This window comes from Coregonus clupeaformis, unplaced genomic scaffold, assembly GCF_020615455.1.
Source record: "Coregonus clupeaformis isolate EN_2021a unplaced genomic scaffold, ASM2061545v1 scaf0112, whole genome shotgun sequence".
NCBI lineage: Eukaryota > Metazoa > Chordata > Actinopteri > Salmoniformes > Salmonidae > Coregonus > Coregonus clupeaformis.
Window position 1 is genome coordinate 242,461 of NW_025533567.1, and position 72,089 is coordinate 314,549.

At 43.8% G+C, this 72,089-nt stretch overlaps 1 protein-coding gene across 28 annotated transcripts; it reads left to right on the plus strand.

Moving 5' to 3' along the window:
• Positions 1 to 2,062: 2,062 nt before the first annotated feature.
• LOC121568909 (myosin-binding protein C, fast-type-like) lies at positions 2,063 to 47,994 on the plus strand. 28 transcript variants are annotated; one of them, XM_041879380.2, is made up of 38 exons: positions 2,075 to 2,164; positions 16,842 to 16,862; positions 17,338 to 17,373; positions 17,496 to 17,501; positions 17,650 to 17,670; positions 20,649 to 20,669; positions 21,028 to 21,042; positions 21,523 to 21,543; positions 26,418 to 26,438; positions 27,942 to 27,962; positions 28,309 to 28,323; positions 29,038 to 29,112; positions 29,267 to 29,415; positions 29,593 to 29,710; positions 29,946 to 29,994; positions 31,755 to 31,778; positions 32,210 to 32,266; positions 32,353 to 32,525; positions 32,764 to 32,896; positions 33,092 to 33,216; positions 34,489 to 34,594; positions 34,762 to 34,922; positions 35,136 to 35,301; positions 35,542 to 35,648; positions 35,754 to 35,783; positions 35,905 to 36,044; positions 36,285 to 36,444; positions 36,760 to 36,864; positions 37,086 to 37,274; positions 37,399 to 37,533; positions 37,700 to 37,867; positions 37,999 to 38,087; positions 38,333 to 38,528; positions 39,350 to 39,489; positions 39,736 to 39,895; positions 41,654 to 41,790; positions 46,138 to 46,324; positions 47,527 to 47,994. In XM_041879380.2, exons 1-38 carry the CDS (start codon positions 2,143 to 2,145, stop codon positions 47,562 to 47,564), a joined length of 3,537 nt encoding a protein of 1,178 aa, XP_041735314.2. In that variant the 5' UTR covers positions 2,075 to 2,142; the 3' UTR covers positions 47,565 to 47,994. The 28 variants fall into 28 exon arrangements, with proteins under 28 accessions (XP_045069376.1, XP_045069382.1, XP_045069384.1 ...); XM_045213441.1 differs by lacking the exon at positions 16,842 to 16,862 and having other exon boundaries at positions 2,063 to 2,164; XM_045213444.1 differs by lacking the exon at positions 31,755 to 31,778.
• The last annotated feature ends 24,095 nt before the right edge of the window (positions 47,995 to 72,089 follow it).

Here is a 72,089-nt window from a genome sequence, read left to right on the forward strand (position 1 = left end):
GATTGAGTGAATAAACGTTCTAAAAGGTGCTCAGATCAGCAAGCTCTCTGTAGCTAAGTTTCCTTGAACTTGTCCAGAGATTTTTTATCCATTATCCATTTAGGCAAATTGTGCATTAATAAACTGGCGACAGCCTGTATGCCCTCCCACCTATCTGTTTCATGTCTCAGGTAGCCCGCGAAAGCCAACATGGATTGAATACAAGAATTGACTAATATTTGCCATATTCTAATCATTCTCATGCCAATGTATCGCCACGGTCCGTGCCATGGTGAAACTTGCACTCCTGTAGATCTGAAATAATTGGATGGTGAAACTTGCATCCAGTCAACCAGAAAAGCAAGGCGAAGCAATTCATTCATTCTTGAAAGTCAGGACAATCCTTGTCCTGTAAAAAACAATTATTTTTCTATTTGAAAAAGTAGATTTAGCAAGCAGTTGGCATTTAGAATAGAGTACCACAATATGAGTCATAATACCCATAACCTAGCGGTCAAACAGGGAAATGATGCTAATAGTTTTTCCACCATTCATTTTTCCCATATGGGATTTTAGAAATACTTAAAATAAGGGTTGTGTTTCGTGTAGGCTTACCCTGGCTTGACATTTTGATAACCGTGTAGATCTCTATAGGACAAGGTGACTTTTATCAACATATTAACCTGTATTTATCCCCCCAAAATGAAATGCTAATTAGCTGCTAATGTGCCTATCATAAAGAACTACAAATGCCATGATGATCTGGACGAGACTCCTGAATCGAGGCAAAGGTAAGAATCTCTGGATTAACTATCTAATATTAGCTAAATGTAGTAATGAATAAATTGGCTACATTTCTTTAAATTGACAATTCTGTGAACTGTTGTGCAAGTTTTAAATTGACACAATACCTGTTAGCAAAGGTGTCAGCTAGAGATGACGTGCAGAAGCTTTGATTTGTAGTTTTGCATGATGTCTACTTTGATGCTAATTAGCATTTTCGAATCTGAGAGTAAATAGAGTCGAATATATAATATATAGGGTAAGCCTACACGAAACACAGCCCTTATTTTAAGTGTTTCTAAAATCCTGTATGGGGAAAAACGATTGGAACCATTTCCCTGTTTGACCGCTAGGTTTTAGGGGTATTATGACAACTCATCACATGCCCCACGTACCTTCAGAATTATTCGGCAATGATCATTTATTAGAAAAACACAGTTTATTTGTTGCAATAAAGAAAGTATCTACCCCTGTCCAACAGATAAAAATGTTGCCGATCTTTAGAACATTTCTCATATAGCTGCCGTTTCCATTACAAATGTCTCAATGTTTTTTTTGCGACATTACTTTTGTTGAATATACCTGGGTCAATGGAAACTTGCCTAATGTGTCTCGCGTTAAAGGCGCTGCATGGTCAATCTGACGTCTGCATTGGCCGTGCAGCATTTACGGGTATATGGCCTCTGCAGAAGTCAGGGCATTCATACTTCTTGCGCTTCGCGGAGCAGATCTGTTGTGAAGGAAGTTGTCAAGGAAGTGAGTTTGTGTTTATACAGGACCTCCTGCCCCCACCTAACGTCAACTGATCATGTCAATGCAGAACTATACAGATCCCTCCGCATTGTTAGAAAATTTGGGAGGCGCACAGCAATGCGGTACGGAGCTCAATTTGGCCTCTGCGTGCCTCCAGAGGCTCTGCACGTGCGTCACACCCTCCATACGGAGTCTCCGACCACATTTTCAGATCAAACATAAATTGGCTCTTAGACAGTCAAAAGTGATAAACAGAACAGTCAGACAATCAACCTGTCAATCAATGCTAATTGGTGTGTCAATCAATTAGCTAATGGGCTGGCTCCTGCTCTAACAAGTTAACCAATTAACAGTTTCCAGCAGGGTCACCCTCTTCATTACTGCATCAAACCCCATTCACCTCTCTGGTGTCTTCCATTCCTCCTCACCCTCTACCCCTTCCTTCTTTCCTCAGAGCTCTTGGATCCCCTCTAGGTGTCATCTGACAGCCTTTTCCTGGGGAGGGGGACTGAAGTGGAGAGGGAGGGGGGAATAAAAAGGGATGAAGGAGGAAAAGCAGACAGACTAACAGACAAGGAGGGAGTGCGACGCAGTCAGAGGAAGAGATAGAGACACACAATCGAAGCTATGCCCGAAGCCAAGAAGCCAGGTAAGCAAGTCATACACATCGTACGCTTCGACACTGTTGTACAGCTAGTGTCCTCTTTGAACTATCTATATTGGTCGGTGTTCTTCCTGTCATCGACCGAAACAGACTCTCTACTACTCCCATAGGCTGGTTCCCCACGTATGATAGTATGTTGTTGATAATGTGATACGCCGTTGTTTTTGCGCTTTATACCCCCATAGCGTCCACAAAAGTAATAGATGAAGTTTATTGGCGTATTTGTTGACTCAATTTGGGAAATGTTACGATAAGCATGACAAAGTGATGATTTCAAAGATCAGAAATCTTCTGAATTAACATAGGTTGCATTCATTATGAAGGTAGAGTGAGGTAAAGAGAAAAGTGGATGGCAGGAAAGATAGTGAGAATCTGTCTGTTTTTGTGATGGTGGAGAGTCCAGGCAGTGGCAAGGTAGAGGCCTATCTCATCTCAATAGTTCGTTTGGAACTTTTATTATTATTAGCATTAGGATAAGGTTTAAGGTTAGGTCTATGGTTAGAATGGATAGTTAGTTAAAATGTTGTTGATAAATAATCGATCTACTGAACATCTACAAACCATCTATTTGACACTATCGAAAATAGCACATATCTGTTATAATGAGGTTATAGATTATAATGAGGTTGATGGTATTATTTGCACAGATCTGTTCTCTTTTACACCACAAAGTCTCCCTATGTCTGTAATAGACCCCAATGTTGATATGGGGGGAAAAGAGGTTCAAGTACTTGTACATTGTAGGCCTATACTCAGACAGCATTAACACCAGCAATACGTAGGTCTTGTATGCATGGAATTAGTTGTGAATACATTGCAGCCTCAGCATCTGTTGACAAAACATTGCCATAAGTGTCAGTGAAATTTATTGCCCGTATGTAGTAATGTTTGTCTATCTGACAGGGATCTAAAATATGTTGTGGTCTCTTTTCAACAGTGACCTTAAGGCACTGTAAATCACATGGCAACATGAAATTTGAGAGACTCTGACTCAAACAGGGAGGGAGGGAGGGAGGGAGGGGGAAGATACTCTTATAAAAAAAGGTGCTATCTAGAACCTTAAAGGGTTCTTCGGCTGTCCCCATAAGATAACCATTTGAAGAACCCTTTTTGGTTGCAGGTAGAACCCTTTTTCCAGGTAGAACCGAAAGGGTTCTACCTGGAACCAAAAAGGGTTCTCCTACGGGGACAGCCGAAGAACCCTTTTGGAACTCTTTTTTCTAAGAGTGTAGTGTGGAAGAACAGAGTAGAGCAGTAGCATAGTAAAGCATACCGATAAGATGAGGGGAGAAAGATGAACGAGATGATGTGTCGGAGGGGGTTATGCCATGTCAGGTGTGACCTCCTCACATCACTTCTCTGCACCTCAGAGGCTCAATCTGTCTGACCCTGATTGCCTGTCTACTTCACTTACACCTCTACTGCTAAACGCTTTCATCTGGCTAACCGATTAGTGTGGCCTGTTTGGATCCTTACCATAGACTATTAACTATAGAAATGTCTTCTAAGGGCATATCTTGTACTGTATTTACTATATGTTTAATTATTTTACCTTACCTTACACACCCTTAATTTCACCACTGTTATTCCTGTTTATACTGCCTGGCTGGCTGGCTCAGAGTAATTCCACCCCAATTTCCTTACGTCTCAGCCATGTGTTGCCAATCTAGCATCATGACATCATGTAGATCGTGCTCCTGTCACCACATTAATTCCATCCTCCAGACTGCTCTCCCTTACACCCCCCTTGAACTTAAACTCAGCCCCGGAGCCTTCCCCTCCCCTACTTCTTCCTTCAGTTGGTCACACAGCTCATATGACACCCCCCCTTCCCAATAAACAGCATTAAGAATAGTTCTGCAGCCTTAGGGGAGGAGGCTACGCCTGTGTGCGAAGCCTTAGGAAGGGGATTGAGCAGACCAGAGAGGGAATAACTGCACTTGGTCAACCCAAGGCAACCTAGTGTTGTGGAAAATATGAATATTTTATCAGAGATATTAATGAATAGCCATGAATGTCTTGTGTTTTGGACATACAGCATATGATTGTGAGACACATCGTGGTATCAGTTACACTCAGGCTATATGAGGGGTGATAACAGGTGAAGAGTTGTTTGTTGACGCTGCTTCCCTTCATTGGGGGAGCGAACATAACACAATTAATTATTCGCTGTAATGCAGTGAAAGACCAGCATCTTTACACCCTCCTTTGGGGTCTGGAGCAGGGGCATGGTGCAGGGAAATGCCCCTAATAAAGTGTTATGATATCCCACCAACGTGTTTTGCGGTGGGGCCATTTGATTAGTGAAAGTTTACGTTCTCATGACCCCCTCCAGTTGAGGCTCTTCAGAGGAGGGAGGGGAGGTGTGATGCGTGTGATAGAAGGAGTCAGGCGCAGGAGAGTAATACGCATCCAAAAAGTTTATTCCGTCGATAAACAGTCAACAAAACTCAGGCACAGGGGAAATATCTACCCTGGCAACAACAAGGTAAGGGTAGCTCAACCGAGCTACACACAGCTCACTACAAACAATCACCCACACAGACAAGGAAGCAGAGGGAACACTTATACAATGATTAATTGGGGATAAGGACCAGGTGTGTGTGATTAATTAGACAAGACTAGTGGAGTGATGATAAATGGATTGGCAGCAGCTAGTAAGCCGGTGACGACGAACGCCAAAACCTGCCCGAACAAGCAGGGGAGGCAGCCTCGGCGGAAGTCGTGACAGGAGAACCATCCTACTCAGTGAATTTCATAAAAATTTAAATAGTGAAACATTTAAAAGTGATCCTTTTTAGATAAAACTATACTAAATATATTCACGTCACCAAATAACTAATTAAAACACACTGTTTTACAATGAAGGTCTATGGTAGCCTCAACAGAACTCTGTAGGGTAGCACCATGGTGTAGCCAGAGGACAGCTATTTTCTGTCCTCCTCTGGGTACATTGACTTCAATACAAAAGTTAGGAGGCTCATGGATCTCACCCCCTTCCATAGACTTATACAGTAATTATGACAACTTCTGGAGGACGTCCTCTCACCTATCAGAGCTCTTGCAGCATGAACTGACATGTTGTCCATCCAATCAAAGGATCAGAGAATGAATCTAGTGCTGAAAGCATAAGCTACATCTAGCTATAGCACTGCAGTGCATAAAATGTGGTGAGTAGTTGACTCAAAGAGAGAGAAAGACAATAGTTGAACAGATTTGAACAAATTCATTTCTTCAAAAATGAAGGAGAAGCAGCAGAGAGAGAGAGTGAGAGATTTTGTTGTATTTCATTGTATACAGAGAGGAATTATATTTATGTTAGCTAGCTGGCTAAGGCTATCCAACACTTCCAATTCAAGGTAAGCCACCGGTGTACCTGCTAAACTGCTTGCGGTACACTACTGCGTGATCGAGCACACAGCCATGAAATCTCCATAGACAAACATTGGCAGTAGAATGGCCCGTACTGAAGAGCTCAGTGACTTTCAACGTGGCACCGTCATAGGATGCCACCTTTCCAACAAGTCAGTTCGTCAAATGTATGCCCTGCTAGAGCTGTCAACTGTAAGTGCTGTTATTGTGAAGTGGAAACATCTAGGAGCAACAACGGCTCAGCCGCGAAGTGGTAGGTGGTGTAAAGCTCGCCGCCATTGGACTCTGGAGCAGTGGAAACACGTTGTCTGGAATGATGAATCACGCTTCACCATCTGGCAATCCGAGGGACGAATCTGGGTTTGGCGGATGCCAGGAGAACGCTATCTGCCCGAATGCATAGTTCCAACTGTAAAGTTTGGTGGAGGAGAAATAATGGTCTGAGGCTGTTTTTCATGGTTCGGGCTTGGGCCCTTAGATCCAGTGAAGGGAAATCTTAACGCTACAGCATATAACGACATTCTTGATGATTCTGTGCTTCCAACTTTGTGGCAACAGTTTGGGGAAGGCCCTTTCCTGTTTCAGCATGACAAAGCCCCCGTGCAGAAAGCGAGGTCCATACAGAAATTGTTTGTCAAGATCGGTGTGGAAGAACTTGACTGGCCTACACAGAGCCCTGACCTCAACCCCATCGAACACCTTTGGGATGAATTGGAACACCGTCTGCGAGCCAGGCCTAATCGCCCAACATCAGTGCCCGACCTCACTAATGCTCTTGTGGCTGAATGGAAGCAAGTCTCTGCAGCAATGTTCCAACATCTAGTGGAAAGCCTTCCCAGAAGAGTGGAGGCTGTCATAGCAGCAAAGGGGGGACCAACTCCAATGCTCATGAATTTGGAATGAGATGTCCGACGAGCAGGTGTCCACATACATTTGGTCATGTAGTGTATGTTAACTATGACGTTAGCTAATATGGTGACAACGATGCTTGGAGAGGTTTTGTCGCCTGGTCACAGACAGCTGTTGTGTTGTGCACTGAAGTCCACAAGTGAAGTGAAAATGTGAGAGGAGGAGAGCGCGTATGAAGGTGAACTGTGTGATCAGGGGTGAATTCATTCAGCCAATTCTGTTGCAAAACGTTTCTTAAAACTCTCATTTTAGTTGCAAAACGTAACGTTTTGAAACTGTTTGGACTAATGATTACACCCTAGATCAGCTAGATGCAGGCAAGAGTGTACAAGGCAGTATTTAATGTGTCACTGTGTCACCTTGATTACTCCTATTTGTCTCTTGACCTGTGCACCTACGTAATAAACGTTCATTTATAGGCTAGGTTGTAGCAACCTCATGATGGGTATAGGGCAAATTTGAATATCATGTAGTAGCCTAAACATATCGATGTTACATTGAGCTGGGTGACTGGAATATGACTGACAGTCATCCAATATACTGTAATAAAATTAAGGCCATGCTCATAAAAACATTAAATTGTCCTCCCTAATCTTAAATGGCACCGACCGCCACTGACCCCCTCAACCCACACTCCTTTCCACCCCTCTTCTGGACTGGTGCCTGCTGCCTGGGCAGAGTGGCAGGGAAAGACTGGTGTCTCCTGAGCCTCCTCCATCCTCTTCCACACCCCGCCCTCATGCAACCGAGGCAGTGAGTATAGCATTACCTCATACCAGGGCCGTCACCATGCCCCCCCAGGTATGCAGCTCTGGCTTGATGGATTACAGACAGATGCAGAGTCAACAGAGAGCCAGATGAGTTTACAATCAGAGTGTGAACCGTTAAGCTCTAATATGTCATTAACTGAGACTTTATAAACACGCCGTAAGCATTTTGTGGCGGATAGGAACACTGGCAGTAGTATTTGGTAATGTCCTCTTATGTAAAAGTTTCTTTCTGCGCTTTGAGACAGACCTATTTTAAGCGCCCTCTGGTAAGGCACGGAGAGATATGCGGAGGGAAGGGTAATGAATGGAGATTAATGGAAAAGATAGCGGACAGTTTGGGATGATATTTATGGGGTCTCGTTTATTCCATTCTGCAGATACCACTTCCCTAAAGAGAGGTGTCATTTTCCTCTCTGCCAAAGTGGTTTTTGTTGAAAGCTTTTTATTTACAAGACATTCTATAATACTCGGCCATATTTACGACAATACCATAAACTCTCACCTGCTCTCTCCCTGCAGTCTTCCTTTACCTGTCTACCACTCTTATTACCATGTCTCATCCTCTCTCCTCCGCTGTTCCACTATAAATCTTCACCCCACACGTGTGCCAGCGGACGGGGGGAGGGGTAGCGGAGAGAGACATCACTAGAGGAATGCATACAGGCTATAATTCTTATCATCATTACTGTCTGATAAATACAGCGTGATATACTACCCTCCCAGGTTCCCTCCCTTCCCTTCCTATGTTCACTTACAGGCTTACCTCAGTACTGTAGTACCCTAGTAAATCTCCTCCCACCTCTTCCTGTTGCCATGTTGGAAAACATGAAAGTGGTTCGTTAAACAGATGAATTTATAGTTGCCAGCCCAGCGACTACTATAGCCCACACATGCTGTGGTAAAAGACAGCTGCAGCGATTACACAGCACACCTACTGCACAGTGGAAACAAATACACCTGGCTGGGACCCACCACAACCTCCGCCAAGTTACAACCAAAAAGAATTACTACATTAGAGTGGTATTAATGCTCTTCATAGCAAGACCTGATGCCAGCAATATAGGCCTGCATATATGTTATGGTATTCATTCAACTTACATTACTCTCCCTCCACCATACCACCATGCCACCTTCCCTACTCCCCTACTACTACTCTTTAGAATATGCCCCCTCCTTCTCCCTTTGTCTAGAAACCACTGTATGACATATACCTCTATAACTCATATCATCGGAACTGTCAAATAAAACCACCAAATGATGGAGCTATATAGAGAGCAGAGGCTTAAGTGTACTCCCATGCTGCCAAAAGCATCACTCTCTTCATCCTCATCATAAAACGGTGAAACTCCATCAGTCACACTCTGCCCCCAGCATGGATACCCGCCAAATGCCAATAATACCATTGATACTCCACCACACGCTCAGTGGTATAAATAGACCCCTTGAATATACATTTCCCCTTTGAGTCCTTATGTGAGTATGCCCGCTTGGTGCTATAGTTGAATATATTTATGAAAATGTGAAAATGCCTGCATTATACGCAGGTTGATGTTTATTTTCATGAATCTTGCCCCGTAGGCAAAACTGAGCTTTTTCCACTAGATGGGCCAGCTGCAAAGTCAAAATTAGCTGTATCGTAAAACTTAATGAAAATTAAAAATGAGCTTTTTGGTTGTAATTTAAGGTTAGAGTTAGGCATTAGGGTTAGCAGTGTGGTTAAGGTTAGGGTTAGGTTTAAAATCAGATTTTATGACTTTGTGGCTGTGCCAGCTAGTGACCACTCTTCAGAGCTGCCTCCAGGGCAAGATTCATGACGATAAATGCCAACCTGCGTATTATACCATGGTGACTTTTATAGGTAAACAAGCACATTCTGATAAGTGTAGATAAAGATGTAAGTCTATTTGTATCACATACTGTATGTACTGTAGGTTCTGCACTTAGAAAAATAATTACTAATTGAATTACAATACTACATACATTTACAAACATTTTGTCTTTATTAGCCCACACAGCTACAAGGATTCACTTTCATGCCTGGTTTAAGTCCTCATATTGAAGCTTATAGAGACCCCAACTGATGTATAGAACAATCTTAAAATTATCTACTTTGGTTTAGAAACAAGCATCATGAAACCTCTTAACACAATACATTCATTTGACTTGGTGAAAATCACCTTTTTGGACCTAACTTGCTTACCACTTTTTCCATGTGGTTTCTTCCTTCATAGACTCCATGAAATGATGACTTCTTCCTAAATATTTGGTCAAATTATGAATTGTGTGTATGGTTTCCTATAAACAAGGGTGGCTCAACTCACCCCTTTGTCTCAACTTAACCCACTCTCCCCTACTGATATGCAGGATTTTTTGGGGTGTGCAGCATAACATGTGAGTAATGTTAGGAGTAATGAGACATGTACAGTGCATTCGGAAAGTATTCAGACCCTTTGACCTTTATGGTAGAGTGGCCAGACGGAAGCCACTCCTCAGTAAAAGGCACATGACAGCCCGCTTGGATTTTGCCAAAAGGCACCTAAAGACTCTCAGACCATGAGAGACAAGATTCTCTGGTCTGATGAAACCAAGATTTAACTATTTGAATCCCAAGCTTCACGTCTGGACGAAACCTGGCACCATCCCTACGATGAAGCATGGTGGTGGCAGCATCATGCTGTGGGGATGTTTTTCAGTGGCAGGGACTGGGAGACTAGTCAGGATTGAGGGAAAGATGAACGGAGCAAAGTACAGAGAGATCCTTGATGAAAACCTTCTCCAGAGCGCTCAGGACCTCAGACTGGGGCGAAGATTCACCTCAACTGTACAACGACCCATTTGCAAAAATGTCTAAAAACCTGTTTTTGCTTTGTCATTATGGGTTATTGTGTGTAGATTGATGAGGGAAAAAAACAATTTAATCAATTTTAGAATAATGTGGAAAAAGTCAAGGGGTCTGAATACTTTCCGAATGCACTGTATGTCACACGTATGTCACATGTCTGTAGGTTGTGTGAGGGGCACCAAGCGCCATAAACACAACATGGGAGAACATGCTACCAATGGGACCTAGTCAGAGTGGGGCCCCCTGGTCTCAGTCTCTAGTTAACACGTTCACTGTTGCCTTTAACTCACGGTTGTAGACGTGTTAAAGAGCCTATAGGCAGGTATTTCAGAAGCCCTCTAACATTGGCCTAAGGGAAAGGAATCCTCACCAAGCATACTGTAGATGCATTACCAAAAGGCCTAAAATATAGAACTCTAATTATACGATAAAACAAACGTATGTTCTTTGCAAGATATCACAGATTCAACTCTAAGACAACTCTTGCTAATTTATATATAGTACCAGTCAAAAGTTTGGACACACCTACACACCTATTCTTTATTTTTACTATTTTCTACATTGTAGAATAATAGTGAAGACATCAAAACTATAAAATAACACATATGGAACCATGTAGTAACCAAATAATTGTTAAACAAATCAAAATATATTTTATATTTGAGATTCTTGAGATGAGATGAGTCAGATGAGACCAAAATGGAGCTCTTTGGCATCAACTCAAATCGCCGTGTTTGGAGGAGGAGGAATGCTGCCTATGACTCCAAGAACACCATCCCCACCGTCAAACATGGAGGTGGAAACATTATGCTTTGGGGGTGTTTTTCTGTTAAGGGGACAGGACAACTTCACCGCATCAAAGGGACGATGGACGGGGCCATGTACCATCAAATCTTGGGTGAGAACCTCCTTCAAATACTTTTTTCCCTCACTGTAACACCTCCTCCTCCATGCTTTATGGTGGGAACGACACATGCGGAGATCATCCGTTCACCCACACTGCGTCTCACAAAAACACGGCGGTTGGAACCAAAAATCTCCAATATGGACTCCAGACCAAAGGACACATTTCCACCAGTATAATGTCAATTGCTCGTGTTTCTTGGCCCAAGCAGGTCTCTTCTTCTTATTGGTTTCCTTTAGTAGTGTTTTTTTTTGCAGCAATTCGACCATGAAGGCCTGATTCACACAGTCCCCTCTGAACAGTTGATGTTGAGATGTGTCTGTTACTTGAACTCTTTGAAGCATTTATTTGGGCTGCAATTTCTGAGGCTCGTAACTTATCCTCCTCAGCAGAGGTAACTCTGGGTCTTCCATTCCTGTGGCAGTCATCATGAGAGCCAGTTTCATCATGGCTCTTGATGGTTTTTGCGACTGCACTTGAAGAAACGTTCAAAGTTCATGAACTTTCCGTATTGACTGACCTTCATGTCTTCAAGTAATGATGGACTGTCATTTCTCTTTGCTTATTTGAGCTATTCTTGCCATAATATGGACTTGGTCTTTTACCAAATAGGGTTATCTTCTGTATACCCCCCCTACCGCGTCACTACACAACTGATTGGCTCAAACGCATTAAGAAGTAAAGAAATTCCACAAATTAACTTTTAAGAAGGCACACCTGTTAATTGAAATGCATTCCAGGTGACTACCTCATGAAGCTGGTTGAGAGAATGCCAAGAGTGTGCAAAGCTGTCATCAAGGCAAAGGGTGGCTATTTGAAGAATCTCAAACATAATATATTTTGATTTGTTTAACACTTTTTTGGTTACTACATGATTCCATATGTGTTATTTCATAGTTTTGATGTCTTCACTATTATTCTACAATGTAAAAAATAGTAAAAATTAAGAAAAACCCTTGAATGAGTAGGTGTGAACAAACTTTTGACTGGTAGTGTACATTGTGGCCTGGATCAGTGCTGAAATTAGCGAACACTTCAAAGATTGAGCCTTTGAAAGTGATTAATAAAATGAGGCCACACATGGCAGAAGACTATATGTGGCTTACTACTGTATCTGAGGGAGGAGAAGCACACATAGAGAAGGAAGAGGGGGAAATGTCAAGAGAGATTAAGAACATTCCACAGAGGTTACCCTTCAAAAAGAGAGAGAGAGATAGGGAGAAGTAGAGGGGGAGAGAGCTGAGAGTATACAGTGGGGAGAACAAGTATTTGATACACTGCCGATTTTGCAGGTTTTCCTACTTACAAAGCATGTAGAGGTCTGTAATTTTTATCATAGGTACACTTCAACTGCGAGAGACGGAATCTAAAACAAAAATCCAGAAAATCACATTGTATGATTTTTAAGTAATTAATTTGCATTTTATTGCATGACATAAGTATTTGATCACCTACCAACCAGTAAGAATTCCGGCTCTCACAGACCTGTTAGTGTTTCTTTAAGAAGCCCTCCTGTTCTCCACTCATTACCTGTATTAACTACACCTGTTTGAACTCGTTACCTGTATAAAAGACACCTGTCCACACACTCAATCAAACAGACTCCAACCTCTCCACAATGGCCAAGACCAGAGAGCTGTGTAAGGACATCAGGGATCAAATTGTAGACCTGCACAAGGCTGGGATGGGCTACAGGATAATAGGCAAGCAGCTTGGTGAGAAGGCAACAACTGTTGGCGCAATTATTAGAAAATTGAAGAAGTTCAAGATGACGGTCAATCACCCTCGGTCTGGGGCTCCATGCAAGATCTCACCTCATGGGGCATCAATGATCATGAGGAAGGTGAGGGATCAGCCCAGAACTACACGGCAGGACCTGGTCAATGACCTGAAGAGAGCTGGGACCACAGTCTCAAAGAAAACCATTAGTAACACACTACGCCGTCATGGATTAAAATCCTGCAGCGCACGCAAGGTCCCCCTGCTCAAGCCAGCGCATGTCCAGGCCCGTCTGAAGTTTGCCTATGACCATCTGGATGATCCAGAGGAGGAATGGGAGAAGGTCATGTGGTCTGATGAGACAAAAATAGAGCTTTTTGGTCTAAACTCCACTCGCCGTGTTTGGAGGAAGAAGAAGGATGAGTACAAGGGGACAGGACGACTGCACCGTATTGAGGGGAGGATGGATGGGGCCATGTATCGCGAGATCTTGGCCAACAACCTCCTTCCCTCAGTAAGAGCATTGAAGATGGGTCGTGGCTGGGTCTTCCAGCATGACAACGACCCGAAACACACAGTCAGGGCAACTAAGGAGTGGCTACGTAAGAAGCATCTCAAGGTCCTGGAGTGGCCTAGCCAGTCTCCAGACCTGAACCCAATAGAAATTCTTTGGAGGGAGCTGAAAGTCCGTATTGCCCAGCGACAGCCCCGAAACCTGAAGGATCTGGAGAAGGTCTGTATGGAGGAGTGGGCCAAAATCCCTGCTGCAGTATGTGCAAACTTGGTCAAGACCTACAGGAAACGTATGATCTCTGCAATTGCAAACAAAGGTTTCTGTACCAAATATTAAGTTCTGCTTTTCTGATGTATCAAATACTTATGTCATGCAATAAAATGCAAATTAATTACTTAAAAATCATACAATGTGATTTTCTGGATTTCTTTTTAGATTCCGTCTCTCACAGTTGAAGTGTACCTATGATAAAAATTACAGACCTCTACATGCTTTGTAAGTAGGAAAACCTGCAAAATCGGCAGTGTATCAAATACTTGTTCTCCCCACTGTACCTTCAGGCGTTTGGAAATTGCTCACCAAGGATGAACCAGACTTGTAGAGGTCTACAATTTGTTTTCTGAGGTCTTGGCTGATTTCTTTAGATTTTCCCATGATGACAAGCAAAGAGGCACTGAGTTTGAAGGTAGGCCTTCAAATACATCCACAGGTGCACCTCCAATTGACTCAAATGATGTCAATTAGCCTATCAGAAGCTTCTAAAGCCATGACATAATTTTCTGGAATTTTCCAAGCTGTTTAAAGGCACAGTCAACTTAGTGTATGTAAATTTCTGACCCACTGGAATTGTAATACAGTGAATTATAAATGAAATAATCTGTAAACAATTGTTGGAAAAAGTACTTGTGTCATGCACATAGTAGATGTCCTAACCGACTTGCCAAAACTATAGTTTGTTAACAAGAAATTTGTGGAGTGGTTGAAAAACTAGTTTTAATGACTCCAACCTAAGTGTATGTAAACTTCCGACTTCAACTGTATTTAGAGGAAGGCTTGACAGTGATGGGGCAGCAGAGTCATGATATTTGTTAAATGTACACCATAGTATCCATCTTTCCCATGACCATATCTGATGGACCTGACCCTTGATGGCCTTTCTCATTTACCTCTCCCTCTCGCTCCTTCTCACTTTATCTCATCTCTCTCTCTCTCTCTCTCTCTCTCTTCTTTTCTCTCTTTCTCTCTTTCTCGCTCTCGCTCTCTCTCTCCTTGGAGAAGTGGATAAGTCCAGTATGAATAGAGAGGTTTAACACCATAAAAGCCCAGTGGACACAGTCTTATGGAACCACAAAAGATAGAAATGGAAAGACTAGAGAAATCAAACAAAGCAGACAGTAAGGGAAAGAAAAGACGGGGAACGTGAGACGAGAGTATTAGGAGTGAATAAAAAAAGATGGAGGACAAGAAAGAGGGAAATCTACCATGTGAAGGTACAGTATATTGAGAATAAGACCGTAAATGACCAAGACTAACCATAAGAACAGGGATGGATACGTTACACATTGACTGTGTGCATATCACTGTGCATTAACTTTAGCATTAGCGCTGAGGTTCAAGGGTCGGGGTTGCTCTGACTTAGCGCTGTACTTAGAACTTTTGGTATGAGTACGGCAGATAGAGAGACACTGAGCCGGCCTGTGATAGAGAGAGTGCTGACAGGTCGTAACCAGAGATAAGCCTTAGCCAAACTGGGCTGAAGGCCTGAAGGAGAGAAGGGGTTCGGTGTTGGTCTGACCAAAGACAATTACTTGTCAAATTCCGGCCTGTTTTTATAGTATCCGAACCCATCTTATTTATCAAATCAAATCAAATCAAATTTTATTGGTCACATGCGCCGAATACAACAGGTGCAGACATCACAGTGAAATGCTTACTTACAGCCCTTAACCAACAGTGCATTTATTTTTAACAAAACAAATAAAACAACAACAAAAAAAGTGTTGAGAAAAAAAAGAGCAGAGGTAAAATAAAATAACAGTAGGGAGGCTATATATACAGGGGGGTACCGTTGCAGAGTCAATGTGCGGGGGCACCGGCTAGTTGAGGTAGTTGAGGTAATATGTACATGTGGGTAGAGTTAAAGTGACTATGCATAAATAATTAACAGAGTAGCAGCAGCGTACAAAGGATGGGGTGGGGGGGCAGTGCAAATAGCAGTGGAATCTAGGGATGGTCTCATCTATCAATTTACTGTTAACCACCATCCTGGAACATACTGTAGTATAGGGACAGGATTTGTCATTTTGATTGCTGACTTCTACACTGTTGTCACAGAGGAGACCGTGCAGTTACTACATGTTCCATATTTCTCCTGTCCTTTAACAATGTCATGATGGGTGGTTTAACAAATCCTTTGTGCCAGCTTTGGACACAAGGCCTTGTCATCGGGGCTTACCGTCTCATGGCATGTTCTCTATGGTGCATAACTCCCATCCTAGTCAACAACAGTGGACTGAGCAGCGAATGGAGCACCAGAAATTCACTGACCCACTTACCTTCCATCTATGAACTGGGCCTGCTGCAAAGGCCCGGAACCTGGGCTAAAGATACCATTTAATGCCCTGTGCGTCAAAGACCCCTCGAGACCTAAGACGGTGGGTGTTGCCAGGGCTAAAACTACATGTGCTGAGAACCGTTAACAGATTGCTGCCTGAAAAACAAACCTTATCAAAAATAGACGTGTCGGCTGCTCAGTATGCCAACACTGAGAACACAGCCAGGGTCATGCAAAACAACCAGAGTGCCAAGGCCAAGGCTGAAATCTCAGAATTGCACTCATGGGACAATAGTTCTGCAAAGTCAGTTGTGATTGATCAGATGGGGATGGTTCGGGAGACCTGGTTGATGTTCTAAATTCTGTGGTTGGGTTGTTTAATAGATTTTGCTGACTACAAATCCCAAGGCACTGAGACTATTTCTGTTATCACTTTAACAGGTGCTCTGAACAAGGACACTGTCTGTACAAATTATTGCTTTGGATGGCAGATCCATGTGTCCTGCCAGAGTTTGAGCCAGAGATCATTACCGTTACTGTGTGGTTCAGTTTGTTTTGCAGTAACTAAGTCTTAATCTCTACATTCATTAGGCACCCTTGTGGCAGTATTGTAGATCTCAGATATTAGTACTTTGATGGTCTTAAACCCTATCAAAAGCATCTTAGTCTTGAGGCTGTGTTCTTTCATATTTTTCAGTCACATTATTCTTCATGATCTTATCTTCAAAACTATCTATCTCTATCAATAATATACACACAGTAGCCACTGTTTCTAGAGCAGGTTGATGTTTATTGGGATTAATCTTGTCCTGGAGGCAAAATTTAGCGATTTCCACTAAATGGGCCAGCTGCAAAGTCAAAATTCATTTTAAGGTTAGGGTTTGGTATAAGGTTAGCAGTGTTGTTAAGGTTAGGGTTAGGTTTAAAATCTGATTTTATGACTTTGTGGCTGTGCCAGCTAGTGACTACATGGCAGAGCTGCCTCCAGTACATGAGTCATCCCAATAAATGCGAATCTTGGTTTCCATATACAGTGTACTTTACTTTGACTCCAATTCCAATACTCTTTCTTTGCCAGAGGCAGAGCCTGAAGAAATTGGTAAGAACTGCACAAAGCAAGGTTGAGTGAATGTGGTTACATAAAAATGTGTATTTGTGTATTGTATGAAATTATGTGTTATGTGTCTAAGTACCGATATAATATTGTATGTACATTGTACATGGGAATGCATTAATGTATCAACATTCAGAATTTACACTACAGTGCTGTGTGCAGGCGTGGATTATGCATATCTAGACTTCTACATAATATATGTGCATTCAAATCATTTGTGAATGTTTGTATGTATGCATGTTTGCACAGTGTGGAGTCGAATATTGGTAATTCACAGCTGTGATTATTTTATATTATATTAACTATATTGTAAGTTTAATGGTCCATGATGTTTTCGAGATGGTATGGTTGGAATCTAACTCTTGCTCTCTTTACAGAACCTCTACATACAACTGATGAAAACTTATGTCACTCAGGATGTAACAATTAATTATTGTATATGTTTGTCCTTCAATTGTAGCGGCCAAGACAGATAAGGCTGCAGCAGCACCTGCTGGTGAGTCCACTCATGACAAATGGATGACAAATCCTGATACTTGAAATACTTCAGTGAATTCTTAGGCCTATACTAAAATCAATATGTCTGATTTTATTTTTCTCCTTTTTATTTTTTGCCAGATAAGGGTGGGTGAGAACAGAGCATGTGTGTGTGTGTGTGTGTTAACCTGTGTCCCTTTGTGTGTGTTTTTGTTAGTTGTGTTAGAGTCAGTAGGGCATAATCATCCCGTCATCATTCCAATGTAATGTGGGTTAACTGTTTTCCCTCATTCAGCGAAGCCAGCGGAGGATCATGGTAAGGCCTCTAAGACCAATCACAGAAGTAGCTTTCTGTGGGGATGAGACTGAGAGTGGCCATGCATGATTCTCACCACGCACCACGACAGTGTTGATCAGATAGCATGCCAGTACACTTAACTTAGGCTTCACACATGTTTATATTCACTGCTATCACAATTTCCTACTGGTTTATACCTGAAAAAACAAACTATATTCATTTAAATGATATATTACTAATTATTATTTTTATTACCCGAGATAACAGTTTAATCAGTTAGTAAGAGCTACCTATGTTAAGGTTGAGGTTATGCTTGTTATGTGGGTTATTTTGGCAAGCACTGGAGTGTGTTAAAAAAAAACAAGCACACATAGAACTTGAAAAAGCCATGAGTAAAATCACTGAGGATAACACACAATAAAGTCTGGGACTTATTTCTATTGTGGTCCTCTTGAAACAAGATGGCTAGGAAAGATCCAACACGGTTGAACACAGCGAGATAAAATATAAAAACAAAGAAGAAGAACATCTATCTCATCATTACAGTTACATCGTAGGGTACATTCATATAGGCACAGAAGACATCAAACAGTTTTTTACTTTATTTTATTGTGCGTGTGTGGTATTATTATTTATTGTGCGTGTGTGTATGGGGTGTGGTATTATATTTATTGTGTGTGTGTGTATGGGGTGTGGTATTATTATTTATTGTGCGTGTTCATGTGTGTGTACACAAAAAAAAAAAAAGTTGATTCAACGTACATTTGTAAAACAACCAGCTGCAATAGGATTGTGAGTTTGCTCAACAAAAATGTTATTGAGCAAACTCACAACAAAAAGCAATTTTATATTGAATCAACATCTTTTATTTTTATTTTTACAGTATATAGTATACACACAGCATTAAGTTGAAGTCAGTGTGTTATCTACGGTTCATCAGAGAGATGGTGGAGGTATTTGCTTGTGGGTATACAAGTAGTTGTATGTGTGTGTGTGAGGAATCTTAATTTGAGCCAGATCGCTACAGCAGGAAAATAATCCTGCAGTAACAGGAAATGTGAATTATTATGTTGATTATAATTAATGGATATTTTTTGTAGGGGTTGATACATTTGACGTTAGGGCAAATCAAGTCTGACATTTTAAAGTGGAAATTACAAACTTTAGAAGGCTTTTTAAACCTTGAATACGCTACAAGTTTGCATTTCCTGCCGTGCAGGAAAATTCTGATCAACAAAAGAGGGATCAAATTAAGAACCTACAACAGACTCAGTCCGTTTGGTACAGTCTAGTTCATCTCACTGAAATTCTGTCATTGTATACACTACTGGTCAAAAGTCTTAGAACACCTACTCATTCAAGGGTTTTCACCTGGAATGCTTTTCCAACAGTCTTGAAGGAGTTCCCACATATGCTGAGCACTTGTTGGCTGCTTTTCCTTCACTCTGCGGTCCGACTCAGGTCGGGGGATTGTGGAGGCCAGGTCATCTGATACAGTACTCCATCACTCTCCAAATAGCCCTTACACAGCCTGGAGGTGTGTTGGGTCATTGTCCTGTTGAAAAATAAATTATAGTCCCACTAAGCACAAACCAGATGGGATGGTGTATCTCTGCAGAATGCTGTGGTAGCCATGCTGGTTAAGTGTGCCTTGAATTCTAAATAAATCACAGACAGTGTCACCAGCAAAGCACCCCCACACCATAACACCTCCTCCTCCATGCTTTACGGTGGGAACTACACATGCGGAGATCATCCGTTCACCCACATTGCGCCTCACAAAGACGCGGCGGTTGGAACCAAAAATCTCAAATTTGGACTCCAGACGAAAGGACACATTTTCCAGCGGTCTAATGTCCATTGCTCGAGTTTCTTGGCCCAAGCAAGTCTCTTCTTCTTATAGTTGTCCTTTAGTAGTGGTTTCTTTGCAGCAATTCGACCATAAAGGCCTGATTCACATAGTCTCCTCTGAACAGTTGATGTTGAGATGTGTCTGTTACTTGACCTCTGTGAAGCATTTATTTGGGCTGCAATTTCTGAGGCTGGTAACTCTAATGAACTTATCCTCTGCAGCAGAGGTAACTCTGGGTCTTCCATTCCTGTGGCGGTCATCATGAGAGCCAGTTTCATCATAGCGCTTGATGGTTTTTGCGACTGCATTTGAAGAAACTTTCAAAGTTCTTGAACTTTTCCGTATTGACTGACCTTCATGTCTTAAAGTAATGATGGACTATCATTTCTCTTTGCTTATTTGAGCTGTTCTTGCCACAATATGGACTTGGTCTTTTACCAAATAGGGCTATCCTCACAACACAACTGATTGGCTCAAACGCATTAAGAAGGAAAGAAATTCCACAAATTAACTTTTAAGAAGGCACACCTGTTAATTGAAATGCATTCCAGGTGACTGCCTCATGAAGCTGGTTGAGAGAATGCCAAGAGTGTGCAAAGCTGTCATCAAGGCAAAGGGTAGCTATTTGAAGAATCTCAAATATAAAATATATTTTGATTTGTTTAACACTTTTTTGGTTACTACATGATTCCATATGTGGTATTTAATAGTTTTGATGTAGTTACAATGTAGAAAATAGTAAAAATAAAGAAAAACCCTTGAATGAGTAGGTGTTCTAAAACTTTTGACCGGTAGTGTAGACAGAGGTCGAACCTGTTAAGGAGAGTAAGAGCTTTTCTGGCTAAATGTGTTAGTTGCGTATGTGTACCCTATGTGTGAGTTCATATTGCATCATGTAAGGCAGCTCTACTCAATATTTAAGTCCGGTTCCTCTCACTTAAACCCTCTTATTTATATTGGCAGAAGAGCCACCTGTAATAAAGGGTAAGAGCTTTTCTGGCTGAATGTGATACTTACGTGAGTGTATGCAATGTACAAAGATAGCATTCTGTATGAACAGGTGTGTGTGTGTGTGTAAATCATGCCATATTTACTCAGCAATTACTCAAGTTCCTCTTCTAAAAGCCCTTAATTTTCTTGGCAGAAGCCAGGTCTGCTATAGAGGGTAAGAGCTTTTCTGGCCTAACATGTCACTTGTACGGAATGTGGGTGTGAGTGTGTGTGTGTGTTTGTCTGTGTGAATGCTTACAAGGTGCAATACTACTTATTCAGTTCATCCCCTAAAACCAGCCTGCTGCAGAGGGTAAGTGCTTCTCTAGCTGAATGTGTTACTTGTATGTGTGCGCATACTATTATGTGGAAGTGTACCTGTGTGACTATGTGTTTATGTATGTGTGGATATGTGTGTATAAGGTGCATCATGCTAGCTTTACAAATGGACAAAACAGTTTTTCATTCTAAATTCTAATTATACTCATGCTCAATTAATGCCCTGCTTAATATCTGATCATTTTCATTAACAGATGGTGTTACAGATGGTAAGAGCTTTTCTGGCCTAATGTGTCACTTGTATAAGTGTGTTTGTTTGTGTGCAGGACCGGCTCTAGCCTGTTGGGGGCCCTGAGCGAGATTTGGTTGACTAACAAAATCAATGGGGGCCCCTGGAGTTCAGGGCCTCTGGGCACATGCCCTGCGTGACCGGTCGGTATTCGGCCATGATTACTACAAGTTTAGATAGCTGGCTAGACTAATTTACCAATCTAAAAGTTGTTAGCTGATATGGCATATTGAGTGACTGACATAACAAGAGAAAAATGTCGAACTTGCACCTTGTATTCTATTATTCAACAGTAAGTTGAGACCCCGACTGAGTTTTATTTGGGGGAGGGGGTTTGGGGGCCCCCTAGCGGCCTGAGGCCCTAAGTGACCGCTTTTGTCTCTTATGCCTGGAGCCGGCCCTGTTTGTGTGTACAAGTTACATCATGCTAACATTAAAATCTTATAATTTTCATTAACAGAGGCCCAGCCTGCTCCAGAGGGTAAGCTTTTCTGGCTGGATGTGTTACTTGTACAGAGTGTGTGTGCAATGTGCATCATGCTAGCATTACTAGTCATGTTAGTGAATGTGTTACCTGTGTGAGTGTATGTTGATGTATGGGTGTCTGGTGCATCATGCTAGCATTACTAAGTTATTTCACACCCTGCCTAAAATCGTATCATTTTCATTAACAGCCTGTTATAGATGGTAAGAGCTTTTCTGACCTAGGGTGTCATTTACATTTTTACATTTTAGTCATTTAGCAGATGCTCTTATCCAGAGCGACTTACAGTTAGTGAGTGCATACATTTTCATACTGGCCCCCCGTGGGAATCGAACCAACAACCCTGGCGTTGCAAGCGCCATGCTCTACCAGCTGAGCTACACGGGGCCCACTTGAACAGAGAGTGTGTGTGTGTGTGTGCGTGTGCGTGTGCGTGCGTGGTGTATTTGTCTCTATAAATGTGTACAAGGTGCATCATGCTTAACAACTCATGTTAGTTAAATGTATCCCCTAAATCCTCATTATATTTTATTAACAGAGGCCCAGCCTGCTACTGAGGCTAAGAGGTTTTCTGGCCTAACATGTCACTTGTGCATAATGTGTGTGGGAGAGTGCGTGCTTTCGTGCGTGTGTGTTTGTCTGTGTACCTGCAAAGTGCAACATGCTAGCATAACCACTGTGATAGTTCAATCTGCTAAAATAATGTATTAACAGAGGCCCAGCCTGCAGTATTAACAGAGGCCCAGCCTGCAATATTAACACAGGCCCAGCCTGCAAGTTTAACACAGGCCCAGCCTGCAACATTAACACAGGCCCAGCCTGCAACATTAACACAGGCCCAGCCTGCAACAGTAACACAGGCCCAGCCTGCAACAGTAACACAGGCCCAGCCTGCAACATTAACACAGGCCCAGCCTGCAACATGAACACAGGCCCAGCCTGCAACATGAACACAGGCCCAGCCTGCAACATGAACACAGGCCCAGCCTGCAACATGAACACAGGCCCAGCCTGCAACATGAACACAGACCCAGCCTGCAACATTAACACAGACCCAGCCTGCAACATTAACACAGGCCCAGCCTGCAACATTAACACAGACCCAGCCTGCAACATTAACACAGGCCCAGCCGCAACAGGGGGTAAGAGCTTTTCAGTCTGAATGTGTTAAGCCTTAATTTACATCCCACGCAGTATTCAACGCAAGAACTACAATAAGCTAGGCAAAATGGCGATCCTGCATAGTTGCGTAGCTAAAATATGCAGACATGTGCAGCCCCGCAATTAGAAACTCGATGCAAGTAGGCAGGAGGATCGCCATTTAACGTAGCTAATTGCATGCTTGATATGCGTACATACGTATGGTATACAGTGCATTCGGAAAGTATTCAGACCCCTTGACTTTTTCGACATTTTGTTACGTTACAGCCTTATTCTAAAATGGATTAAATAAATAAAAAATCCTCATCAATCTGCACACAATATCCCATAATGACAAAGTGAAAGCAGGTTTTTACAAATTGTTGCAAATTTATAAAAAATAAAAAACCTTATTTACATAAGTATTCAGACCCTTTGTATGAGACTCGAAATTGAGCTCAGGTGCATCCTGTTTCCATTGATCATCCTTGAGATGTTTCTACAACTTGATTGGAGTACACCTGTGGTAAATTCAATTGATTGGACATGATTTGGAAAGGCACACACTTGTCTATATAAGGTCCCAGAGTTGGCAGTGCATGTCAGAGCAAAAACCAAGCCATGAAGTCGAAGGAATTGTCCGTAGAGCTCCAAGACAGGATTATGTCGATGCACAGATCTGGGGAAGGGTACCAAAAAATGTCTGCAGCATTGAAGGTCCCCAAGAATACAGTGGCCTCCGTCATTCTTAAATGGAAGAAGTTTGGAACCACCAACACTCTTCCTAGAGCTGGCCGCCGGCCAAACTGAGCAATCGGGGGAGAAGATTACTGACATGGTTACTCTGCAGAGCTCCAGAGTTCCTCTGTGGAGATGGGAGAGCCTTCCAGAAGGACAACCATCTCTGCAGCATTACACCAATCAGGCCTTTATGGTAGAGTGGCCAAACGGAAGCCACTCCTTAGGAAAAGGCACATGACAGCCCGCTTGGAGTTTGCCTAAATGCACCTAAAGGACTATCAGACCATGAGAAACAAGATTCTCTGGTCTGATGAAACCAAGATTGAACTCTGGCCTGAATGCCAAGCGTCACGTCTGGAGGAAACCAGGCACCGCTCATCACCTGGCCAATACCATCCCTACGGTGAAGCATGGTGGTGGCAGCATCATGCTGTGAGGATGATTTTCAGCGGCAGGGACTGGGAGACTAGTCAGGATCGAGGGAAAGATGAACGGAGCAAAGTACAGAGAGATCCTTGATGAAAACCTGCTCCAGAGCCAAGACAACGCAGGAGTGGCTTTGGGACAAGTCTCTGAATGTCCTTGAGTGGCCCAGCCAGAGCCCAGACAGAACCCGATCGAACATCTCTGGAGAGACCTGAAAATAGCTGTGCAGCGACGCTCCCCATCCAACCTGACAGAGCTTGAGAGGATCTGCAGAGAAGAATGGGAGAAACCCCCCAAATACAGGTGTGCCAAGCTTGTAGCGTCATACGCAAGCAGACTCCAGGCTGTAATCGCTGCCAAAGGTGCTTCAACAAAGTACAGAGTAAAGGATCTGAATACTTATGTAAATGTGATATTTCAGTGTTTTATTTGTAATCCATGTTTGCTTTGTCATTATGGGGTATTGTGTGTATATTGAGGAGGGAAAAAAACGATTTAATCCATTTTAGAATAAAGCGGTAACGTAACAAAGTGAAGGGATCTGAATACTTAGCCTTCACTTGTTTGTGTGTATCCTGTATACATATTTGCGGAAGTGTCATGTGGGTGTGGGTGTGGGTATTTCGGTGTGTGCTTCTGCATATAGAGTAACAGTCAAAAGTTTGGACACACCTACTCATTCAAGGGTTTTTCTTTATTTTTACAATTTTCTACATTGTAGAATAATAGTGAAGACATCAAAACTATGAAATATATTTTAGATTTTATATTCTTCAAAGTAGCCACCCTTTGCCTTGATGACAGCTTTGCACACTCTTGGCATTTGCTCAACCAGCTTAATGAGGAATGCTTTTCCAACAGTCTTGAAGGAGGTCCCACATATGCTGAGCACTTGTTGGCTGCTTTTCCTTCACTCTGCCGTCCAACTCATCCCAAACCATCTCAGTTGGGTTGAGGTCAGGTGATTGTGGAGGCCAGGTCATCTGATGCCGCACCATCACTCTCCTTCTTGGTCAAATAGCCCTTACACAGCCTGGAGGTGTGTTTTGGGTCATTGTCCTGTTGTAAAACAAATGATAGTCCCACTAAGTGCAAACCAGATGGGATGGCGTATCGCTGCAGAATGCTATGGTAGCCATGCTGGTTAAGTGTGCCTTGAATTCTAAATAAATCACAGATAGTGTCACCAGCAAAGCACCCCCACACCATCACACCTCCTCCTCCATGCTTCACGGTGGGAACCACACGCGGAGATCATCCGTTCACCTACTCTGCGTCTCACAAAGACACAGCGGTTGGAACCAAAAATCTCAAATTTGGACTCATCAGACCAAAGGACAGATTTCCACCGGTCTAATGTCCATTGCTCGTGTTTCTTGGCCCAAGCAAGTCTCTTCTTCTTATTGGTGTCCTTTAGTAGTGGTTTCTTTCCAGCAATTCGACCATGAAGGCCTGATTCACGCAGTCTCCTCTGAACAGTTGATGTTGAGATGTGTCTGTTACTTGAACTCTGTGAAGCATTTAAGGTGCAATCTGAGGTGCAGTTAACTCTAATGAACTTATCTTCTGCAGCAGAGGTAACTCTGGGTCTTCCTTTCCTGTGACGGTCCTCATGAGAGCCAGTTTCATCATAACGCTTGATGGTTTTTGCGACTGCACTTAAAGAAACTTTAAAAGTTCTTGACATGTTCCAGATTGACTGACCTTCATGTCTTCAAGTAATGATGGACTGTCGTTTCTCTTTGCTTATTTGAGCTGTTCTTGCCATAATATTGACTTGGTATTTTAACAAATAGGGCTATCTTCTGTATACCACCCCTACCTTGTCACAACACAAACTCATTAAGAAGGAAAGAAATTCCACAAATTAACTTTTAACAAGGCACACCTGTTAATTGAAATGCATTCCAGGTGACTACCTCATGAAGCTGGTTGAGAGAATGCCAAGAGTGTGCAAAGCTGTCATCAAGGCAAAGGGAGGCTACTTTGAAGAATCTAAAATCTAAAATATATTTTGATTTGTTTAACACTTATTTGGTTACTACATGATTCCATATGTGTTATTTCATAGTTTTGATGTCTTCACTATTATTCTACAATGTAGAAAATAGTAAAAATAAAGAAAAACCCTTGAATGAGTAGGTGTGTCCAAACTATTGACTGGTACTGTATATATTAGAATTCTCCTCATACATGACCATAAAACCTTTTACTTTCTTTTATCAGAGGCGAAGCCCCCTGAGACAAGAAAGGGTACTGTAACAAAAAGGATTGTAGTGAAGTGACTGTATGAATGCACAAATGTATCAATACGTGTGTGTGTATTTGTATGAACGAGCATGTATGCCAGTGTCATCATGGGTAAGCCTATGTATTTTTGTATGTCTTGTTTTTATGATCTAGTATTTCATATATTCACATATCCACATCTCTGCACATCGTGCGGTGCAACTTTTTTCTCCAGTCACAGACTCAGTACACAGGGACAGTATATTTGGTTGTTGTTTAACCCTTCGCTGTCCGCAGTACTAATGTCTATGTACCAATTGTTTCTTTTCATTCAGAGGGAAGTGAGGGCGGAGATGGTAAGGAAAGGAAACAATACACAACTACCCCTCTGTGTTTGTGTGCTTCCCTGCTTCTTGTCAATCACCTGGTTAACGTGCATGTCTGTCAGTCTCAGTCACGGCACGGTCTGTTGGTGTGTCGGAGACCTGAGTGTCCGTCACGGTGGACTGACAAACGGAGACTACTGAATCCTGGGATTGCTCTGGCGAAGGCCTTCATAGTCTGACTGTAGCAGTACAGACCATTGTATAGGGCAGTCAGTAATGGAAGAGATCCTGCAGGCCTATTTTATGGGTTTATGGATACTGTATCATTTATGTAGAGATCTTTAGGAATCATCTGTTGGTAAGTTAGACCCAGAGAATCAGTCTGACAGATAGCTGTTCAGATATCAGCGCCGACTGATACTAATTACTAGAGATCAGGGGTGAGTTTCCCAAAAACATAAAGATCATATTGGCAAAATGCCAGAATGGCATAAAGATCATCATTTTTCTATTGCTCATGAATGGATTTAAGATTATCTTTAGTGCTAAATATGATCTTTATGTTTTTGGGAAACTCACCCCTGATCTGTTGAGATTAGACATTACATGATACAGTATCATGGTTTCGCCAAAGCATCCAAGTGAAGGAATTGTATTAAACATCAAATGACCTTGACTTGAAATTGATGCAGAGTGAAAGCATCATCTAAATTACAAATTACAAAATGATATATACTGTATATATTTACTCTGGGTATATATCGTGACGTGTGTATTTGTGCACTTACTAAGTTAATGGTTTAATAGAAGGATAAGTTGATGACAAGTTTTGCTGTTTTTTGTTGGGTTAGTTCAAATACTGTTCCTGCACAATACCATATCCCTTATCATTCATCACTGTAAGTACTGTATTGCAAAATATGTTGATCTGAAATATCAAGGTATTATCTGTTCCTGAAGTGTTACAGTAATAATGAATTAAGTGATATTTACCTGCAGTAATATTTCCTATAATACGCATTATCCCCCATAATAATCTGACTGAAGAATTTGGATGGTTTTGATGGTTGCCGGTTCTGCTGTTCCATTTTAAGGTGTTGTATATCGCTGCACTCCCAACCTCTCACAGTTTCAAACCGCAGTGAGTTTCCAATGTGAGAGCGATATGGTGTAAAGAGCTGAAGGCAAAGTGTCCCTTGGGTGCTGTTCCAGGATCAGCTTGACTTACTCACATTCTAACTGAAACGATTTAAATCACACTACAGAACTGAGCCTGGATCTGTGCACAGGGGTCACTTGATTCCAATAAAATTAACTGAGCCCATAAAAGCAGAGAGAGGGTCATAGGCGGTGTGACTCTCTGAGTTTATGGAGGTGCATGACCTCACTTGACTCCTGACCCTTGTTCCATTCTCTCGACAACCTTTTCACCCGATGAATGCTCACCCGGGGTCCTACTCACTCTACTCGATTGGTCAATCGATATGGCTTTTTACTTACTTCTCTATGCTTATAAACTCTCTTTTTCCGTAGAGCTCTTGTCAGATTCAGAAGGTGAGAGAACAAATAGATTGTTTTCCGTTTGCATCGTTAATAATTCCCCTAAATTCTCAATAATAGTAATGATGAGTACAGTGTTACCAACTGGTTTGAAGTTTGAATTTGACGACTGAGGAAATAACTCATTAACCGTTTAGTTTTTACCTCAATTTTGAAAAGAAAGGAAATGTTCATCCAAGTTAGAGAGAGAAGAGAGAGAAGTTTTGTGTGTGTGAGAGAGAGCACCTGCAGGTCAGGTTTTCATAACTGCTCAGTAGACGCTCATCTTTCAGATTACAGTAAAGATACTGTAGCTAATGTGTTCCCTCGCTGTGTTTCTCTCTCTTTCTTCCTGAAACAGAATTGCCTGATGATGGTAAGACAAACAAATACTTAAGCTTGTATTTGTCTCTCTGCTGACACAAAACAATGCAATCCTTTTTTGAAAAGGAGGGAGCACGTAAAGGAACAGGAGCAAGCAGTCATGCTTTGATAATATCACAACATTAAAGAGCTATATTTACTTTTGTCAAAGTGGGAGATGACTAGTGGAAAGGGATGGATAAACATGTCTTCATATGTGTTTTTAGTTCCTTGTTCATTCCCTGGAGGGCTTACCTTACTGCTGTTAGAGGCCCTCTTCTGGTTTTGACTAGACGCTTGGATACTGACCCTCAGTTAAATACAAGACTGATGTCATGTGACATGATTTCTCATGATCACCCATTATAATAGCGGAGACATTTCAGGGAGTGGAAACATTTGCTGCAGCACTTTTCTCTGTCTTTGGGAAAAGCTGTTGCTAAATGTGGATACAAGAAGTCTCAATAAGTCACAGGGTGAACAAAGGCAAGCTTTACCTCTGACCTTTGATGTTGCTGCCTAGTAGACAAAATATAAATAAATTAATGGATGAAAGAACAACAAGATAGAGGGATTTATAAACAAAGGTTAGATGCTTTGGTCTAATGTTTGTTCTACTGTCTCTATTTGTCTGTTTACTGATGTTGTTGTGTCTATGATGTCTGATGAGCAGTCATCCATGACATTGTTCTAACCCCTGACATCTATGACCTCTTCCTATTTTTAGAGACTGTCCCAGGGGGGCAGTCCGAGCTGACCGGACTATTTGTAGAGAGGCCAGAGAGCACTACAGTAATCAAAGGTGAGACCCCGGCCCTCTTCCCCCTCTCTGAGACATACTGTAGCACTCTGAAGTTTGGATTGACACTCACATACGGATCATACATAAGAATCCTAACAACACCAGTATCTAGAGGTTAGAATTGCTGACTGTTGATGTAAATTGTGGGTGGCAGGGAAGAACGTCACCTTTGTGGCTAAAGTGGACTCATCTGACCTGCTGAGGAAGCCCAACATGAAATGGCTGAAAGGGAAGTGGCTGGACCTGGGTAGCAAGGCCGGCAAGCATGTGCAGTTTAAAGAGGCCTATGACAGGAACTCAAAGGTGTGTGTGTATCACTGTTTTCACATTCTCTCAAATCTGCACAAGTGAAAGTCTACTGTACATCTGTGTTACTCTTTTGTGTGTGTACCGTGTTTACCGTGTGTGTGTGTGTGCACCGTGTGTGTGCGTGTATATATTGTAAGGGTGTATGTCTTCCTCTCTCACCATCTCAACCAGGTCTACACATATGAGATGAGCATCATAAAAGTAGTGGAAGGAGATGCAGGTGGCTACCGCTGTGAGGTCACCTCCAAAGACAAGTGTGACAGCTGTACATTTGAAGTCACAGTGGAAGGTGGGTCCCTCCCAGGCCATCATTGTCAGCCATTTAGTTAGTGTATCTGTCACTTAACCTGTGGTCAGTGAGTGTGTCAGTAAGTCATTCAATATTTGATACAGTATGTATAATGATGTGGCAGGTAGATGTTATTCAGTGTCAGTACTCAGTCCATTATTCATCCAGATTTTTCAACTGTCTGTCAGTTAGTCCAGTGCTCCTATCACCGTTCCCTCTCTCTGTCATGTTTCAGCCGTACAAGAGGAGCAGCCCGCCAACATCCTGGATGCCTTCAAGCGATCGTGAGTGTCACTGTCAGGGTGGTTCCATTCAACATATCATCTGTCATTCTCTCCCACCTCACATATGTTGGTTATTCTCTCTATCTTTGCCTCTGGGCATCTGTCCCTCTCTGTGAGTATATATTCCCCTGACTGTCTTTCTGGCTCCCATATCTGTGTTTGTAGGTGTCTATGGTGTCTGTGTGTTTTGGCTTCACTATATGTCTGTCATTGTACTATACATCTGCCTTTTCTTTATGTCTTTATCTGTACATTCATGTCTATTTGTGTATCTGTCACTTACTGGTGTGTATCTGTCACTTACTGGTGTGTCTCTGTGACTTACTGGTGTGTCTCTGTGACTTACTGGTGTGTCTCTGTGACTTACTGGTGTGTCTCTGTGACTTACTGGTGTGTCTCTGTGACTTACTGGTGTGTCTCTGTGACTTACTGTTGTGTCTCTGTGACTTACTGGTGTGTCTCTGTGACTTACTGGTGTGTCTCTGTGACTAACCTGTATGTTTGTTTGTGTGTCAGTTGTACATTATGTGACCATGTGTTTCTATTTCTGTGTCTGTTCAGTATGTATATCCCTGTATGTCTGTATCTCTGTATTCGGGTGTCTTCTCTTCCCTGTCTCCAAAGACTTGTGTTTCAGTATGTGTGCAGCAGCTCTGTCTCTCGCTGTAAAGCTGTAGAAAATCCCTCTGTGTTTGTTGGCATGGTGCTGCCGCCAGTCAGTTCGCTCTAGTCACTGTTTCAAATATGATTTCCTCTCCTAATCAGACAAAAATACAAAAAGCAAGGGTAAGAAAGGAAACACAACGTGCAAAGGACCATTTCATATTGTGTTTTTGTGTTTATTTTGTGAATTTCGGTAAAAAAATTTTTTACAAAAATTAAAAGATATGAAAAAAGAGATGAGATACAAGCGTGAATTAAAGCTTGAAAACCCAAGATGCCAAATAACCTTCCACACCACAAAGGTTGTGGATGGGTTAGTGTTGACCTTGCCACAGTATGTGGCGGTCTTTGCGTTCCAACTCCCACTGTCAGTAAGTATGGAGAATCCAGTCATTGCGATTCATCCGTGTGTACCCCCATCCTCCTCCTCAGCGATTCCGCATCTGGCCTTGCTGCCTCTCTGTTATAAGGCAGCCTTGTCCTAAGCTTCTTCCAGAACCTGAATCCATTGTGTGTGTTCAGAATCCATTCTTTGGGATTATCTTCGTGTGCTTCCATATTCCCACCTTTGGAATTCTTCATCTGTCCACTGTGTGTGTTCAGATCTGAAATAGCCCTTGCTTCCCCTCATGTGTTCTTTGTCATGTGAGGCTATTTCTGGTACTGTATGTCTGTCTGAGTGTGGCCCTTTGAAAAGGCCTCAAGTGGAACTAGTGGCATACATTAGAGATGCAATCATGAGGTGTCATATGTGTGGATCTTTATGTGAGTGTAAGAAAAGTGCTGTGTGGGTGTGTATCAGCAGTACCTGTGTGTTCCACCTGTGTGTGTGTGTGTTATGTGTACATTTACACAGTATCTACTGTGTATATATGTGTCAATGTACAGCCTTGTACATGTACAGTGTATCGGTGTGTGGGTTACATTCAGTATTGACCTCTATTTGTTACTGTGTGTTCAAATGTGTGTGTGTGTGTACACTAGTATGCTGGTTTTTATGTCCCATTGAATTTAGGCGGGTAAAGTGTCAGTATGCACTTATTCATCCCACTATGCTCTATATGCTCACTCATTACCATCCTGTTTTGTGTTATCAGAGGCATAAAAGGCGCCAAAAAAGGGTAAGCCATGGCTACAGACACTGTGCAATACTGTGCGATCACAGTGTACTGTCTGTATATTTGTGTGTATATGGGAATTCCGTCCCTGTTGTTATGACTTTTATATCAATACTATATCGTTGATGTGTCTTTACGTCAGAGAAAGTGAATGTGTGTGTGTGTGTGTGTGTTCGTCTTTGCACAGTACAGTGTAGTACCATCTGTCCACATCCATATTTTTTGTAAACAAACAATGATTCACCACTATAGCATTGAAATAGCACAGATATTCATTGTTGATTGATCATAAGTAAAACCTTAATATACAACATGTATATTTGTATGTACAGTATACTGTATATTATTTTTTAAATGAACGACTCCTCTAACCTGACCTGACCTAACACTGTAGGAAACCTAATTCTCCCACTCGTACCCTTTCTTGTCCCCAGGGGAGATGCAGGAGAGGATGCAGGTGACCTGGACTTCAGTGCCCTCCTCAAAAAAAGGTAGGAGTGGAGTTAACTCCATTACGAGCAATCACACATACTCTCACACTCTCACACAATCAATCTCCTCTCCCCCTCTCTTTCAGGGAAAAAAAGGCGAGGGACGAGCCCAAAGAGGAAGTGGATGTGTGGGAGATCCTGAAGGATGCTAAACCATGTGACTATGAGAAGATCGCCTTTGACTACGGCATCACAGACCTCAGGGGCCTGCTCAAGAGACTGAAGAAGATGAAGAAGGTGGAACCCAAGAAGAGTGACGGTGAGGGGAGAGAAAGAGGGAGGGAGGGGGGAGAGAGAGATACTGGAGGAGGAAGTAGGCAAGCCGTGGGCATTTATACTTGAGAGTGTTTGGGAAAGGGAATGCAGTACTATAGTGAATGCCCGAGGGGCTCTATAAGGGAAGTAGTCTGGTGTATTGTGTTGCTGGGGTTATTCTGGTTGTTGTGTCTGGTGTGTAAAGGCTGGAGACATAACAGTGGTTCTTTCCCGTCACTCAGCCTTCCTGAAGAAGCTAGAGCAGTGTTACTCCGTGGACAAGGGCAAGAGGACCCAGATGCATGTTGAGCTCCATGACCCCAACACTCAGGTCAAATGGCTGAAGAACGGAGTGGAGATCAAACCCTCCGCCAAGTGAGACAGGCTGCTTTGTGTGTGTGTGTGTGTGTGTGTGTGAACATGCGTGATTGTCAGTATATTTGACTATATGAGCGTGAGTCATTCATTTGTCGATGGGTTGAGTGAGCGACACTCGATCACTAGTGTCTCTGTCTGTCCTCTCTGTTTTCTGCCAGTGTCTCTCTCTGCCCTGTCTGTCTGTCATGTCAGGTATGTGTTTGAGTGCGTGGGCAACAAACGGACACTCACCATCAACAAGTGCAACCTGTCTGACGATGCAGCCTATGAGTGTGTGGTGGGAGAGGAGAAGAGCTTCACGGAAGTCTTTGTCAAAGGTAAACACTCAGCATCTTGACATGAGGGGAGGGAGTTGTTCCCTGCTTAGTTCAGTGTCTTTGAGTGTGTAGTGTCTGTCAACATTTACTGTGAATGCAGTATATGTGTAAATGTTTGTATGTGTGTATTAATGTCTATGAACAGTATGTCTGTACAACATTGTCGTCCTGTATTTGTTGTCCAGTTTGTAGCGTGTCTTATGCGTGTTCTGTGTGTCTCGTTGATTTTGGGTAGAGGGGCAAAGATGCATTTGCTCTCAATCATCATGTGCTTTGCTCTCTCTCTGTGCCCACTCATTTCATCCTGTTTTTGCATTATCAGACCCTACAGCAACGGGTAAGCTTTCACCACACAGACACCATTCCAGTGCGACCACCACAGTGTACTGTATGTTGTTGTGGTTATTTAGACGTCCCTGTTGCTTCTGTCAGTGTTTATATCAATGCCGTACATGTTGATGTATCTTAACGTGAGAGAAGGTGTACGTGTGTGTAGCGGATGGCAGCTAGTGGAAGCTAGCTTAGCATCGATCACACTGTTCAGTCACCTTCCGGAGACCTGAAGTACTGTCGCCCCCCCCGCACCAAAAAGCATCCAGGGCTTTTGTGGTATAGCGGTTCTGGCGGAAACTTCTGAGTACGTTGTTGTGTTGTTGTTGTGAGCATGGTACTGTATGGAATCCCGCGGCGGACGGTACATGTTACAGTGGTGCCGTGACTCAGATCCCAGAGTTGATGTCTATCATCTGCTGAGGTTGCTGCGGAAAAGAAGGAGGTCAGAGGGAGGTGCATGTAGAGGATGGTAGCTAACGGATGCTAGCTTAGCATCACACATTGACACAATGATGATGATGTCACCTTCCCGGAGACCTGAGGTAGTGTCTCCCCCGTACCACAACAGCTCAGTTTTCTGTTTCTATAGCAGTATTAACGGAGACTATGGAGTACATTGTGTTGTTGTGAAACATGGTATCGAATCCTGGAGCGGACTGGTACATGTTACATGTGCGTGTCTTTGTGTTAGCTCAGCATACAGTGCTGTGCCATGAAATGTTCAGCTTCATCATTCTTCCACTTCTTCTGCCTTATTCTTCTGCTTACTTTGGTGTTGAGTTTTCCTGTAAGTGTGGTTGTGTGTGTTTGTGTGTGTGTGTGTGTGTGTGTGTGTGTGTGTGTGTGTGTGTGTGTGTGTGTGTGTGTGTGTGTGTGTGTAACTGCCCCCTGGTGTTTGTATGAGGTGTATGAGTTGTGTTGACGTCTGTGTCTCCACAGAGCCCCCGGTCACCATCACCAAGCTGCTGGACGACGTGCACGTAGTGGTGGGAGAGAAGGTGGAGTTTGAGTGTGAGGTGTCAGAGGAAGGAGCCAACGTCAAATGGTGAGGGACTCATACTAATACCCTTTTTAGTCAAATGACTAAGTAACTAATCAATCAATCTATCTATCTATCAATCTCTGTTACAGCTGTGGCATTTGTGTGTGTATGTGTCTCTCACAACTGTTAAACACTATTTCTATGTCTGTGTGTGTTTCACCCATTCTCAGGATGAAAGATGGAGTTGAGCTGACCAAGGATGGGAAGTACAGGATAAAGAAGGATGGGAAGAAACACACTCTGGTCATCAGTGAAGCAACCATAGAGGACATCGGAATGTACTATGTTTACACTAACGGGGGAGAATCCAAAGGAGAACTGGAAGTGGAAGGTACCACTTTCAGATATCATACAGTATACTAAAAAAGTTAATTTTTTATTAACTTCATTTTCGGAAGAGTCCGAAATGCTTTCTCTCTCTGCTTTCTTTTCTGTCTCTTTCTGCTTTCTTTTCTGTCTCTTTCTGTTTTCTTTTCTGTCTCTTTCTGCTTTATTTTCTGTATCTTTCCCTCTCCTTCCCTTCATCTCTGCCCCTGGTGCTCAGCCAAGGAGCTGGAGGTTCTGCAGAGTATAGCTGACCTGTCGGTGAAGGCGTGTGAACAGGCCGTGTTCAAGTGTGAGGTGTCTGATGAGAAGGTGGTGGGCAAGTGGTTCAAGGACGGTGTGGAGGTCAAACCCGGCAACCGCATCAAGATGTCACACATCGGAAGGTATGGCGTCACATTGCTGGGGCTTTGGGGGGTCATTGAGTTTAAATAACTTCAGACAGGCTTGAACATCCTCAAATTCTCCTTCTCCATGGGACCTTGTCAGTACAGTACATATTCTATTTTTGACTTGATTTTGCATTATGGAGCATGTTGCAAGGGTAACTGTGCTTTGCATAATTGTGGGTCACTGCGAGTGTCTGTTGTCTCCTTGGTAACATTGGGTTGCCGTTTGTTCTCCAGGATCCACAAGCTGACGATTGATGACGTGAAGCCGCAGGACGAAGGAAACTACACCTTTGTCCCTGAAGGATACGCACTCTCCCTCTCCGCTAAACTCAACTTCATTGGTGAGAGAGAGAGAGAGAGAGACTCTCCTAAGTTTTACTGAGTACAATGAAGCAGAGCCTACATTTAAATGATACTGATTCATGTGTTTTCCCTGTTTCCCTCAGAAATCAAGATTGACTATGTTCCACGCCAAGGTAGGTGTGGCTATTGTCTCCTATCATCCGTTGGCGTTACCTATTTATTACACTGTATTTAATACTGTGATAATCACCCAGGACCACCCGTCCCTCACTGACATTCCTCCGCCCCTCACAGACCCTCCCAAAATTCACCTGGACACCAGTAGCACGGGCAGCAAGAACACTATTGTTGTGGTGGCTGGCAACAAGCTCCGCCTTGATGTGGAGATCACAGGAGAGCCTGTCCCCACCGTGTGTTGGATGAAAGGAGACACTGTGAGGATCTAGTATTTCTGTTACATCCTCCTCACACACACACATCAAACCCCTGCCCCAGCATGCCTCTCTAAGGAAGGGGGGCATCAAAGGCAGGGTGTCACTCACATTAACCAACCATTAGACCATGCAAGACTCTGAGAGAAAGATGAAATAGTGTGTCCAGGTTACACCCAGTAGCTGAATCACCAGACAGTGTCAGTCCAGTAGTCTAAGTGCCCTCCCTGTTCCTGTCTCTAGGTGATATCGGAGGCGGAGGGCAGAGTGAGGGTGGAGACCAGGACCACTCTGAGCAGCTTTGTCATTGAGGGGGCGGAGAGGCCAGACGAGGGCCGGTACTCCATCATAGTGACCAACCCAGCCGGAGAGGACAGGGCTGAGCTCACCATCAAGATCGTTGGTCAGTGGTACTCTCTCTCTCCTCTCTCCCCTCTCTCTTTCCAGTCTACTACTCTCCCCTCTTCACTTCTGTCCCCTTGCCTTTCCTGCTCTCCTCTTTCCCCCACATCTCCCTGCTCTCTCCTTTTTCTCTCTCTATAATTTGTTCTCCCCTTCTTATGCAATAGAGGTAAACATATATTTAAAAAACAATTCAGTAAGAGTGATTCAATAATAGATGTGACATTAATTGACATTAAGTTAGAACCCATTCTGAGCTGGTGAGAACATAGCCACCCCTATGTCCTGTCCTGACTGTTTCTCCTGTCCCCTCCAGATGTGCCTAACCCTCCAGAGAACGTCAAGTGTATGGGAGTTGGCGAGGACACAGCCACCATTACATGGGATCCCCCCAAATTTGATGGGGGTTCGCCCGTCAAAGGTGCACCTTTCCTATTTTTACATCTATCTATTAAGCTATCAATCTCTCTTTCCTCATGGTTATCAGCTATCTGTTAATCTCTCTCATTACATTGGTAAAATCTAATGATGTCGTTCTGTGATGATGTCGCTCTATGATTATGTAATGTCGCTCTGTGATGTCACTCTGATGATGTCAGACTGTAATGATGTAATGTTGCTCTGTGATGATGTCACTCGCAGGCTACCTGATGGAGAGGAAGAAGCAGGGTTCCTCCAGGTGGACCAAGCTGAACTTTGAGGTGTTTGAGTCAACCACGTACGAGGCTAAGAAGATGATTGAGGGTGTTTTTTATGAGATGAGGGTGTTTGCTGTCAATGGGATCGGCATCTCCCAGCCCAGCGGCAACTCCAAGCCCTTCATGCCCATCGGTGGGTAGACACTTATTACTAGAGCAGTGGAGAGGAGCCTTTCAATCTCCTGATACTCTACTTATACAGTTTACCTCTGTCTTCCTCTCCTTTTATCTATTCTCTCTCTGCCTCTGTCTCTCAGCCCCTACCAGTGAGCCCACTCGTCTGACGGTGGAGGATGTGACAGACAGCACCTGTGCCCTGAAGTGGCGTCCACCAGAGAGGGTTGGAGCAGGGGGCGTTGACGGGTACATAATCGAGTGGTGCAAAGAAGGAGGTGAAGGAGGATTTTGGGGTTGCAGAATAATATTATAATTTCTTCTAATTCACTAATCTCTCCCATAAAATTCCTCTGTAGAATTCCTATAAAACTCTATAGATAAACCATCTCATTTCTAAGTGGATGATAATGAATGCTCTTCTGCTATTGGTCCATCCCTTAGAGGATAACTGGGTGGTGGCCAATAAGGAGCCAGTGGACAAGAACACGTACCGTGTGAAGGGGCTGCCAACAGGAGAGAAGCTCTTGTTCAGAGTGGTGGCTATGAATATCGCTGGACGCAGCCCCCCCTGCACCTTGAAACAGTCTGTCACCATCAGAGAGATCATGGGTCAGACTCACACGCTTGCATGGACGCACGCACACACACACTTCTCCATAGACCTCTGACACACACAGTAAACACACCCACTTCCATTACTTCTATGTTGACATTCCTCTCTGTCTCCCTCCATGTCTCAGAGTACCCAAAGATCCGCCTGCCTCGCCAGCTAAGAACCAAGTTCATCAGGAAAGTGGGCGAGAAGATCAACTTGGTCATCCCCTTCCAGGTCTGAGAACAGCCAGCACCACACAGTAGTAACCTTCCCCGGGCTAGAGACAGGGCTGACTTCATGTTAGCTGGGTCTCAGTGTGTGAAAAGAAGAGCAAACATTGTCCTGTAATGCCAAAACTAAACAGTCAGAAAATGAGATATTCTTGCCAGTCAACACCTTTCTCTCTTTTGGGTGTTCCTCCTCCACTTCTCCTGTAGCAGCGTCTCACTCTTTAATTCAGTAAATATTTTTCCCCCCAGGGGAAGCCTCGCCCCGTGGTCAACTGGTTGAAAGACGGTGAGCCCCTGGAGAATAAATCGGTGGGCATCCGCACCAGTGACTTTGACACCATCCTGTTCATCCGCTCGGCAGAAAGGGACCACTCTGGGAAGTACACCCTGTCTGTCCAGATAGACAACATGCAGGACAAGGCTGACATACACATCCAGGTCGTAGGTCAGTCACTGGCACCAACATCATTGGGGATCTGGTCAAAAGTAGTGCACTATATAGGGAATAGGGTTCCATTTGGGATGCAAGCTATATATAACTGTATGTCTCCGCTCACCCTTCAGTGACTATACCTAGTATGTTTTACTACTTATTACAGTCAAATATGGAGCCAGTATGATGCAATGACTTAAATCTAGGATGACACCCCAGAGTTTAATTTGATGATAATTCCTCATTTAATCCTCGGAGGGGATCTAAGACTCCAAAGGAGGGTGGGAATCATCAAAGAGGCTGATTAGTCTCTTCCTCTCCTCTTCTCAATCCTTCCCTCCTGCCCTGACTGCCACCGTACCGTCGCTTTGCTCCCTCCCTCCCCTCTTTCCCCTCGTTCCTGCTCCTCTTAGCACCCGTGTGAGGGTCAGGGTGCTGTGTGGCTGGGTGGGGAGATTATGCGGTGGGGTTCCGTTGGGATTATTGGTGTGTAGACTGGGAGTAGGGTGGGATTAGGGGCCTTGGTCTCCTTTCCCCTGCTGGGAGGTGAGCTAATGAGAGGGCCAGCCTCTTCAGATCAGCCCCCACACACGTTTAGTCACAGCAGCAGCAGCACGGCAGAGACCAGGATTAATGACAAACATCCTGGAGTACTGACGTACATGAGACACACTCCACATGCTCCATTTTCGCTGTCTGTTTGTCTGTTAAAAGAGATCTCTCTCTCTCTCTGACACACAGATGTACTTCCTCCTTCCTACTTTTTCCTCCTTTCCTCTCCCTCTCTCCCTATCTCCCTCTCGCTCTCGCTCTCCCCCCCTCCCCACACACAGACAAGCCAGGTCCTCCTATAAATGTGATGGTAACAGATGTGTGGGGCTTCAACGCTGCTCTGGAGTGGAAGCCCCCCAAAGACACAGGCAACACTGATATCACCGGCTACACCATCCAGAAGGCTGACAAGAAGACCCAGGTCTCCAACTCCCTCCTCTGTCTTTCCTCATCTCTCTCTATAGCTCTCTCTTTCTATACTGTGTATCCACCTCACCTCTCCTTCTCTGCCCTCACTTCCCTCATCCTCTGTTCTCAAACATCTGCCTCTATATATCCACATCTCCTCTCCTTCTTTTTCAACCTCTCTACTTCTCTGTAAACATCTTCCTTTTTCTCTCTCTCCCTCCCTCCCTCTCCCTCTCCCTCTCCTTCTCTCTCTGGTCAGGGTTGGTTCACGGTGTATGAGCACAACCGCCGGCCCAGCTGCACAGTGTCTGACCTTGTCATGGGGAACGAGTACTCCTTCCGTGTGTTCAGTGAGAACATCTGTGGCCTGAGCGATGAGGTGGCCTTCAGCAAGAACACTGCCATCATAGGAAAAACAGGTAATACACTACAATGCTACACCATACTATAGCCCCTGTGCATGCTCACGCAAACACGCGCTCACAATCGCTGCGCAAATGTAGCCTGTCATTACAGCCATAAACAGTGATACACTTTCAAAATGCAAGATATAGAAATAAACTGTGTTTTACACCAGCATTTTGAGATGAAGGTCATTCATAGCTAATAGCAGCCAATATCAACTAGGGATATCATGTCACTTCTCTGGAGTCCAGAGCAAGCAGGATCATATGGCCTACCTGTATGTATCGGAGGTTGCAGGATCGGATGGAAACCATGGTTAGGGTAAGCACAAGCCTATAGTATGTCAATCTACAATCTACTATCCCCCATAGTACAAAAGTTCACCTATTCTATTGGTCAACTTGGCCTTCTGTGTGAGAAAGAAATATTCCAAACTTAGTCTGGGACAGTTGTGGGATGCGATAGATCCCAAATTAATACAACCACTAGCATCAGAAAACGTTTTAAAAGCAATGAGGCTGATGCAACAGATCAGAACGTTTAGTTTAAAATGTTGATAAACTATTAGGCTATTTCTTCACATTATAAGCGCAGCAATGTGCACATGACAGTAGGCTATAAGCGCAAATGTTCCAAAATGCAATCAATTAGCAGGAAAACACCATTCTCAAAAGTAACCGCAAATGAGATTATGCATGTAATGCTTTATTATAAAGGTGCATTTTTATGGTGAAAATTATCTTCTCCAAACTTGAAACTCACGCGCCCCCTATGTATGCCAGTTAGACTCTACACTGGTTGTAAAGTGGATTAATGTGCTTAATTTTAATAAGTTATTTGGCCACTTTAGTTGTATGATACAAACCTTATCAAAACATATAAGCCTATGGGCTAGGCTACATGAGGTGTTAATTTTTAAAAGTTGCATGCGTTTCTTGCCTTACTGCACACAACCTGGGCATCATTCACAAGTATATATCACAAGTGAATATTAAAATTATCAATTAAATCGCCAGGTAGCCTATTGTTCTGGCAAATATGTGTTCGTAGCAGATTGCTAAACTTTATTTTATGTGGATGATTTAAACGTACTATGCTTTTGCCAGGCAAAACCAGAGACATTTTAACAAGTGCTTTCTGGTCACTAATCTGGATATACACCCACCTTTGTGTGTCAATGCTGATGACTGGTCATTGGTCAACAGTAAAGACGCGCAACTTTTTGGTTCTGAAGCATAGATAAGATGTTTTTGAGACAACAATTTGGTGCAATACCGTAGGCCTATGTTAGTAACCATTTTGAAATATAAAATTACAAATGGTATGTAGCTGATTTAAAATATGTGTGATTTTTTTTTTTTCACATTCAGTTTCAAACTCGTGACCCCCCAAAACCTTCTCGCGACCCCCCGGGGTTTCGGGACCCCCAGTTTGAGAACCACTGTACTACACTACACTACACCATACTATACCAAATGTAGTATGTAGTTATAATAGGGTAACATGATATACCATGTGGTCCTCTGTAGCTCAGTTGATAAAGCTAAAGCATGCCGCTTGTAATGCCAGGATAGTGGGTTCGATTCCTGGGACCCCCCAAACGTAAAATGTATGCACGGATGACTGTAAGTCCCTTTGGATAAAAGCACCTGCTAAATGGCATTTATTATTATTATTATTATTATTATTATTATTATTATTATTATTATTATTATATAGCCTGCTAAACACAGCCATCACAGTCCCCATCCATATCCACCCCCCTCCCTCAGATCTGGAGTACAACAAACCAGCCTTCAAAGAGAAGGACATGAGAGGCTCCCCCAAGTTTACAGCTCCCCTAGTGGACAGGTGTGTCGTTGCAGGCTACAGTACTGCCATCAGCTGTGCTGTCCGGGCCTACCCTAAGGTGAGGATGTGTGCGGGGGGGTGTTTAAGTGTGTTTGTAATTAGGTGTGTGTTGGGAGAGCGAGAACTAAAAGCTGTTTGAAGGTGCGTTTGTGTGTCACAAGCTATGTTTCCATTAACTTGTCCAGTGATTTTTTTTGACATTTTGAAAGTTTGCATAGAAAATAGATGCGACAATTGCCTGCTAGGGTGCGTTTCCATTTAACTATCTTGTGTCGATAAAATGTTAGGTGTGACGTAATGATGTCACACCTAAAATACAAATGTAGTGGTTGAAATGTTTCCATTACCCATTTAGGCAAATTTCACATTAATAAATTGGCAACAGCCTGAATGCCCTCCCACCTATCTGTTTCATGTTTCAGGTAGCCCGCGACTAATACAGTGCATTCGGAACGTATTCAGACCCCTTCACTTTTTTCCACATTTTGTTACATTACAGCCTTATTCTAAAATTGATTAAATTGTTTCTTCCCCTCCTCAATCTACACACAATACCCCATAATGACAAAGCAAAAACAGGTTTTTAGACATTTTTAAACATTTATTAAAAATAAAAAACGGAAATATCACATTTACAGAAGTATTCAGACCCTTTACTCAGTACTTTGTTGAAGCACCTTTGGCAGTGATTACAGCCTCGAATCTTCTAGGGTATGACGCTACAAGCTTGGCACACCTGTATTTGGGGAGTTTCTCCCATTCTTCTCTGCAGATCCTTTCAAGCTCTGTCAGGTTGAATGGGGAGCGTCGCTGCACAGCTATATTCAGGTCTCTCCAAAGATGTTCGATCGGGTTCAAGTCCGGGATCTGGCTTGGCCACTCAAGGACATTGAGAGATTTGTCCCGAAGCCACTCCTGCGTAGTCTTGGCTGTGTGCTTAGGGTCGTTGTCCTGTTGGAAGGTGAACCTTCGCCCCAGTCTGAGGTCCTGAGTGCTCTGGAGCAGGTTTTCATCAAGGATCTCTCTGTACTTTGCTCCGTTCATCTTTCCCTCGATCCTGACTTGTCTCCCAGTCCCTGCCGCTGAAAAACATCCCCACAGCATGATGCTGCCACCACCATGCTTCACCGTAGGGATGGTGCCAGGTTTCCTCCAGACGTGACGCTTGGCATTCAGGCCAAAGAGTTCAATCTTGGTTTCATCAGACCAGATAATCTTGTTTCTCATGGTCTGAGAGTCCTTTAGGTGCCTTTTGGCAAACCCCAAGCGGGCAGTCATGTGTCTTTTACTGAGGAGTTGCTTCCTTCTGGCCACTCTACCATAAAGGCCTGATTGGTGGAGTGCTGCAGAGATGGTTGTCCTTCTGGAAGGTTCTCCCATCTCCACAGAGGAACTCTGGAGCTCTGTCAGAGTGACCATCGGGTTCTTGGTCACCTCCCTGACCAAGTCCCTTCTCCCCCGATTGCTCAGTTTGGCCGGGCGGCCAGCTCTAGGAAGAGTCTTGGTGGTTCCAAACTTCTTCCATTTAAGAATGATGGAGGCCACTGTGTTCTTGGGGACCTTCAATGCTGCAGAAATGTTTTGGTACCCTTCCACAGATCTGTGCCTCGACACAATCCTGTCTCGGAGCTCTACGGACAATTCCATCGACCTCATGGCTTGGTTTTTGCTCTGACATGCACTGTCAACTGTGGGACCTTATATAGACAGGTGTGTGCCTTTACAAATTATGTCCAATCAATTGAATTTACCACAGGTGGACTCCAATCAAGTTGTAGTGTGGTGGGTGATTTGAAGGAGTCAGGCGCAGGAGGGTAAATCACAGAATACAGAGTTTATTCCGGAATACAGAGTTACGCAGGATAGCGTCAAACAGTCCAGTGCGCAAAACAGGCGCACTGGAGCAAAACAGGCACACAGGGAAAATATACCCCGGCAATACAAAACACACGAAGCTCAACCAACCTTCTCTCTCCTCACATGAATCAATCACCCACAAGGACAAGGGGGCAGAGGGAACACTTATACACATACTAATGAGGGGATATGAACCAGGTGTGTGTAATAGACAAGACAAAACAAATGGAATGATGAGATGAGATGTGGCTAGAAGGCCGGTGATTACGAACGCCGAAGCCTGCCCGAACAAGGAGAAGAAGTCGTGACGTGGAAACATCTCAAGGATGACCAATGGAAACAGGATGCACCTGAGCTCATTTTCGAGTCTCATAGCAAAGAGTCTGAATACTTATGTAAATAAGGTTTTTCAGTTTTTTCTAAAAACCTGTTTTCGCTTTGTCATTATGGGGTATTGTGTGTACATTGATGAGGATTATTATTTTTTTAAATCAATTTTAGAATAAGGCTGTAACGTAACAAAATGTGTAAGAAGTAAAGGGGTCTGAATACTTTCCGAAGGCACTGTATTTGCCATATTCTAATAATTATCATATGCCAACGTATTGCCATGGTCCGTGCCATGGTGAAACTTGCACTCCTGTAGATCTGAAATAATTGGATGGTGAAACTTGCCAGAAAAGCAAGGCTAAGCAATTCAGGAATTCCTGAAAGTCAGGACAATCCATGTGTTGCAAATAAACATTATTTTTGTACACTGAACAAAAATATAAACACAACTGAGCTGCAGTTCATATAAGGAAATCAGTCAATTGAAATGAATTCATTATGCCCTAATCTATGGATTTCACATGACTGGGAATACAGATATGCATCAGATACCTTAAAAAAAAAAAGTAGGGGCGTGGTTCAGAAAACCAATCAGTATCTGGTGTGACCACCATTTACCTCATGCAGTGCGACACATCTCATTCACATAGAGTTGATCAGGCTGTTGATTTTGGCCTGTGGAATGTTGTCCCACTCCTCTTCAATGGCTGTGTGAAGTTGCTGGTTTTTGGCGGGAAGTGGAACACGCTGTTGTACACGTCGATCCAGAGCATCCCAAACATGCTCAATGGGTGACATGTCTGGGGAGTATGCAGGCCATGGAAGAACTTAAACATTTTCACACTTCCAGGAATTGTGTACAGATCCTTGCGACATGGGGTCGTGCATTATCATGCTGAAACTTGAGGTGATGGCGGTGGATGAATGGCACGACAATGGGCCTCAGGATCTCATCCCGGTATCTCTTTGCATTCAAATTGCCATCGATAAAATGCAGTTGTGTTTGTTGTCCGTAGCTTATGCCTGCCCATACAATAACCCCACCGCCACCATGGGGCACTCTGTTCACAACGTTGACATCAGCTCGCCCACACGACACCATACACGCTGTCTGCCATCTGCCCGGTACAGTTGAAACCGGGATTCATCCGTGAATAGCACTCGAAGGTGAGCATTTGCCCACTGAACTCGGTTACGACGCCGAACTGCAGGCAGGTCAAGACCCTGGTGTGGACGACGAGCACGCAGATGAGCTTCCCTAAGACAGTTTCTGACAGTTTGTGCAGAAATTCTTCGGTTGTACAAACCCACAGTTTCATCAGCTGTTCGGGTGGCTGGTCTCAGACTATCCCGCAGGGGAAGAAGCCTGATGTGGATGTCCTGGGCTGGTCTAAAACAACTTTGGAGGCAGCTTATGGTAGAGAAATTAACATTCCATTTTCTGCCAACAGCTCTGGTGGACATTCCTGCAGTCAGCATGCCACTTGCACACTCCCTCAAAACTTGAGACATCTGTGGCATTGTGTTGTGACAAAACTGCACATTTTTTAGTGTCCTTTTATTGTCCCAAGCACAAGGTCCACCTGTGTAATGATCATGCTGTTTAATCAGCTTCTTGATATACCACACCTGTCAGCTGGATGGATTATCTTGGCAAATGAGAAATGCTCACTAACAGGGATGTAAACAAATCTGTGCACTAAATATGAGCTAAATAAGCTTTTTGTGCATATGGAAAATTTCTGGGATCTTTTATTTCAGATCATGAAACATGGGACCAACACTTTACACGTTGCATTTATATTTTTGTTCAGTGTAGTTGAAAAAATGTATATTGTAAGCAGTATACATATAATTAAATGTGGAGTGGAGCTTTATAGTTACACTATGACATCATGTGCCCCGCGTTCCTTCAAAATGATTCGGCAATCATCATTTATTAAAAAAACACAGTATCCATCGTCATTTGTCGCAATAAAGAATGTTTAAAAAAATGAAAAATCCACCCGTCAAATGGATAGAACTGTTGTCGATCTTTAGAAAATGTCTCCTATATCTGCCGTTTCCATTACACACGACATTGCTTTTGTCTAATAAACCGGGGTCAATGGAAAATTGCCTAATGAGTGGGTGATTATATTTCAAGGCCAAATGTTGCCCCAATTAAATTCCCTCCCTCCTCTCTTAACCCCCCCTCTTCCCCCTCTCTTCACCTCAGGCTAAGATTGTGTGGATGAAGAATAAGATGATCATTGGGGAGGATCCTAAATTCTTGATGCAGAACAACCAGGGGGTGTTGACCCTGAACATCAGGAAGCCCGGCCAGTTTGACGGGGGCAAGTACTCCTGTAAGGCCATCAACGACCTGGGGGAGGACGAGGTGGAGTGCAGGCTGGAAGTCCGAGGTACTGACACACACACACTGTCATGCATGCACAGATAGATGTGCACAAACACACACACACACTACAACTCCTATCATGCTCAGCCTGAGACATACTTTTATTGGCAGTCAATAGTTGTCTAACTAATCATCAGTTATCATCAGTTAAACCCATTATTACAAAGCTGGTCATGTATTCACGATCTATGACTTATGATTATCGCTTGTTGGGAACACTGATAGTATGTCGTTTTTCCTAACAAGATTAAATGTAGAGATTGTGCGTGTATATGCAGGCAGTTGTACAGAATACAAATCATCTTATTATACTGAACAAAAATATAAACACAACCATTTACTGAGTTACACTTCATAGAAGGAAATCAGTCAATTGAAATAAATTCATTAGGCCCTAATCGATGGGTTTCACATGATTGGGCAGGAGCGCAGCCTTGGGTGGGCCTGGAAGGGCATAGGCCCACCCACTTGGGTGCCAGGTCCACCCACTGGGGAGCCAGGCCCAGCCAATCAGAATGAGTTTTTCCCCACAAAAGGCCTTTTTACAGACAGAAATACTCCTCAGCCCCCCCCCCCCCAATTGCACACTCCCTCAAAACATCTGTGGCATTGTGTTGTAACTAAACTGCACATTTTTGAGTGGCCTTTTATTGTCTCCAGCACAAGGTGCACCTGTGTAATGATCATGCTGTTTAATCAGCTTCTTGATATGCCACACCTGTCCAGGTGGATGGATTATCTTGACAAAGGAGAAATGCTTACTAACAGGGATGTAAACAAATGTGTGCACAAAATATGAGAGAAATAGGCTTTTTGTGCATATGGAACATTTATGGAATCTTTTATTTCAGCTCATGAAAAATGGGACCAACACTGAGAGAGAGAGAGAGAGAGAGAGAGAGAGAGAGAGAGAGAGAGAGAGAGAGAGAGAGAGAGAGAGAGAGAGAGAGAGAGAGAGAGAGAGAGAGAGAGAGAGAGAGAGAGAGAGAGAGAGAGAGAGAGAGAGAGAGAGAGAGAGAGAGAGAGAGAGAGAGAGAGAGAGAGAGAGAGAGAGAGAGAGAGAGAGAGAGAGAGAGAGAGAGAGAGAGAGAGAGAGAGAGAGAGAGAGAGAGAGAGAGAGAGAGAGAGAGAGAGAGAGAGATTAAAGGAGGATAATCCCCCTCTAGCCTCTCTTTCATGGTGAGTTTCTCTCTCTGCCCTCCCCAGTCTTACAGGAGAAGAAAGGAGACGAGGAGAAGAAATGAGTGACCGAGGGAAACACCAGAGGATACAGTTCTGCAGGAATCATAATGGATTATGTATAACAGGATAGACGTGAATAAATATGATTACAATAAAAAAACTGGTGAGGTTTTCTAAATATGCTCTCCCTCTTTCTCTCTTTCTTCCGCTCTCTATCCCTCTCTTTCTCACATCCTCACCAGTGGCATGTCAAATACCATATCGGTAATAACTGAATGAATTATGATAATAACAGACCACTACATCGAGACAAGCTAATTGAGAGTAGTAATAGAGTACCTTAATAATAGCTGAATATGACAGCGCAGAGATGGATTCTTCTTATCTGTGACATGAACCTGTCAGTGCAACACACATAAAACAGTCATTTACCAAAGCATTGTCAGTGCTGTGTGTGAGGTTCCGGGCGGGTTTTATCACTGCTGGTGGGATTTATGATTGTAATGCTGCTAGTGAAAGCATTGCAGTGTGACTGGCTGACTGTTTGTGTGTGTGTACACCTACAGTGAGGGAAAAAGGTATTTGATCCCCTGCTGATTTTGTACATTTGCCCACTGACAAAGAAATGATCAGTCTATAATTTTTATGGTAGGTTTATTTGAACAGTGAGAGACAGAATAACAACAACAAAAAATCCAGAAAAACGCATGTCAAATGTTATAAATTGATTTGCATTTTAATGAGGGAAATAAGTATTTGACCCCCTCTCAATCAGAAAGATTTCTGGCTCCCAGGTGTCTTTTATACAGGTAACGAGCTGAGATTAGGAGCACACTCTTAAAGGGAGTGCTCCTAATCTCAGCTTGTTACCTGTATAAAAGACACCTGTCCACAGAAGCAATCAATCAATCAGATTCCAAACTCTCCACCATGGCCAAGACCAAAGAGCTCTCCAAGGATGTCAGGGACAAGATTGTAGACCTACACAAGGCTGGAATGGGCTACAAGGCCAAGCAGCTTGGTGAGAAGGTGACAACAGTTTTGCAAATGGAAGAAACACAAAATAACTGTCAATCTCCCTCGGCCTGGGGCTCCATGCAAGATCTCACCTCGTGGAGTTGCAATGATCATGAGAACGGTGAGGAATCAGCCCAGAACTACACGGGAGGATCTTGTCAATGATCTCAAGGCAGCTGGGACCATAGTCACCAAGAAAACAATTGGTAACACACTACGCCGTGAAGGACTGAAATCCTGCAGCGCCCGCAAGGTCCCCCTGCTCAAGAAAGCACATATACAGGCCCGTCTGAAGTTTGCCAATGAACATCTGAATGATTCAGAGGAAAACTGGGTGAAAGTGTTGTGGTCAGATGAGACCAAAATCAAGCTCTTTGGCATCAACTCAACTCGCCGTGTTTGGAGGAGGAGGAATGCTGCCTATGACCCCAAGAACACCATCCCCACCGTCAAACATGGAGGTGGAAACATTATGTTTTGGGGGTGTTTTTCTGCTAAAGGGACAGGACAACTTCACCGCATCAAAGGGACGATGGACGGGGCCATGTACCGTCAAATCTTGGGTGAGAACCTCCTTCCCTCAGCCAGGGCATTGAAAATGGGTCGTGGATAGGTACTCCAGCATGACAATGACCCAAAACACACGGCCAAGGCAACAAAGGAGTGGCTCAAGAAGAAGCACATTAAGGTCCTGGAGTGGCCTAGCCAGTCTCCAGACCTTAATCCCATAGCAAATCTGTGGAGGGAGCTGAAGGTTAGAGTTGCCAAACGTCAGCCTCGAACCCTTAATGACTTGGAGAAGATCTGCAAAGAGGAGTGGAACAAAATCCCTCCTGAGATGTGCTAAATGGCATATTATGTGTGCAAACCTGGTGGCCAACTACAAGAAACGTCTGACCTCTGTGATTGCCAACAAGGGTTTTGCCCCCAAGTTCTAAGTTATGTTTTGCAGAGGGGTCAAATATTTATTTCCCTCATAAAAAAATAGGTATGGGGAGTGGAGGGTAGGTATGGGGAGTGGAGGGTGGGTTTTTGGGAGTGGAGAGTAGGTATGGGGAGTGGGGGGTGGGTATGGGGAGTGGAGGGTGGGTATGGGGAGTGGAGGGTAGGGTAGGTATGGGGAGTGGAGGGTGGGTATTAGGTATGGGGAGTGGTGGGTAGGTATGGGGAGTGGAGGATGGGTATTAGGTATGGGGGAGTGGAGTGGAGGGTAGGTATGGGGAGTGGAGGGTGGGTATGGGGAGTGGATGGGTAGGTATGGTGAGTGGATGGGTAGGTATGGGGAGTGGAGGGTAGGTATGAGGAGTGGAGAGTGGGTATGGGGAGTGGAGGGTGGGTATGGGGAGTGGAGGGTGGGTATTAGGTATGAGGAGTGGTGGGGATTACGTATGGGGAGTGAAGGGTAGGTATGGGGAGTGGAGGGTAGGTATGGGGAGTGGAGGGTAGGTATGGGGAGTGGAGGCTAGGTATGGGGAGTGGAGGCTAGGTATGGGGAGTGGAGGGTAGGTATGGGGAGTGGTGGGTATGGGGAGTGGAGGGGGGGTGGGTATTAGGTATGGGGAATGGAGGGTGGGTATTAGGTATGGGGAGTGGAGTGTGAGTATGGGGAGTGGAGTGGAGTAGAGGTATGGGGAGTGGAGTGTGAGTATGGGGAGTGGAGTAGAGGTATGGGGAGTGGAGGGTGGGTGGGTATTAGGTATGGGGAGTGGAGGGTGGATATTAGGTATGGGGAGTGGAGGGTGGGTATTAGGTATGGGGAGTGGAGGGTGGGTATTAGGTATGGGGAGTGGAGGGTGGGTATTAGGTATGGGGAGTGGAGGGTGGGTATTAGGTATGGGGAGTGGAGGGTGGGTATTAGGTATGGGGAGTGGAGGGTGGATATTAGGTATGGGGAGTGGAGGGTGGGTATTAGGTATGGGGAGTGGAGGGTGGGTATTAGGTATGGGGAGTGGAGGGTGGGTATTAGGTATGGGGAGTGGAAGGAAGAGGCTCTCAGACCAAAGCCTCTCAGCACTGAGCTGGATACACAGGCTGGGTGGAGGGGATCACTGCTCAGCCATGTGTGTCCAGCATAATATATCTTAAGAATTACTACTTACTTACAACCAAACTCACACTCAAACACATACACACACTCACACATACACACACGGATTAGGGTCTCATTAGCATAACACACTGGAGACTAATTAACGCACCCATCAACACTGCCCTAATTAGCTCTCCCACGTCATTACTGAGCAAACGAATTACCGCTAATTTACACACCCGCAAAACAAACAGCACCGTCTCCGTTGGGAAAGACCGCCGTGCGCGCCTTGCACACTAAATTAGATCCTTGTACGCACCACAACCAACCAGGCCCATGGCGGAGCATGCTATTCATCCGTCTGACAACCACAAGATTTACAAAAGATACAAGTGGAGAGAACGCTGAGAGAATTTGATCAAGTGGGCTGAGTTGTGAGGACTAGGACTATGCAGAGTCATGGCTTTGGGCCTATCTATGTTTAACATGCTTTCGCTGCAATATTCTGGGAGGGATTTAAATATGTATTTGACTAGTCCAGAATAAAGCGTGGGTTGGGGACAACTTCAGGGCTGAGTTGGCCATTGGATTGACTGACTGCGGCCTGTAGGCCTATGGGTTACCTCTAGAGGGAGTGAGAGTATAGTGACTTAACCACTGAGGGACCCTAATACTTACCAGCCCATACAGGATCCTTTGATTGACAGGTCATTAACTACTTTATTAACCGTAGCATCAGGCCAAGCTTTCATAGACTCCTTTGAAAGACTCCACTCCGCAAGGTTTTTTTTCTGAAGAAGATACAGTACATTAGTCACGGCCTACACTTTATATAGACCGCTGTACTTAGGTATGGCCTACATAAGGGTCCACATTTATTGAAAGTGAAAGAACTCAAATGTTTTGCCATTGGTTTCATGTAGGAGGTCAGTTTGCACACTTCATTAGTTGACATTTTAAAGGCAGAGGGAAACCCTGTGGCCTTTGTTAAGTAGGACATGGTTGTTTTGTAGTAGCTTGGCTTACAGTAGAACATTTAACTTTCAAACTAGCTCCACTGTATGCTCCGTCAAAGTTCATGTGTGATTCTAAATAGCTGTCCTTTGTTTTTAAAATGTTTCTATTTATGAAATAAGCGTTTTAAGCGTTCCTGATTTAAAGCACAGAGCTGCTATGAAAATGTGATCTGAAAAGTTTAGGGAAACAACTCCTCGTGAACACAAACAAAGGAGACGTAACATGGAACCAATGCTCCATCTGAGCTTTCTTACCATTTCACGCTCTCAGAAGTCACTGTTGCTAAGCAATCAAACTAATTGTACCTGCTGGGACGACATTTACACGCTTTCACATATTTTAATAATTTTTAAATAAAAAATCTAGGTCTCTCGCTCTATCTCACACACACAGACACATTGTGGTTTTTTGGGAACTTTAAAAAAAGTGGCTCTGAGGAGAAATAATGCATTTTGTTTTGCTTCTCCCGGTGACACACCTCAAGGCTTTTAAAGTTTTCAATTCCTGAATGAATAATGAATGATGAAACCGGGCCACCGCAGCCCAGGAGTAGACCAGAATCTCTATCGCCATCCCAATATTAGCACACAGCTCCTTCTCACACAGCTAGAGACAGAGAGACATCTACAGAGAGTGACAGACAGACTAACCCGGCGAGAGAGAGAGCGAGATGGGAGGGGGGTGAAACAGAGAGGTGTTCAGAAGAGACAGAGACAGAGCTCCTGAAACAGTGAGATGGAGAGAACTATAATTATGCCACTAATTATACATGCAATCACAGAGTTGGAGGGAGAGAGAGGGGAGAGAGGGAGAGAGAGAGAGGGGAGGGGGAGAAGGAGCAGGAGAGGGAGCGAGTCTCCACCGTGTAATTACAGTATAAGAACCAAATGAGACACAGAGGAGGAAACACAGGAACATCATACAGTACAGCTCATCCACCTATACATAGTCCACTCTCTCCTACCAACTCACTGCATAGATGTCTCATTACAGCATAGATACTCTAACACAAGCCATGTTCGGTAGTTAAAACACACACACACGTGCACATACATATGCATTCACACGAGCACACAAGCATACATTCATAACCAATAGCTCTAAACAAGATGCAAGACTAAAAAATAAACAGCCAGGTTGTTCAAAATTGACTTCGAAATTGGACGTCTATCCATGTCCTGAGGATGTCGGGAAATGCCTTCAAAGCCGGCCACTAGGGGTAACAGTGAGCACTATAACCATCAAGTAGGCTTGGGTCAAAAGGTTGCGGGTTCGATCCCAGTCGTGGACACTGCCTAAACTTAACCTTTAACTTCAAAATGTGATGTTTGGGGAAATGGAACATACAGAGAAGCAGGAGCAACAAAAACACTTCAGAATTTAATGTTGTTTGCAATTTAGAAATGTGATGTTTGGAGAATGTGGATGACCGTCTAATTCTGCAGTGAGACTATGCGAGGTTGTTGAAATAAAATGTAAAACACACTCATCCATCAACAGTCTCATTTTTTATTTAATTTTGTTGTTGTTACAGTATGCTCTATTCCATATCAGTGTGACTTATTCCCTGTGTCATCGTGTTCATTGATTAACCTCTTAAGGATCGGACCCTTATTTTAGCCTAAAATGACTCAAATCTAACTGCCTTTACAGTGGCTTGCGAAAGTATTCACCCCCCTTGGCATTTTTCCTATTTTGTTACCTTACAACCTGGAATTAAAATTGATTTTTGGGGGGTTTGTATCATTTGATTTACACAACATGCCTACCACTTTGAAGATGCCAAATGTTTTGGTTGTGAAACAAACAAGAAATAAGACAATAAAATAGAAAACTTGTAGAGCCACCTTTTGCAGCAATTAAAGTCTCTTGGGGTATGTCTCCATAAGCTTGGCACATCTAGCCACTGGGATTTTTGCCCATTCTTCGAGGCAAAACTGCTCCAGCTCCTTCAAGTTGGATGGGTTCCGCTGGTGTACAGCCATCTTCAAGTCATACCACAGATTCTCAATTGGACTGAGGTCTGGGCTTTGACTAGGCCATTCCAAGACATTTAAATGTTTCCCCTTAAACCACTTGAGTGTTGCTTTAGCAGTATGCTTAGGATCATTGTCCTGCTGGAAGGTGAACCTCTGTCCCAGTCTCAAATCTCTGGAAGACTGAAACAGGTTTGAGAGGTGTTGGGTTTGCGCCAGACATAGCATTTTCCTTCATTGGCCAAAAAGCTCAATTTTAGTCTCATCTGACCAGAGTACCTTCTTCCATATGTTTGGGGAGTCTCCCACATGCCTTTTGGCGAACACCAAACGTGTTTGCTTATTTCTTTCTTTAAGCAATGGCTTTTTTCTGGCCACTCTTCTGTAAAGCCCAGCTCTGTGGAGTGTACGGCTTAAAGTGGTCCTATGGACAGCTACTCCAATCTCCGCTGTGGAGATTTGCAGCTCCTTTAGGGTTATCTTTGGTCTCTTTGTTGCCTCTCTGATTAATGCCCTCCTTGCCTGGTCCATGAGTTTTGTTGGGCGGCCCTCTCTTGGCAGGTTTGTTGTGGTGCCATATTATTTTCATTTTTTAATAATGGATTAAAGTTGTTCAAAGTTTCTGATATTTTTTTAGAACCCAACCCTGATCTGTACTTCTCCACAACTTTGTCCCTGACCTGTTTGGAGAGCTCCTTGGTCTTCATGGTGCCGCTTGCTTGGTGGTGCCCCTTGCTTAGTGGTGTTGCAGACTCTGGGGCCTTTCAGAACAGGTGTTTATATACTGAGATCATGTGACAGATCATATGACACTTAGATTGCACACATGTGGACTTTATTTAACTAATTATGTGACTTCTGAAGGTAATTGGTTGCACCAGATCTTATTTAGGGGCTTCATAGCAAAGGGGGTGAATACATATGCACGCACAACTTTTCCGTTATTAATGTTTAAGATTTTTTTTAACAAGTTATTTTTTCCATTTCACTATTTTGTGTATGTCCATTACATGAAATCCAAATAAAAATCAATTTACATTGAAGGTTGTAATGCAACAGAATGGAAAAAAGGGGGGATGAATACTTTTGCAAGGCACTGTAGCGTAGCTCAGGACCTGAAGCAAGGATATGCATATTCTTGATACCATTTGAAAGGAAACACTGAGGTTTGTGGAAATGTGAAATGAATGTAGGAGAATATAACACATTAGATCTGGTAAAAGATAATACAAACCAAAAAACATGTTTATTTTTTTTCATCATCTTTGAAATGCAAGAGAAAGGCCACAATATAATATTGCAGTTTAGGCGCAATTTAGAATTTGGCCAATAGATGGGAGCAGTGTGTGTCCAAAGTTTCAGATTGATCCAGTGAAGCATTGCAATACTGGACTATTTTGTATCAAGTCTACCCAAATGTGCCGAATTGGTCAATTGATACATTTTCAAGTACATAACTATATAGAACATACTTAAATGATATGGTAATACAAAATGTAAGTTTACACACTCACAGGAATGTCATGCATGATGGATCATTAGCTTATACACTAACTTTCACACATCTAGATGGCTGGGCGGGGTGGGTGAGGAGCCAGAGACAGCAGGGGTTCAAACAAAGCTATGCTACATTTTATCTCTGGGACCCTTAGGATGACAAATCACTCACCACCTTCCGGAGACACTTGAAACCCCACCTCTTTAAGGAATACCTGGGATAGGATAAAAGTAATCCTTCTACCCCCCCCCCCAAAAAAAGAAGATAACATATTTTTATTTATTTATATATTGTAAAGTGGTTGTCCCACTGGCTATCATAAGGTGAATGCACCAATTTGTAAGTTGCTCTGGATAAGAGCGTCTGCTAAATGACGAAAATGTAAAATGTAAACGTAAATCAGAGCAAGATTACTGAATGTAAGTACATTATTTACCTTTAGAGGGGAATGTATCAAACTAGTTGCCGTGATAAGTTTTTTGTTGTTCTGCACTCTCCTCAAACAATAGCGTGGTATGTTTTCATTGTAATAGCTACTGTAAATTGGACAGTGCAGTTAGATTAACAAGAATTTAAGCGTTCTGCCCATATAAGACATATCTATGTCCTGGAAAGTTTGCTGTTACGTACAACAGTTATGCTAATCACATTAGCGCATGTTAGCTCAACCGTCCCGTATACGGGACACCGATCCCATAGAGGTTAAAGAGAGAGAGCTGAGAGAAGGATAGATCACAATAACTACATCACGCTGGTGTGACCGACTGGAAAGGACAACTTTGTGTGTGTGCTTGGAGAAGTTGGAGAATGTAGCAACTGGCACAGCAATCTAGAGCCATAATCTTTATACCTAATTCTATGTCAAAGATATGTATATTTTTCTGCATAGGTTATCTAAGCATACCTCTTTACCTGTTCAAGTGTCATTTTAATTAATGATGCACATTGTTTCTTTAAGAACTTTCATGCCTTAGGAGTTGCCACAACTGCCACACTGGTACAGTCCATTCAGAACGTATTAATATCCCTTAACATATTCCACATTCTGTTGTGTTACAGCCTGAATTCAAAATTGATTAAATATATTTATTTTTTCACTCATCTACACACAATACATCATAATGACAAAGTGAAAACATGTTTTTAGAAATGTTTGCAAATGTATTGAAAATGAAATACAGAAGTATTCACACCCTTGAGCCAATACTTTGTAGAAGCACCTTTGGCAGCGATTAAAGCTGTGAGTCTTTCGGGGTAAGTCTCTAAATTCTTTCCACATCTAGATTGTGCAGCATTTGCCCAATATTATTTTCAAAATTCTTCAAGCTCTGTCAAATTGTTTGTTGATCATTGCTAGACAACCATTTTCAGGTCTTGCCATAGATTTTCAAGTAGATTTAAGTCAAAACTGTAACTCGGCCACCGAGGAACATTCACTATCTTCTTGATAAGCAACTCCAGTGTAGATTTGGCCTTGTGTTTTAGGTTATTATCCTTCTGAAAGGTGAATTAATCTCCCAGTGTCTGGTGGAAAGCAGACTGAACCAAGTTTTCCTCTAGGATTTTGCCTGTGCTTAGCTCCAATCCGTTTATTTTTTATCATGAAAAACTCCCCTCTCCTTAACGATTACAAGTATACCTACAGTTGAAGTCGGAAGTTTACATACACTTAGGTTGGAGTCATTAAAACTCGTTTTTCAACCACTTCACACATTTCTTGTTAACAAACTATAGTTTTGGCAAGTCGGTTAGGACATCTACTTTGTGCATGACACAAGTAATTTTTCGAACAATTGTTTACAGACAAATTATTTCACTTATAATTCACTGTATCACAATTCCATTGTGTCAGAAGTTTACATACACTAAGTTGACTGTGCCTTTAAACAGCTTGGAAAATTCCAGAAAATGATGTCATGGCTTTAGAAGCTTCTGATAGGCTAATTGACATCATTTGAGTCAATTGGAGGTGTACCTGTGGATGTATTTCAAGGCCTACCTTCAAACTCAGTGACTCTTTTCTTGACATTATGGGAAAATCTAAAGAAATCAGCCAAGACCTCAGAAAAAAAATGGTAGACCTCCACAAGTCTGGTTCATCCTTGGGAGCAATTTCAAAATGCCTGAAGGTACCACGTTCATCTGTACAAACAATAGTACGCAAGTATAAACACCATGGGACCATGCAGCCGTCATACCGCTCAGGAAGGAGACACGTTCTGTCTCCTAGAGATGAATGTACTTTGGTGCGAAAAGTGCAAATCAATCCCAGAACAACAGCAAAGGACCTTGTGAAGATGCTGGAGGAAACGGGTACAAAAGTATATATATCCACAGTAAAACGAGTCCTATATCGACATAACCTGAAAGGCCGCTCAGCAAGGAAGAAGCCACTGCTCCAAAACCGCCATAAAAAAGCCAGACTACGGTAAAAATAAATGCACTGTTGGTTAAGGGCTGTAAGTAAGCATTTCACTGTAATGTCTGCACCTGTTGTATTCGGCGCATGTGGCCAATACAATTTGATTTGATTTGATCAGTCATCTCTCTCATTAGCGCGGCCCAGCCCACTCACTTCCCTCCCCAGAGTCCAGGGAGCTGGCTGAACCACCTACTAATCTCTGCACTTTGGGAGATAGGGCCTGTTCTCATGGGCCCCCAGCACTAGGAAAACCCTGTGTGCTTAATTCCATTTGCTTACTCTCTGCACATCTTCAAAGACCCAGATAACTGAATATACCTTTTATTCATATCAAGGCTCGGTAATTGTTTTTTTCTCTCTCTCACCGCGTAAATCTTGAGCAGGTCTTTGGGGAATTGACTTGTGAATAAAGTGCTTTCATCTGCAGTATGTTTATTACTGTGTTATGTTATATATGTAGTATTACTGGGGTACTTTACTAATGATTCATATTCTCACAACATTTTTATTCATGTTATTTGATAAACAGCAAAAACTGATGTGCTTTTTATTCTGTTTCTGATTGGTGTTTTTTCTTGGGGACACTGCGTTTTAGGTGAGTGAACTCATCTGCTATCACAGACTGGCAGAAGGAAAACGCCCGGAGGCCTTTTCATTAAAACAATTACGCTAATTACACTTTACTGGCTGTGGGGGAATGGAAATGCTTTTATTTTAAGACAGAGCGGGAGAGAAAATAACAAACGTTTGAAAAAAATAATATGAAAAGGTAGGGGGGGGAAGAAAATAATATACAGCGATATTCCCCCTCCTCTCATTTTCTCCCCCTCCTCTTTCTCTCCCCCTCCTCTCTTTCTCTCCCCTCCTCTCTTTCTCTCCCCTCCTCTCTTTCTCTCCCCCTCCTCTCTTTCTCTCCCCTCCTCTCTTTCTATCTCCTCTCCTCTCTTTCTCTCCCCTCCTCTTTCTCTCTCCTCTCCTCTCTCTCTCCCTCCTCTCTTTCTCTCCCCTCCTCTCTGTCTCCCCTCCTCTCTTTCTCTCCTCTCTTTCTCTCCCCCTCCTCTTTCTCTCCCCTCTCTTTCTCTCTCTTCTCTTTCTCTCCCCTCCTGTCTTTCTCTCTCCTCTCTTTCTCTCCCCCTCCTCTTTTTCTCTCCCCTCCTCTCTTTGTCTCCCCTCCTCTCTTTCTCTCCTGTCTTTCTCTCCCCCTCCTCTCTTTCTCTCTCCCCCTTCTCTTCCTCTCAAATGATTAAATGTTTTTTATCTGTACATTTTAGACTGTGAGTAAAGAGAGTGATGTTATTAGTAGTGTTATTAGGTTCCCCATTTGTGTATAACCAGGGTCTTACAATCAGATCCAGGGTCTTACAAAAATAAACTCTTTGATGGTTGCTAGACGCTAACTCTGATTCAGCTGCAGCAGTAGTCATGGGATCAAGTCATGCAGAGACTTACTCAGGATTACATGGTTTTAGAAACTCCAAAGTATTACTGTTGCAGAGCATCCTCGAAGCAATTAGCCATATGTAACCATTACGTGCTGGCTGTATCCTGGCCCTGGCCATTCATTCCCAGTGCTACACTATAACACCTCCCATCTATTAGGCCCAGTAAATGAGGTACTACATATGTTTGACTGGAAGAACCCTGTGGTGAGAGCCATTTGGCCTAAAACGCCTGTCTACTTTATGTGCTATCTGGCTATAGTAAGTGAGCATCACTTGGCTGTGAAATAACCATCCGGTCTCCAACACATATGGCTTACCATTGATTTTGGGTACGATTTGGCTTTTCTCTCTCTCCCTCCCTCTCTTTCTCTTTGGTCGTTGGTTCATGGTGTTAGTCCGTTGTGTACTCTGTGGCAATCCCACCTGTAGCCAGGAGAGGGCTGCTCAGGGAGGCAGGTCTGGATGGATCCACATTGCTCAGCTTCACATAGCGAGTGCAGCAGCAGCACTGTTCACGGTTCACATGATCCAGAGAGAGAATGCATGCTATAAGCCAGGATCAGAGGCAGGAGCCCAGGGGGAGGAGTTAGAGTTTGACAGACAGGTCAGTATGTTTCTGCGTAACACTTGAGAAGACTCAAGGTGCAGGGAGGAAGGAAAGGAGGATTGGGAACACTCAGATATAATCATGCTTAGCTCACATGGCAGGTAGACAGCAGAAGGAATATGCTCTCACACTTACACAAACCGGCTTACATGCTCACTCTCACACTCCTGGAGACATTTTCACATGCTCACCAACACACAACCGTCGCTTGCCAATTCTCGCACAAACACACTCGTACACATGCACACACACACACACACACAGACAGACACACAGACACACAGACACTAGTTGACTGGATGCAATAGCAACACAGTGCTGATATGGAGGGAGCGAGAGAGAGAGAGGAGGGAGAGAGAAAAGGAGGTAGAGAGAGGGGGATGAATGCAGCAGTTTTGAAAGAGCGTTTGGCTCAATTCAAATAGTTGCCATGGTTTCAAGATGTTTCCATGGAAACGCAAGCTGCCAATAAAATGAATTTGAACTGAAGCTTTGCAGGGAGATGGCAGGAAGGTGAGAGAAGGGTAGGGGAGAGGATGATAACGAGGGAGAGAGAGAGGGGTACTTCGGACCCTCAGACAGACAGCGCCTATGAATACAACAGTCACTTCACTGGGTTGGGGGGTTGGGTGTAGGGGCAAGGGCGGAGGTGGGTGGGAGTTTCGGGTAACAAGGAGGAAGAGAAAAACAGAAACACGGCACGCTATGGAAGCAAAGGGGGTTAGAGTGGACTATTTTAGGCCACAGGTTGTCATAGTAACAGTGCCTCACAGCACAGCTAAGGCCAGGTGATGATGGGGGGGCTGATTAACATGTGTCCAGTCTGAAACACGTCTGTGTGTGAAACAACCTCCTCGCAATGCATGCCATTCCACTAACTCAGGCTGCTTTCAGAGAAGTGTAGCCTGGGTAGAGGGAATATATATATATATATATATATATATTGTGTGTGTGTGTGTGTGAGAGAGATGTGAGGGTGTGTGTGATGTGAGGGTGTACGATCATGTTTCATGCTATAACTGCTCCTCTAAGTACAAAACAAGGCCTTTAATGTCTACTCAGTCAGTCAGCACGTCTGCTTTTGTTCCCCATGCTCTTTGCGTCTTCCTCACTCTCTCTCTCTCTCTTTCTCTCGCTCTCTCTCTCTCTCTCTCTGTCTCTCGCTTTCTCTCTCTCTCTCTCTGTCTCTCGCTTTCTCTCTCTCTCTCTCGCTTTCTCTCTCGCTTTCTCTCTCTCTGTCTCTCTCTCTCTCGCTTTCTCTCTCTCTCTCTCTCTCTCTCTCTCTCTCTCTCTCTCTCTCTCTCTCTCTCTCTCTCTCTCTCTCTGTCCCTGCTTCCACTTCTTTCTCTCTCTCACTGTCTCTCCCTCTCTCTGAAGGACAGAGGTATTCCCACATTTCTCGGTCGTCATGGTAATGCTGCAGCAAGCAAGAAAGAGAGGCCGCAAGAGGAAGGGGGAGGGGAGACGAAGCTGGGGATGTGTGAACAATGCTAATGTTACTTCACTGATCATTGATTGTGTATCCCCCCCCCCCCCCTCTCTCTCTTTCCTTCCTTCCACCTCTTTCCCCTCTGTTTACCCCCAGTACTCTCTTCATCTCATTGTGTCCTTCTCCCTGTGGTTTTAAAAGCCAATCTTTAAATAGTACTGTCATTGTTATCATTATCATTATTGGTTCATTTAGCAGACGTCTGTATCCAGGGCATGGTGGAGAAGTGACATTGGTTCCTTGGTTAATACAAATATAGACAGGATCCATCAATATCCCTAGGAGACATTATCAGTCTAATGGTGAAACTCTTCCTGTCCCATCCCACTATAAATAATGCCATCTCATTACACCCCTCCCACCAGTCCAGGAGTAAACAGGCGTGTATGTGTGTGTGTGCATGTGTGTGTATATGTGTGACCGCAGTGATGCTAATGCACTATAGCTAGCAGGGCAAGCATAGCATATCACACAACAGTAGCAGCAGAGGCACCTGGGCCTGGGGGAGCAGGCAGCCAGCCATGCAGGTATACAAGCAGGCAGCCAGCCAGGCAGGCAGGTAGGCATACAGGCAGGTAGCCAGGCAGGCAGGTATACAGGCAGCCAGCCAGCCAGCCAGGCAGGTATACAGGCAGGCAGCCAGGCAGACAGGCAGGCAGGCAGGTATACAGGTAGGCAGCCAGGCAGGCAGGTACAGTGGGGGAAAAAAGTATTTAGTCAGCCACCAATTGTGCAAGTTCTCCCACTTAAAAAGATGAGAGAGGCCTGTAATTTTCATCATAGGTACACGTTAACTATGACAGACAAATTGAGATTTTTTTCTCTCCAGAAAATCACATTGTAGGATTTTTAATGAATTTATTTGCAAATTATGGTGGAAAATAAGTATTTGGTCACCTACAAACAAGCAAGATTTCTGGCTCTCACAGACCTGTAACTTCTTCTTTAAGAGGCTCCTCTGTCCTCCACTCGTTACCTGTATTAATGGCACCTGTTTGAACTTGTTATCAGTATAAAAGACACCTGTCCACAACCTCAAACAGTCACACTCCAAACTCCACTATGGCCAAGACCAAAGAGCTGTCAAAGGACACCAGAAACAAAATTGTAGACCTGCACCAGGCTGGGAAGACTGAATCTGCAATAGGTAAGCAGCTTGGTTTGAAGAAATCAACTGTGGGAGCAATTATTAGGAAATGGAAGACATACAAGACCACTGATAATCTCCCCTCGATCTGGGGCTCCACGCAAGATCTCACCCCGTGGGGTCAAAAAGATCACAAGAACGGTGAGCAAAAATCCCAGAACCACACGGGGGGGACCTAGTGAATGACCTGCAGAGAGCTGGGACCAAAGTAACAAAGCCTACCATCAGTAACACACTACGCCGCCAGGGACTCAAATCCTGCAGTGCCAGACGTGTCCCCCTGCTTAAGCCAGTACATGTCCAGGCCCGTCTGAAGTTTGCTAGAGTGCATTTGGATGATCCAGAAGAGGATTGGGAGAATGTCATATGGTCAGATGAAACCAAAATAGAAGTTTTTGGTAAAAACTCAACTCGTCGTGTTTGGAGGACAAAGAATGCTGAGTTGCATCCAAAGAACACCATACCTACTGTGAAGCATGGGGGTGGAAACATCATGCTTTGGGCCTGTTTTTCTGCAAAGGGACCAGGACGACTGATCCGTGTAAAGGAAAGAATGAATGGGGCCATGTATCGTGAGATTTTGAGTGAAAACCTCCTTCCATCAGCAAGGGCATTGAAGATGAAACGTGGCTGGGTCTTTCAGCATGACAATGATCCCAAACACACCGCCCGGGCAACGAAGGAGTGGCTTCGTAAGAAGCATTTCAAGGTCCTGGAGTGGCCTAGCCAGTCTCCAGATCTCAACCCCATAGAAAATCTTTGGAGGGAGTTGAAAGTCCGTGTTGCCCAGCGACAGCCCCAAAACATCACTGCTCTAGAGGAGATCTGCATGGAGGAATGGGCCAAAATACCAGCAACAGTGTGTGAAAACCTTGTGAAGACTTACAGAAAACGTTTGACCTGTGTCATTGCCAACAAAGGGTATATAACAAAGTATTGAGAAACTTTTGTTATTGACCAAATACTTATTTTCCACCATAATTTGCAAATAAATTCATTAAAAATCCTACAATGTGATTTTCTGGAGAAAAAAAATCTCATTTTGTCTGTCATAGTTGACAGGTGTACCTATGATGAAAATTACAGGCCTCTCTCATCTTGTTAAGTGGGAGAACTTGCACAATTGGTGGCTGACTAAATACTTTTCTTCCCCACTGTATACAGGCAGCCAGCCAGCCAGGCAGGCAGGTACACAGGCAGCCAGCCAGGCAGACAGGTATACAGGCAGCCGGGGGGGCGCTAGAGAGCGTGCTATGGAGTAGACGTGCATTGCTAGAGCTCCGCTCAATTTTGAAACAAATTAATATTTATCTTAACCTCTCACAACCTATAACTTCAAACAAATATGACAAAGGGAAAAGGCAACAAAAAAGGGGGCGCTAAACAAGATAATTGGAATGAGATAGACAACGAACCAATTTCAACGTCGCCGACCCACGAGGAGCTAGCTGAAGAGGCTAGCTTCCAAGAGTTCCCCACAGATCCTACTCAAAGTGACATACTGGCTGCCATAAACGCACTAAGCAAGAAGGTGGACACAAGGTTGGCTGATATCTCAAAGAGTATTGGGACTTTGGCCGAAACTGTGAAGGCAACTAAGGGAAGGGTGCACGAGGTTGAGCAGACGACAATCGATCACGAGGCCAGGCTACAGGACATAGAGAAACAGTGCGCAACGTTCAAAAATGACAACAAAACCCTGAAGGCCCGACTGGAAATGCTCGAGTCGCATTCAAGACGCCAGAACATCCGAATATGTGGGATCCAGGAGGACACGGAGAAAGGGAAACCCACTGAATTTGTCTCGGAGCTGATACCGGCATTGCTGGGGAGTGAACACTTCAAAACGGCCATCCTGATCGACCGCGCACACAGAGCACAGGCAACGAAGCCGGCCAAGGGCGGGCCACCAAGGCCATTCATTGTAAGGCTGCACTATCCCCACACCAGGGATCTCATCCTCAAGCTGGCTAGTCAAAAGTTCCCCCTTAACTACAACGGAGCCAGGGTGTCTTTCTACCCAGATCTTACCTTGGAGGTGAGGAACCAACGGAAAGAGTATGATGAGGTACGCAACAAATGCAGGGCGGCCAACATCCGATATGGATTCCTCTTCCCAGCCCGGTTTAAGGTGACAGTCGAGGGATCAACACGTACGTTTGACAACGCAAAAGAGGCAGATCTGTTCTTGACAAGCAAGCTCCCCGGCTGAGGATACAGAACGGCTGTGCCAGCAGGCTAAATGGCCAAATACAGGCCAGGAATGTGTGTGAATTGAATTTCCGGCCTATGTCTTTTCGATCAGAAGATCAGAAATTGGGACTTATAGGATAGGTGAGATGTTGTGGCTAATATAGCATTGTTTGGCATGTCATGTTTTAGCGCCACTCACCCCCCTAACATGAGAGTTAAGTTAAGTGTTATTTAATATTAGTTTATATGCGGAGCATCTATAGACGACGAGTTAGTTCAAGCTTTATGTCTAGACACCCTAACGTTTGTGTGTTAGCCAAGGAGTGCTTCGTTTGGGGAAGTCACTCAGTAAAGGGACGGGAGGGGGTTGGGGTCTGTGTTTTATGTTCACGTTTATTAGTACAGGTGGCATGACAAGCTCCGCACGGCGGGACGTTTTTCTTCTGGGTTTTGTATGACAGCAGCAATTTGCTTTAAAATAAGAAATGCCACATAGTGACCGAGCACAGAGTAGACCAGGTGGAATAAAGATAGTCAGCTGGAACTGTAATGGATTAGGGCATGTCGTGGAAACGAGCTAAGGTTTTTTCTCATCTTAAATCACTGGGTGCTGACATAGTGCTTCTTCAAGAAACTCATATTAAACGCCCCGCGCAGGCCAAGCTACGAGTCGGCTGGATCGGTCAGATATACCAGTCTAACTTTGATGCAAAAGCGAGAGGGGTAGCAATCCTGATAAGGAAAAACATTCCTTTTGTTTACTCAACCTCGATTTCAGATCCTAATGGTCGGTATATTATTGTGGCTGGTACACTGAATTCAAAACCAATAACCTTGGCCAATTTATATGGACCCAACTTCGATGATCCATTATTTTTTCAAAGGGTATTTAAGGCCATACCAAATATCTCGGATACAAGTGTTATTGTTGGAGGTGACTTTAACTGTACGTTAGACCCTCTTTTAGATAAACAGCTATCAAGGTCACTTCAACAATCAAATGCCAGTGTCTGTCTAAATACATTGATGACAAACCTTAACATTGTCGATATTTGGAGACTGACGCACCCAACAGACAGGGATTATTCTTTCTTCTCATCAGTTCATAAATCATATTCCAGAATTGACTATTTTTTGTTGGACTCCAAACTAATCTCAGCAGCTGAGTCGGTTACCTATCACCCCATTCTAATTACGGACCACTCTCCTCTGTCCATGGTGCTGAAACTCGACAATATGTCGACAGGTCGGCGACCGTGGCGCTTAGACGCATACCTGTTGAAAGATGAGGCTTTTTGTCAGTATTTGGAGGAGCAGATTGCCTTTTTCCTCAGTACTAACGACACGGGGGATGTTGACGACTCCACCCTTTGGGAATCTCTAAAGGCTGTGATTAGAGGTTACATTATTTCTTATACATCAGAGAGGAAGAAACGTGCCAATACTAGGCTGAGAGAAATTGAAAGAGAGTTAGGGGAACAGGAGAACGTTTTTAGGACAAATTCCTCGTATACAGACCTTGAGAAGATCACAAAGTTAAAGTATGAATACAATACCATCCTTTCGAAACGGGTGGGCTCTTTACTTGCTAGAACGCAACAAAGTTATTTTGAACTGGGGGACAAACCACATAAATTATTAGCAAGACAGCTAAGGCATGTACAAGCATCTAGAGCTATTCACAAAATAAAAGACAAGAAGGGTAAAATAGTAACAGATCCGCAGGACATTAATAAATGCTTTGCACAGTTTTACTCAGAGCTATACCAATCAAAATGCGATGCTACTGATCCACAAACTATGGAACGCTTTCTCGCTGATTGTGAACTTCCTAAACTAGACAGGGGGCAGCTGCCGCACTCGATGCAGGGATAACCTTAGATGAAATTAACACAGCGATAGCACAATTTCCAAACAGCAAGGCCCCTGGGCCCGATGGATATGTAATAGAATTCTATAAGAAGTACTGCGCTAGTCTATCTCCACTTATGCTGCGAATGTTTCAACAATCCAAAGAAAATACCAAACTCCCACAAACACTGTATGAGGCTACAATAGCCCTGATCTTGAAAAAAGATAGAGATTCCATGGAGATGTCGTCGTATCGCCCCGTGTCGTTACTCCCCATAGAATACAAGGTGTTGACAAAGATATTGGCAAACCGATTGAAAAAATATATTTCCGACATCATACACCCTGACCAGACAGGTTTTATCCCGGGCCGACATATATACTACAATTTGAGACGCCTTTTCAACGTAATGTATCATGATCATAAAGTTGAGGCAGTGGTAATAGCTCTTGATGCAGAGAAGGCGTTTGATCAGATTGAGTGGAAGTATATGATGTCGGTTCTGGAGCATTTCGGATTTGGAAAGGAATTTATTAATTGGATAAGAATTATTTATGCACACCCAATGGCGTCCGTGGTGACCAATCAGGAAATGTCGCAGTCATTCCGCCTGTTCAAGGGGTGCCGACAGGGGTGCCCTATTTCGCCTGCTCTCTTCGCTATAGCCATGGAACCCCTTGCTACGCGCATTCGGGCATGTGCCGATATAGCTTCTGTTAAAATAAAAGACACACAGCACAAAATTTCCCTATATGCAGACGATGTTCTTTTGTTTTTGTCCAAGCCTAAAACGTCTATTCCACCATTACTTAACTTGATAAACACATTCGGCTCCTTCTCTGGCTACAAGATAAACTGGCAAAAAAGTGAGATGATGCCAATATCACGGCCTGTGGATATGCAATTTCTGCAATCTACCCCGCTTAGAACAGTGAGGGACAAGTTCACAAGCCTTGGCATTGTAGTGACAAGAGACCTTGACCAGCTATTGAAAGTGAATTGGGACATGAAAATATATCAGCTTAAACAAAATATAGATTTCTGGAAAACTCTGCCTATTTCCTTGGTTGGTCGTATAAACGCTATTAAAATGGTTGTCCTACCCAGGTTTCTTTACCTCTTCCAATGTCTACCCAATTTCATACCACAAAGCTATTTTAAGAAACTGGATTCAATAGTAACTCCATTTTTATGGGATAACAAGGCAGCCAGAATTGCAAAGAAGCATTTATGCAAGTACAAGATAGAGGGGGGCTTTGGCCTTCCTCACTTCAAACTGTATTATTGGGCTGCTAATCTGAACATTGTGTCTTTCTGGAGGGAAAGTTTACCTGAGATGAGACGGAAGGATATGCCTTCATGGCTTTTGATTGAGCAGGCCTCCTGTCAACGTTCCTCACTCCCTGCACTTGTTAATAGCCCATCATATGTGAAAAAAGCCACTTATGACTCCAATCCAGTCATTTGTCATACTCTTAGGATCTGGAAACAGATTAGGGATTTTCTTAACATACCCACTGTGTACATAGACAGCCCGATTAGCCGGAATCATGCTTTCCACCCTGCAATGGATGATGTGGTGTTTTCACAGTGGAGGGAGAAGGGGCTCACAACAATTGGTAATCTATACATAGATGGTCAGTTAGCTTCATTTCAACAACTACAGGCAAAGTTCAACATGCCAACAACACATTTTTTCAGATACCTCCAAATCAGGAATTTCTTAAGGACACACATCCCACAGTATGGCATGAAGCCAAATAGTCCTACATTAGATAGCTTGATCCTTGTCAAACCCCATTCAAAAGGGTCGGTCTCCAGACTGTATGATGTGCTACAGGCCCACATAGAGGTATCCACAGACACCATTAAAAGGGCTTGGGAACAAGAACTTGGTTCAGAAATCTCAAATGAGGACTGGATAGAAGCTCTCAGGAATATAAACCACAGTTCAGTGAATGCCAGACACAACCTTGTACAGTTTAAGGTGATACACAGGTTACACTACTCAAAAGTAAAACTGCATAAAATATTCCCGGACACCTCACCACTGTGTGAGAGGTGCAAGCAGGAGGAGGGGACGTTGTCCCACTTATTCTGGACATGCCCTAAATTACAGGCTTACTGGGCTCTCATTTTTGATTACTTATCTAAGGCCTTTGATAGAGTTCTAGCCCCAGACCCATTGATCGCTCTGTTTGGTACAGTTGATGGGAATAACCAGGAGGGGAAAGCTGTCTCTCTTTGTACTCTATTAGCCAAAAGGCTCATATTGCAATTTTGGAAATTGGAGACTGTACCTACCTTTGAAATGTGGTTACGGGATTTAGGGAATGTAATCCATATGGAAAAGATTCGATACAACACCTCCAATAGAAGTCCATTGTTTTACAAAATATGGCAGCCGATACTGGATAAATGGTCTAGTCCCGCTTCATAACTGGGCTGACGATCTGCTGCTACTCTGTGCTGTACTCCACTCAATATTTATTTTTGGCTGAACTACACTGCTTGTAATGACTATATGCTGTCTTCTTATACACGTACCACCTAATAGGATTTTGTTTTATTTTGTGTATGTGTGAGTTAACTTTTGTTTTGTCCTCTAAACTGGCCATCCCATCCAACAGTACAATGAATGTCATTGTTTGTATTGCTGTCTCTTTTACTTTATTTTTATTGGAAAATAATAAACATATTATAAAAAATAAAAAAAATATGTGCCAAGGTGAGAGTTTTAACTTTGAATGATGGAATAAAGGTGACTAACTAAAAAAAAAAAAAAAAAAAAAAAAAGGTATACAGGCAGCCAGGCAGCCAGCCAGGCAGGCAGGTATACAGGCAGCCAGCTGCAGAGAGCCTGTCTAAGAGGGCTGAGGCTGACTCAATACACCAGGTAGTGGAGTGAAGTAAATAAGAGCCAGTCTCTCAGGCTGCTTCACACAGGTGTCCACCGCTGCAGGCTCCACTAGTGGCTTCACATCCTGTAGTTAGTTAGCCTACCTGCTGTTCTATCACACTCAGGCACACACACACACATGCACGCACGTGCGGACGTATGGACACACACACATGCGTGCACGCACGCGCGCACACACACAAACACACACACAGTCTTCCAGGACCACAGTGTCTGCTGCCTTTCATTACTCCTCTGCAGCTAATCGATAGATTGAAGGTATTGATTAGATAGAGAATCACCTCTCCACCTCCACCTCACCATGGCTCCACAGCCCCAAGTCACTCACTGGTGCAACTCTTTCAACCAGTTGACACTGAACTCCTTGATCTGCTGTGTACAGAGAGATTGCCTACCTTCAGTACATCCAGTATATAATGCAGCCAAGCCACACTGTATACTGTACCTGCATGTCAATCACCACAGTAAACTACACTGTGTGCAGAAATCCACTCACTGTCAATTCACTGTTTGTTTGTTTGTTTGTGTGTGTGTGTGTGTGTGTGTGTGTGTGTGTGTGTGTGTGTGTGTGTGTGTGTGTGCTTTATCTACGTTGATCTATTCAATAAGTTGTGTCATCCATGTCAATCATCACTAATGTATAGGAAACCTGTGTGCGACGCTACCCATAATTCTACAGGGCGTGCGACAAGCCGTCGATTGCCTGTCTAGTGTAGATATTAATGTATTCAAAGCCGGGTGTGTGTTTGTACGGATGTCTACCAGTTGTTCTCTGTTCTAGTCTGGAATGCTGAATATGAGAGATAATTACCCTATCACACAGATAACAACAGTCTCAAATCCTCGGTCTGCAACACTCCTCCGTGGTCTCCTCAGTCAGAGCCCTGCCTGTCACGCGGCTTCAGGATTTGGGGAGCCATGGAAACAGACGTGTGGATGAGTGGCTGTCAGTGTCACTGGGGTCTGTGCTGAAGCCGTGTGTTCTGTCATACTGTGTTGAAAGTCAACAGTCCGTACAACTCTTCCTGCCACCTACTTTTAAGGGCTCTTTACCACGTAGTCACAGTCACACACACGTTGGCTGGTAGGCTAGTGTTGTGTTATGTTGATGGCTCTGGCTGTGTGGCGTGGAGTGCGAACTGTGAACATATGTCTGCCTTCAAATAAAAGACGTCTCTTCATGGATAGTTGTGCGTGAAATATGGTCCCTTGATAAATTCCTATAGATATTGCATGTCATGTGTTTTCTTTTCTACATTTACTGGTATACGTTCTGTCAAAATGATATTTATAATATATGAACCTGTCGGAGCTGCATGTAAAAACATGCAGTTTGTTGAGATGTGAATATATGAATGTGTATGTACTGTCATGAGCCCTCTCACTCCACCGGGTTACCACCTTAATGTGTTTCCACTATCTTCCACTCTGCTCATCTCTCTCTCTCTACTCAGCCTAACGAGCTCCACCTGTCCCTGCTCTGCTCGGCTCTAATTACTCTGCCAGCTGCGCTGCATTACCTACTAACCTCTCCCAGTATTTAAAGTCCCGTCTTTCAGCTCTCCTTTGTCAGATCGTCTGCAAAGCTCACACCCGGAACCTGTGTGCTCGCGCTTCTGGCTCACCCCTGTTTTGTGACCCCGGACCTGCCTGATTCTTGGATACTCTTCTGCCCCAGGAAAACCAGACCTGCTTTCTGCCATTACGACTCCTGACTACTCTTCGACCCCGGTAACTCTGACCAGCCTTCTGCCTTGCTACAACGTATTTGGATTTCCCTTGAACTGTACTTCTGCCTGTTTTCATCCGCCCCGTTGTGTCTGTGTTTCCTCCCCCCCCAGGACTTCTGGACCACCAACCACCGGCGTCATCGGACGCATCGCTGCCACTGGGGGAGGCACAGACCCAGCACATCGGACGGGATAACCCCTGGAGCCTTCACTCACTCCCTACATCCCTTTCCCCTTAAGTTTAAATAAACTTTCTGGTGTGACGCAATTGTGGTCCTCTTGTCGTCTGTCTGAACCGTGACAGTACGATCTGACCCTCATGGACTCAGCGCACACTTCCCCCGACATGGAAACCGAAGAACCTGAGCAACCCACCGCCATGCTACGCCTGGAATACACTGAGAGAGAGCTAGGCCGCATGAGCGGCGACATCACCTCTCTGCTTCAGGTCGGCTACCAACAGCATCAGCAGTTCCAGCAGCACCAGCAGCAGTCCCAGCAGCAGCAACAACAACTCGCCAGGATCATCCAACTCCTCACCAACCTTACCCCAGCCAGTCTGCCCACCAGCCCTGCCTCCGAGTTACCTGCCCCGGTCATTTCAGCCGCTGCCCCGAACCCAAGATTGGAAACCCCGAGCGGTTCAACGGGCGATTCTACCCAGGTCCGGCCATTCCTGACTAGCTGCCGACTTCAGTTCTCCTTGCAGCCAAGGACCTTCGCCACGGAGGGGGCTAGGGTCGGGTATGCCATCACTCACCTGACGGGCCGAGCTCGACTCTGGGGAACAGCAGAGTTCGAACGTCAAACCCCCGCATGTGCAACCTTCGACCTGTTTGCTGAGGAGATGCTGAAGGTGTTTGACCTGGATTCACCAACCGCAGAGGCGTCTCGTGAACTGTTCAGTATTCGACAAGGCAGACGTACAGTCGCAGACCATTCCATCGACTTCCGAACCCTGGCAAGACGAAGTTCTTGGAACACACCATCGTTGGTGGACGCGTTCTTCCATAGCTTGGCTGACTATATCAAGGACGAGTTGGTCTCCCATGAACTGCCTTCCACTCTTGATGAAGCCATCGCACTGACTGTCCGGATCGACAGAAGGATACAGACCCGCGTCGTGAGAGGGGGCGCCAAGGTCCACCAACTACCGGCATTCGGAGAGATCCGACTGGGCTCCTGTCAGCTACTGCCACTCACCCAAGTCAGCTTGATCAGTCTGAGCCTATGGAGATTGGGCGAGCC

What these genes read in the sequence shown, in the direction of transcription:
- LOC121568909 (XM_041879380.2), top strand. Translation starts at nt 2,143, where the DNA reads ATGCCCGAAGCCAAGAAGCCAG. An exon ending in GGCAGAGCCTGAAGAAATTG is followed by an intron (nt 16,863 to 17,337) that starts GTAAGAACTGCA and finishes CTTCAATTGTAG; the next exon opens with CGGCCAAGACAGATAAGGCT. An exon ending in TGCCATCATAGGAAAAACAG is followed by an intron (nt 39,896 to 41,653) that starts GTAATACACTAC and finishes CCCCTCCCTCAG; the next exon opens with ATCTGGAGTACAACAAACCA.